A 62,978-nucleotide genomic window follows, 5' to 3' on the forward strand; every position below is an offset into this window, starting at 1 on the left:
CCATCTTCCGTAGAACACAAATTAAGATTTTTAGAAGAATATTTCAGCTCTGTAGTGGCCAGAACTTTGAAGCTTCAAAATACACATAAAGTCAGCATAAAAGTAATCCATTCGACTCCAGTTGTTAAATCCATGACTTCAGAAGCGATATGATAGATGTGGTTGAGAAACAGATTAATATTTAAGTCCTTTTTTACTATAAATCTCCACTTTCAAACAGCGCGCTTCTCTCCAAAGAGTTATTTTGTTTTTCAAATGATTTGCATTCTTCGTGCATATCACCACTTATTGGGCAGGGAGGAGAATTTATAGTGAAAAAGGACTTAAATATTGATCTGTTTTTCACCCACATCTATTTTATCGCTACTGAATAGATGGATTTAACCACTGGAGTCGTATGGATTACTTTTATGCTGCCTTTATGTGCTTTTTTGAGATTCAAGGTTCTGGCCACCATTAACGTGAAATATTCTTCTAAAAAGCTTTGTGTGTTTTCTACAGAAGAAAGAAGGTCAGACACATCTGGGATGGCATGAGGGTGAGTAGATGATAGAATTTTCATTTTTGGTGAACTATCCCTTAACTAATGTAATTAAATATATATACAAATACAACTGTATTGTAAGTGCTACGAATATTTCTTTTAAGAAATGCAACCCAAATTAAATCTATTTTTAAGTATTTTTAATGAAAAGCATTTTGTTTTATTTTGTTTTGTAATCACAGGAAATCCAAATCTGAACTAAAACAAAACAAAAATTCCCAAACCTGCTTTGAATAACTTTGAAATATTTACAAACATTTCCTCTGTTAATGCAATAATAAAATTCAACAAACATAGACATAGGAATTAAAAAAGAAATGTAAAAATTAAATAAATTACACTTGACCATCAAAATAAGGGTTGAATCATCTCCTAAAAGTTCTTGTTTTGAGTTTTCTCTTGATAATCAGATGATCACTCTCTTTATCATCTTCACTTCCTCCAATGATCTGTAAAACAATTAATTGAATTTAATACACAATGACAACCCCCTTGTTTTAAAACAAATTAAACAAACTAAAAAGTCATATACTCACCCTCATGTTATGCCAAACCCATATGACTTTCTTACATGTTAGGCAGAATGTTTACTTAGTTCTCATTCACTTTCAATGTATGGAAAAAATATACAATGACAGTGAATGGTGACTGAGGCTATAAGACCCTAACATTCCGCCAAACATCTCCTTTTGTGTTCTGTGGAAGAATGTAAGTTATATGGGTTTGGAACAACATGAGGGTGAGTAAATGATGACAGTTTTCATATTGTGTGAACTTTCCCTTTAAAACAAATGGATAATAAACCTAATTTGTTGAGTTGACAATCTTATAACATGATTCTCATTCATTCATACATGCCTAATGCTTTTCTATTGCACTCTTACATGATTAATGCACAGGACACTTTACTTACAGGATGAGAGGGGATGTCTAGAGGGGATGAAAACTGGGTCTTGAAGAGCTTTCGTTTGGATCTCTTGGGTTTGTTGGTTTCACAAGGACTTTGCGGTTCCGGGGATTTAACATTCACCATGCTCATGATCTTCTTAGCTGAGGAAGGAGTTAAAACTTCGGTCATGCTGAAATACAGTATAAAACACTTTTGGCAGAGCACTCCAATCGATGCCATTGACTGAGTGTAAAATTAAGAGGCAGCGCTGACCTTTGCTCCCAAAGAGGGTTGGAGAGCTCTGGATAAAGTCATCAATCTTTTGCAGGGCTCCGTCTTTTTTACCTTTCAGGCTGGCTGGAGAGTCTTGCTGTTTTAATTGACTCGTCTTTTTGCCTTGCACTGTGGGAGTCTGGTAAGGTGTAAAAAACATAGAACATAACTAACTAAGCGCATTATTGAATAAACATTACAGAGAAAGGCTTATTATGCCACAGGCGCATTAAAGGGGTAGTTCACCCAAAAATTAAAATTCTCTCATTAAGTCACCTCATGATATCCCAGGTGTCTATGACTTTCTTTCTTCACCAGAACACATTTTAAGAAAAATAGAAAAATATCTTAGTTCAGTAGGTCCTTAAAATGCAAGTGAATGGAGACTCTCAATCACAGACAGTCAGCATAAACATCATCGATAAGACTCCAGCAGTTAAATTAATGTCTTCTGAAGTGATACAGTCACTTTTGGCATGAAAAAAGATCCATATTTAAGTACTTTTTAAACTATAATCAAACTCTTCCGGTAAACTTCACGGTAGGGTGGAGTTCAAGCAGTCTCTTGTGTGATGTATTCCGTTGCCATGATACAGATGTAATCTCATGTTCTACTCTCAGTTGAGACATTCAGAATTAGCACAAAAACGCACCATTGTGAGTAAAGAAACTGATAAAAACAGATCTAAACCAAAATCAACGAAGCTTCTGTACAGCTTTCCTCCTTCTCACTTGTAAACAGCGCTGCTGTTCCGGCTGTGACGCACGTGACTCAGAGTAAATAATAAGAGCATTTTCATTTCTGGGTGAACTTTCCCTTTAATGGGAATGAAAGTCATGCATTTGGCATCTCAATAGACTGCATGTTCTCCCCATTGTTCACCCTGAGCCGTCTGTTTTTTCGATTTTCTGACTCCACCGAGTTCTAAAACAATAGCAAACACTCATGAAAGTTCTTTGTTTATCTTTTGTATTGTGTATTGTAAATTAATGTACAGTTGACAAATAATTGAAGAACTCAGTGTTTCCCACAGGATTTAGTGAGACTGTGGTGGGTGGACCTCGGACCCACTACAAAATTTTGTACATTTTAAAGTTAAATGCATCAATCTGGTGCACTCTGAGAGCAAAATTAAGAGGCTAGATCGATGAAGGACTTTGTGCTCTTGTAAACAATTTTGTGCTCTAGTAGTAATTTAATCATAAACACATTGGTTGTATAGATATGCAAGACTCGACATTAAGCATTGTCATGTGCTTGTCCTTCGGACAAGTAAATTGGTCATTCACTTGTCTGAGTAAACATGTTACTTGTCTGGAGAGAAAAACAAAAGAAAGGATGTAAGAAAGAAAAAAAAAGAAAAGCCTCCATCATCATCATCATTTAAACCTAATAGGGATTAAGAACACAGTGCAGAAAGATGGTGAATCATTACTCACCCTCAAGCCTGTATGAATTTCTCTCTTCTGAGGAAGACAAAATTATATTTTTGGCAGAATGTTAGTCAGTCACTATTCATTGTCACTGCATCTTTTTTTTTTCTCTCCATAAAATAAAAGTGAATTGAGACTGAAACTAACATTCTCCCTAACATCTCCTTTGGAGTTCCACGGAAAATAGAAAGTCAGACCGGTTTGGAACAACATAAAGGCGAGTAATAATGACAGAATTTTTGGTAACACTTTACAATAAGGTTCCATTCATTAACATTAAATAATGCATTAGCTATCATGAACTAACAATGAACAATATTTTACAGCACTTATCAGTCTTAATGTTAGTTACTAAAAAATAAAAATTGTTAGTTCATGAAGTAATGTTAACATATACAACCTTTTATTTAAATGTATGAAAATGTATTAATATACTGTATGTTGGAATTTACATTAACCAAGATTAATAAATTATATAAAAGTTGTTCATGTTAACTGATGTAGTTAACTAACATTAACAAATGGAACCTTTTTGTAAAGTGTTACCAAATTTTAATTTTTTAGTGAATCATCTCTTTGAGAGTACAAGGCAATTCTCACCAGTTGCATTAAAACGGCTGTTTAATATTGACAAACTGCATTGAAAATGTTAACAGATAAAATCCTGAGAGAACCTAGCTGCTAAATCAGTTGTTTTATATTCAAAACAGATATGCATATTAAAGATAGATAATATGTTTTCATTGTGTGTAATTTATTGAAGTTATAGTATTAATATTAATATTATTACAATGTATATTGTTCACACGGCAGGAAAATACCTCGGATACATACATTAGATGGAGCTCTATCAAGATGAGAGATGTAACGGGTGCACAAGTCTGTTTTAAGCATTTCTCTTCACTCTACAGATGGTATTATTACACAAAGCATTTTTGCAATTTCTGCCTTTCTTGCTGTATTATGAGGGAGCACCACGATGTGATGAGACAAATTTAGATTTCACCAAAGTTGCACGCTTGCGATGAAGACAGCTTTGTTTTTGTTTTATTTTCTCCCCAAGTTGGAATGCCCAATTACCAATGCGCTCTAAGTCCTCGTGGTGGCATAGTGACTCGCCTCAATGGGTGGCAGAGGACGAATCTCAGTTGCCTCTGCCTTTGAGACCATCAATCTGCGCATCTTATCACATGGCTTGTTGAGCGCGTTACCGCGGAGACCTAGCGCTTGTGGAGGCTTCTTGCTATTCTCCGCACCATCCACGCACAACTCACCACGCGCCCCACCGAGAGCGAGAACCACATAATAATGACCACGAGGAGGTTAACCCAATGTGACTCTACCCACCCTAGCAACCGGGCCAACTGGTTGCTTAGGAAGCCTGACTGGAGTCACTCAGCACGCCCTGGATTCGAACTTGCGACTCCAGGTGTGGTAGTCAGAGTCTTTACTTGCTGAGCTACCCAGGCCCCTGAAGACAGCTTTGTTGATTATAAACAGGAGCAATTGTTTTATCGCATCGCTTGCTTATAGAGACGTGGTACAACACCATTCGCATGTCCAATTAACAGGTTTATACCCATTTATATCTGTTTAGTCAAATCTAAAATACAGTAAATATGCGCTTCCCCACTGCTCGCACTCACAAGCTGCTGAACGCTGCATGAGTGAAGGCGAGAGGGAGAGAGGGAGACACAATAAAGAGAATTCCCCGCATTTTGAAAGTGAGACAAGCGGGAATGATTAAAACTGTGCTCAATCCCGCGCTATTTAGCTAACGTTCGTTATTGAGATTTTAATCAGGTACTTGTCCAGTCGGCCAAGTAAAATTCCGGAGGGGGGCTGACTGACTGGGAGTAAGAGATGCTTTGCCGAAGCAACGGCGCAAAACACAATATTAGAGATCTTTTATGTTATTATGAGAAGGGTAAAAATATTTTCGGTTCATTATGAAACTGTGGCGGGACAAATTTGACAGTGGCGGGCCACCACAGTCTAGGTAATTAATGGGAAACACTGAGAAGATATAACTTTAGCTTCTAACAAGTTTCTTGTTTTCACTTGTGTTCAGGAAACCGGCCTATAAAGAGTTTAAGTGCGATAAATACACTCCAGGATGTTTCCAGTCTTTATAATAACTTGATAACAATTTTTGAAAATAATTTTGATTCAAGGATTCACTGATGAATCAGCTAATGATTCATTAACACCCATTCATGAACAGGTTCGACTGATTCATTGACATAAACTGTTTAAAAGAGAAATTTACTCACAAATCAAACATCAAGTAGCATGCAGGTTTTACTCTACACAGGAGCAATATCAAGCCGATCTAGAGCTATATATATATATATATATATATATATATATATATATATATATATATATATATATATTCTCTATAGAAATTTCACTGACTTTTAATACCATGGAAACCCTTAGATATTCCTATATGGAGGTTTCTGTGTACCTCCATCCCTGGGCTCTTTCTCTTTCTGGCTGTACATCTGAGTTTGATTGCGACAGACTCTTCCTCTCCTGGTCTTCTGACATTCATTCGGTCAGGTTTAAGTGGGGTGAAACTGATTTCCAGCTCAGGTTTGGGGAAGTGCTCGTCTCTTAGACTCTTCGTGGAGAGGACAGAGGAGTCCTGTACTGCCACCTTCTTACAGTAATCACCAACAAGTATACAGATATAATGCAACAGAATGCACAGCAACTGATTATCCAGACACCAGAACTATTCCCATCTTTACGTGCTGTTTGCATTTTGCATTGTCTGATATCACTCTACTGACCTCTTGTGTTGGACAAAAAAAGTTGCCTTCATTCTCTGCCTTCAAATTTAAAGCCTGTTTAGGACTGTCATCTTTCTGGCTTTCAGATTTAAGAGAAGCAGCCAAATCATCTTTTTCCCTTTGTAATTTTAAAATGGTTTCTTGCTTCTCAGCCAGCTGCTGCTTTAAGAATTCCTGTAATCAATATACAAGGAAGTGAGAAATACATTCAGTATTAAATATAAAGTTTCAAATTCAAAATTATTCTATATTAAACTGCTACAAAAAAAACAAACAAACAAAAAAAAACATCTGAACCTGAAGTATTCCTCATTCCAAACTGCAACTTGGGTTAATTTAATTTAAGTATGTTAACTCTAAAAATATTTTTGGTCTTATTTAGTTTAGTAGTTCTATCACCATGACTAGCTACTGGTAAACTATAGTATTCTTGGCAACAACCTTATAATTCCTAATTATTTTAATAATTCCACATCTTAATTTGTGCTTGACTGATACATCGGTCAGGTTAATTAATTGGCTGATATTTGGCCATTTTGAGATGTGACTGCTTGATTGGCTGAAAACCAGAAGTGGTTGTTCTGTTTTCAAATATATTTTCTTGTTAATTTTGAGAAAGCATTATGTAGAATAAGTGTTCATTTAAATTCTGGAATTTTGTGTATATCTTATTACATTTATTACATTACAAACGTTAAATTGTATTATATATTAGAGACGAACAGATAGTGGATTTCACCCATAGCAATAAATAAGGTGATGAAAAAGGCCGATAATCTATACATCAGCTCTCATGTGAGAGCTGGTGGGCACTGAGGTCCTGGCGTAAGGATTCAATGGTTTTGGACTGACTAGAAGACTGTGCTTGATTTTAAAATCGATTTATAGAAAGTTAACAACATTTCTTCCTTATCATGATGAGCACAGACGTAGATGCTACAAGAGTCTGTAATAAAGAAAATCCCAGTAATAACCAAGAAAAAGATTTGGTGCATATGCAGGACTTTAAACTATAAAGAAGCATGAATCACACCAGCTCTGTTACAATACTCTATAGTTAAGTGAACTAAGAAAACAAAATTAATCTTTTTATAGCCTATATACTCACCAAATGAAGGGTTTTGTTTATATATATTTCACCAGATGAGGTTTCAAGTTTTTATTTCACCTCTAGAGGCAGCTGTTATAATGTAGAACCAAGCCGTTCTAACTATAGATTCCTCTATAAAAAATAAAATAAAAAAATATTATATATATATATATATATATATATATATATATATATATATATATATATATATATATATATACACACACAGGGTTGGGGAGTAATGGAGTACATGTAACAGGATTACGTATTTAAAATACAAAGTATAAGTAACTGTATTCCACTACAGTTACAATTTAAATCATTGGTAATTAGAATACAGTTACATTCAAAAAGTATTTTGATTACTGAAGAGATTACTTTGCATTTTATTGTCATTTGTTTCATTTAATATTTCGTCCTTTCAGATGGAAAACATTTATACATATAAATGATGTGATCCAAAGTGCATTTGAACAGCGGTGAAACACTTTCTTATGATGTGTTACATTCATACGAGCAGACAGAGAAGTAAGTTTGAAGTAAGTATGGAGCAGAAGAAATAGAAATAAACCTTGTGTAACTTGTTAGCTTTACACTAAGCTGAAATGCTATTTCTAGCTATTTTACATGCACGTTACCAGGAACGATCAAATTTGATAATCAAGAAAATTCATGTTGGATCATAATTTCTTTTTTTCTAGTAAGACCTTTGATATTAGGGCAAAAATCGTATTCTTGATAATAATTTTTGTATTGTTTTCCTGTAAAAAGATCTAAAACTCCTTAAAACAGGATCAATTTGACACTGCATAAGATATTTCGGTTTTTCAGAGAATGTATTTTTAATATGTGTATTTTGTCTTACTGTACTGGCAGAATTTTTATAGTCAAAACAAGTGAAAAAATCTACCAGTGCTGAAGAAGTAATCCAAAGTATTTAGAATATGTTACTGACCTTGAGTAATCTAACAGAATATGTTACAAATTACATTTTACAGCATGTATTCTGTAATCTGTAGTGGAATACATTTCAAAAGTAACCCTCCCAACCCTGTGTGTATATATATATATATATATATATATATATATATATATATATATATATACAGGTGCTGGTCATATAATTAGAATATCATCAAAAAGTTGATTTATTTCACTAATTCCATTAAAAAAGTGAAACTTGTATATTATATTCATTCATTACACACAGACTGATATATTTCAAATGTTTATTTCTTTTAATTTTGATGATTATAACTGACAACTAAGGAAAATCCCAAATTCAGTATCTCAGAAAATTAGAATATTGTGAAAAGGTTCAATATTGAAGACACCTGGTGCCACACTCTAATCAGCTAATTAACTCAAAACACCTGCAAAGGCCTTTAAATGGTCTCTCAGTCTAGTTCTGTACGCTACACAATCATGGGGAAGACTGCTGACTTGACAGTTGTCCAAAAGACGACCATTGACACGTTGCACAAGGAGGGCAAGACACAAAAGGTCACTGCAAAAGAGGCTGGCTGTTCACAGAGCTCTGTGTCCAAGCACATTAATAGAGAGGCGAAGGGAAGGAAAAGATGTGGTAGAAAAAAGTGTACAAGCAATAGGGATAACCGCACCCTGGAGAGGATTGTGAAAAAAACCCATTCAAAAATGTGGGGGAGATTCACAAAGAGTGGACTGCAGCTGGAGTCAGTGCTTCAAGAACCACTACGCACAGACGTATGCTAGACATGGGTTTCAGCTGTCGCATTCCTTGTGTCAAGCCACTCTTGAACAACAGACAGCGTCTGAAGCGTCTCGCCTGGGCTAAAGACAAAAAGGACTGGACTGCTGCTGAGTGGTCCAAAGTTATGTTCTCTGATGAAAGTAAATTTTGCATTTCCTTTGCAAATCAGGGTCCCAGAGTCTGGAGGAAGAGAGGAGAGGCACACAATCCACGTTGCTTGAGGTCCAGTGTAAAGTTTCCACAGTCAGTGATGATTTGGGGTGCCATGTCATCTGCTGGTGTTGGTCCACTGTGTTTTCTGAGGTCCAAGGTCAACGCAGCCGTATACCAGGAAGTTTTAGAGCACTTCATGCTTCCTGCTGCTGACCAACTTTATGGAGATGCAGATGTCATTTTCCAAAAGGACTTGGCACCTGCACACAGTGCCAAAGCAACCAGTATCTGGTTTAAGGACCATGGTATCCCTGTTCTTAATTGGCCAGCAAACTCGCCTGACCTTAGAAAATCTATGGGGTATTATGAAGAGGAAGATGCGATATGCCAGACCCAACAATGCAGAAGAGCTGAAGGCCACTATCAGAGCAACCTGGGCTCTCGTAACACCTGAGCAGTGCCACAGACTGATCGACTCCATGCCACGCCGCATTGCTGCAGTAATTCAGGAAAAAGGAGCCCCAACTAAGTACTGAGTGCTGTACATGCTCATACTTTTCATGTTCATACTTTTCAGTTGGCCAAGATTTCTAAAAATCCTTTCTTTGTATTGGTCTTAAGTAATATTCTAATTTTCTGAGATACTGAATTTGGGATTTTCCTTTAGTTGTCAGTTATAATCATCAAAATTAAAAGAAATAAACATTTGAAATATATCAGTCTGTGTGTAATGAATGAATATAATATACAAGTTTCACTTTTTGAATGGAATTAGTGAAATAAATCAACTTTTTGATGATATTCTAATTATATGACCAGCACCTGTGTGTATGTGTGTGTGTGTATATATATATATATTGCCATAGATTTTTGCAGATAACTGAAAAGCAACTATCTGCACCGATTAATTGGTAAATGGTAAAACCAATATAATTGGTCTTCCTCTATTATATATCATAATTATATTGGCCACCCTGCTCTCTAGATATCGATATTAGCATAACATAAAAAACATATTGGTAATCTTAACCACAGTCTGGCTAATGCACAGACAGAATAGAGTGTTTATTTCAAAGCCGAGCACTTCCAAAAGCAGACCACCATTTTAAAGCCTTGCTTAGGTCAGTGAAAACCTCTTTTCTGGTCTGCTATGTATACCCTAACACAGTCGTGTTATTCCTCCTGATGGCATGTCACTTGAAAAGCTGGAATGATATTAACCCAGGAACCTGCTGCATAAATAAATTACTACTCTGGGCTAAATCCTCCCCTCTAGCCTGGGATAAAGAAAATAACGAGCCAGGGAAAGAGAGATGAAAAGGCTGATCCCATTACCAGCTCCAGATGCAGCCTGCCATGCTGGTTGCCCTCTAGTCGCCCTGTCGCCTGGGCCAATCTCTCCTCTTCCCCCACGGCTCCATCCATCCCCTTTTCCTGCCTCCTTTCCTGCTTATCATCTGCCTGCTCCTCATTAGGCAGCTGAAACATCAAAAGAAATAATTTGCTATTACTGCCAGCTTCCTACACAGTTATGAAGTCAAGGGGATTAAAGAGTTCTAGGTTCTTACCTTTGTGCTTTCCACAGGTCTGCTCTGCTCCTCATGCTGGGGTTTATCATAGACACCAACACTTTCTTTCTGACATATCTCCTGCAGTTTTGCCAGATCTAAGTTCAGATTAAAATTCTCTCATCATTAACTCACCCTCATGCAATCCCAAATGTACACTCACTGAGCACTTTATTAGGTACACCATACACCTACTTATTCATGTGATTATCTAATTAGCCAATCATGTGGCAGCAGTGCAGTGCATAAAATCTTGCAGATAGGGGTCAGGAGCTTCAGTAAATATTCACATCAACCATCAGAATTGGGAAAAAATTTGATCTCAGTGATTTCGATCGTGGCATGATTGTTTGGTGCCAGATGGGCTGGTTTGAGTATTTCTGTAACTGCTGATCTCCTGGGATTTTCATGCACAACGGTCTCTAAAGTTTACTCAGAATGGTGCCAAAAACAAAAAACATCCAGTGAGCGGCAGTTCTGTGGACAGAAACACCTTGTTGATGAGAGAGGTCAATGGAGAATAGCCAGAAAGGTTCAAGCTGACAGAAAGGCTATGGTAACTCGGATAAATTCTGTGTGCAACTGTAGTGAGCAGAATAGCATCTCAGAATGCACAACACATTGAACCTTGAGAAGGATGGGCTACAACAGCAGAAGGCCACGTGGGGCACTTTATTAGGACTATCGTGTTCCTATCTCCATCGTGATGAGAGATTTTCATTTTTAAGTGATCCATCCCTTTAAAATTAATACATATGACAGTATGGTAACAAATTTACAAACCTGTTTCTGTAGCTGTTCATTCTGCACTTTAGCCTCACATAACTGATCTCTGACATCTGTTCGCTCTCTCTCCACTTGCTGCAAATCATAACTCATGGTCTTGATTTTATTAAGGTCATCATTCACAAGTTTTCTTGACCTGTAAAAAGATTAAAATGGTCACTAATGCAGACCTGCTTCTTGATTTCCATTATACCATTATTCTTAGTTCCATGTTGTATGAACTCTTTTAGTAGTTATTGCTTATCATACAAGACATCTTATAACACTCAACCGAATTGGCTTTAAGTTTTCAGAAAGTCTAAATAAGACATGAGGACCTACTTCAAAAGTTCTTGAGCTTTATTCTCAAAATTCTGCGTCTTTTCGAGCGAGATCATTCTCCATCTCATTTATTCTCTCCTCTATCTCATCTCGTGCCTTATAGATCTCATTCTCTACTAGCAATCTCACTACATTCAGAACCTCCTCGTGCTGGTTCAGTTTGCTCAGCGTTTGCATGAGTTTATCAAGCAGAGTTTTCCAGTTCATCCAGCCTCCCCTGCTGCTGTTTCAGAGCAGTCAGCTCTTCCAGCAACTCAGAGTCACTTCTTATTTGGGCCATGGCGAGCTTCTCAGCTTCATATCGGCTCAGCTGGTTCTGGTAATCTTGCACCTGGGCATCTCGCTCACGTCTAAGCCCACTGCAGAGTTCTTCCAGCTGGCACATTTTCTCTCTGGTCTGGCTGACCTCCTGTGCTAGGTTATTGATCTGTCTGTCCTTCTCCTGAGATAACTCCACCTTCATCTTGCATTCATGAGGGAGAGCCTCAGTTTGGACACATGAGAGCTGGTAGGCACTGAGGTCCTGGCGTAAGGATTCAATGGTTTTGGACTAACTGCAAGACTCTTCTTCATGTTCCTTAATCAGAGCTTTGGCTGCATCAAGTTCTTCTGAAAGGTCATTGGCCATCTTGGTCTGACTGCTCAATTCCATCTGAATAGTTTTGAGCTTTGAGCTTGTCTTATCAGCTGCTTGCTGAAGTAGATGCAGCTCATTGGCAAGAGCCTTGTTCTCTTTTGTGACTTTGGTGACCTCTGCTCGCTCTATTACTAGGGAGGAAACATGTGTATGCATCTGCTTCGCCAGTCTATCAGAGAGATCACACACTTTTTTCTCAAGTGAACACTGCTCAAGTTTACGTTCATTCAGCTGGTCGTCTTTCATTTTGAGTTCTTGCTGGAGCTGTTGAATTTCCTGGGATTTAATTTCTTCCTCTCTAGGAACACTGCAACCATTCAGCACACAGTTACAGTTATTTCTGAGATGTAGGATTTCCTCTTTGATACTGTTATTTAATGCCCTCTATATATGGGGAAAGAATAGAAAAACTGGGTAATTATCATCAAAAATAAAATAAAATATGTATTTTATATGTACAGTGGCCCCATCAGTATTTGGATACTTAAAGGGATAGTTCACCCAAAAATGAAAATTCTCACATCATTTACTCACTCTCATGCCATCCCAGATGTGAATGACTTTCTTTCATCGGCTGCACACAAACAAAGATTTTTAGAATATTTCTCAGCTCTGTAGGTCCATACAATGTAGTTGAATAGGTGCTAACATTTTGAAGCTCCAAAATCAACATGAGGGTAACATAAAAGTACTCCAGACAACTCCTTTTTTTCTATAAATTCTCCTCCCTACTCAATCAATCTGCACTTCACTTTCACTTTCTCCTTCTACTGTTTTTGGTGATTCACATTCTTCGAGCATTTCGCCCCCTACTGGGAAGGGAGGAGAATTTAAGATAAAAAAAATGACTTAAATATTGATTTTTCTCACCCACACCTATCATATCATATCTGAACACATGGATTTAACCACTGGAGTCATATGGATTACTTTTATGCTCCCTTTATGTGGATTTTGGAGCTTCAAAATTTTGGAACCCATTCACTTGCATTGTATGGACCTACAGAGCTGAGATACTCTTCTAAAAATCTTAATTTGTGTTCTGCAGAAGAAAGAAAGTCATACATATCTGGGATGGCATGAGGGTGAGTAAATGATGAGAGAATTTCCATTTTTGGGTGAACTAATCCTTTAAGTCACACTAAAATGACAGAATGTCATTGCATTAGAAACAAAATATCCAACCAAGTGGTATCTGCGAACAAATGATGTTAGATCTTTTCTCTGAAAAATTTTTTTTTTCTCAGCCATTTGCATTTACTTTTAACGAACTGTGGCCGGTTACATGAAACTGTTCTAGACTAGTCTTACAAGTTAGTTAGGTCATAACTTCTTCAGTCAGTTGCATAAAAATTTTGATTTGTCCAATTTGAGACCAAAATGTAAGACAGCATACCCCTAGGCTAAATTTTTCAGCGGCCACCCAAGCAAAATGTCAGGCCATAAATTTAGCACTTATAAACTGCAGAATGCGAGACGAATATTTAATGATATTCATCTCGTGTTTGGCGATTTACATCATCACCCTTTCTGAAAAGCATCACGATTTCACTGTAGTAACAGTAAGTGTGATATTTTGACAAAAATGTTTAAAGTTACTGTAAATAAACTATTATTGGAAATCTATTGGACGTGGGTACAGTCAGAATATTATAACTAGTCCAATAAATAATAATAAGCTGTTAATTAAATAAGTTAGTTTAGTTTGATTCCACATACCATTAATCTTACAGTTCAATCAATATCCTTTTATTTTAAACATTGCCCACCATATCTACTCAGTTTAATAAAAAAATACATGTCTTGTATTACACATTAAATTCTTTCTTCTGCAGACACAAATTTAGATTTCTAGAAAAATATCTCAGCTCTGTTGGTCCATGCAATGCAAGAGAATGGTGATCAGATCTCAGACAGTCCAAAAAACATAAACATAAAAGTAACCCATACGACTGCAGTGGTAAAATCCATATATTCAGAAGCGATATGAAAGGTGTGGATGAGAAACAGATCAATATTTAAGTTCTTTTTTACTGTAAATCTACACTATCACTTACACTTACACATTCTGCTGTGGAAGTGACTTTCACTTTCACATTTAGTCACCTACTGGTTGGGACTGGTCAAAGGTGGGGATTTATATTTACATCATATCGCTTCTGAAGACATGGATTTAACCACTGGAGTCAGTGGTGATTTGGTGATTCACATTCTTCAAGCATATCGCCCCCTACTGGGAAGGGAGGAGAATTTATGATAAAACAATTACTTAAATATTGATTTTTCTCACCCAAACCTATCATATCATATCTGAACACATGGACTTAACCACTGGAGTCATATGGATTACTTTTATGCTCCCTTTATGTGGATTTTGGAGCTTCAAAATTTTGGCACCCATTCACTTGCATTGTGTGGAACTACAGAGCTGAAATATTCTTCTAAAAATCTTCGTTTGTGCTCAGCATAAGAAAGAAAGTTGTACACATCTGGGATGGCATAAGGGTGAGTAAATTATGAGAAAATTTTCAGTTTTGGGTGAACTAACCTTTAAGTGTCCAAGTACTCTTTGGGGCCACTGAATCTCCTGTTGGTTAAAAACTCAAAGTTATTAATAAAGCTTCTAAGAGATTCTACTATGAAGACAAAGTATGACTGCACTCGGGTTAGCATATACAATCCTAAACTTACATCTTTAGTAGCTACCTCAACATTTTGGTCCAAAGCACTCTGCAACTTGGAGATCATGTCATCTTTCTCCTGACAGACTGACATGAGTTCTTGACATCTCTCTTTCTGGTTTACATAATTCTAAAGTGGGCAAAAAACAAACAATACCACACACAAGAAGCCATGCAGTCCATGTAAACAAAAATCAATTAACAATTAACTTCAAATGTTAAAAGGGAAACTTCAGTTAAGTTTTACCCTATTTGCCTCTAGAAGCTGTTCGCTTGAATCCTGTGTCTGAACACACATTGCTTCGATCTCTAAAAAGAAAAAGAAAAAAGCTGTCATATGTACAGACAGTGTTATTTACAATTTTTGTAAGATATTTTAAGGCCATTCACTGAATAAAAAAAAACAAATAAAAAAAAACAGACAGACAGACAATTCAAAATTCTTTCTGTAAATTTTAGATAAAAAAATTATAAACATTAGGAACATTCATACAGTAAAGGATGCTAATCGGGATTAGAAGTGAAGAAAAGGGGAGAAAATAAAGTTCTATGGCACCCTCGAGAAAATAAATTATGAGATAGACGTGTGAATTTGGGGGAAGAAATTAAATGATCATTAAATCTGATGGTCAGCTCACAAGACCGCAGTTTCTATGTTGTATTTTTCACATTGCAAGAGCAGAATAAAAAGAAAAAGCCATTACTTTGCAACAGCGCTTGGTAGGACTAAAACAGCTCTTGCCACAGAAATTCTTGTGAGAATCAATGTCATATTGAAAATACCCAATATTTTAAATACAATATTTTATTAATGGATAACAAGAACACGGCAGAAAATGTACAACCCAGTCTCTCAAAGTGACAGATTATGATTATTTGCAGGAAATGAAGAAGAAAGTTTTTCCCCTTTATGGAAACGGAACACACCCTTAGTTTTAAGACTGAGAAGTTGTTGGCTTTTGTGAAGCTCCTCACTCATCTTCTCCAGCTGTGTCCTCAGATGGCTGACTGTGAGTGAGTCAGGGACGTTTGTCAGGCACGTCTGTACATTCTCTGAATTTCACTTTATCTTAAGCAGATCATCTCGCATTGCCTCGATCATGCTGTCCAAAAGCTCAAACTGAGCCTCCTTGAATAATGAAAGGGAGAAGAAATTAGATTTTCCAATGCCATGTGTTCTATTATTAGTCTTTTCTGCTTTATATAGCTTCAGTATATCATTATTTAAAAATGTGTGCCTAGCTACAGATGTGGTCTGTTGGTTCCCAACACTCTTCTTCAGTCAATCACATGCTGATGAATACATAACACAGACTATTTGTTCTTGCACATTATTCCTCTTCTACATCTCAGCCATTCCTTTTCATTCATAAATCATAATGTTGGCTGCTTTCCATGATTAAAAACATTGCACAGATAGCAGCATTATCGAGACATTTATTCATGGCCGTCGAGATAAACATAATTGGGTGGAAGTATTAGCTTGAATGGTAACACGTCAACAAAGCAAGTGATAGCAAGTGCTAAATTCTCCACCAGAAAGCCTTCCATGTCAAAGAGCAATAAAGTATATATACTGTATTAAGGTCTTTCTATAATCATAAAGTATTGCACAAGACTACAAAACACTTACACCATTAGCAAGCTTTAAGTGGCGTTCACACATTGTAGCAACAAAGCGACCAGAAGTAAATCATTTTCAATGAGAGTTGGCGTCATGAGTACCAGCGACCAACTGCAATGCATTGTGGCCATGTCCAGTGATGCAGCAAAATTGAGAAGTTTAATTTTATACAAATAAGCAATGGTGTGATGTGCCGACTACTAATAGGAATGAAGAGCACACAAGATCTGTCTCCAGTGAGATAACTATAGTTGAGTGCAGGCCAGGTGAAGGAGAAGTTAATGTTACTGTGAGCAGTTTCACTGTTCTATATGATTTGCATATGCCCACATGCAGGGATGTAATTATAAAATGATGCATAAAAACCGTGTCAAGCATTCTAAGTGAGTTCAACTCATGCACTGATAATCGTTTATCTTGTTTATCTGATGCATTATGTGCTGCGACAATTTATATTCAAACACTTTCTCCTCCAGAATGTTAATTTTTAGAGGAAAGAAAACTGATTTCTTGTCAAATTAGAATGACATCTTATTTTTACCAGCAATGCAACCCATTTGTGCTAAGATTGGAAAGTTGTGTAGCTTTTCAAAAGGCACTTTATTTGGTCCCCAATCTTTTATGCAACCATCTGTATTCACCTTTGCTGCATTCTCATCAGAGCTCACAGCCGTCATTTCCCTGACTGTCCGGTTGACCAGATTCTTAAGTATCTCTAGCCTCCTTTCTGCTCTTTCCTCAACAATTTCCTTCTCTCTTTGGAGACGTTCACTGAAACATTAAAAAGGAGCAACAGAAATTAGTGCATTTTTAATAAAAATCTTACTGACTTTTTTTTGTTGTAAAATGTAGTGTTTTACTTGTAATCTTTTTCCATGTTCGAGAACAGCTCCATAAACTCTGCAGTGACTTCTTCACGAATTCGAGATTCTAGAGCCAGTTTTTCAGACTCTCCTATGGACAGCTTCTCTTTGAACTCTTCAATTGTCAGCTGAAACTGTGGAAGATAGATTACAGTTGAAAATAATATTGAAAACGTAAAAAAATAAAAAAATAAATAAAAGATATTTATTAGGGCTGGGTGTTGTATTGAATATTTACAATATATTCACAATAATATTGCAGCCAACATAAAATTAAGCAACATTGTGATAATTTAAATGCATATTTTATTTTGCCTTTAAGTGTCCTAAAGGATTATTAGACTCATTTTGCGATCCTTCCTTGTCTCGTGACTTAAAAAATGTGGCAACAGCTGGTAAAGTTGATCACTGTTTATTAACTAATCTATTTACAACTCTGATTCAAAGCTTTGATTGCATCATTACTCATAAATGTTCACACGTATTTGTGGGGTACTTTCCATGTATCAAAATGTTTCAGTTAACTTTTAATTTGGTAAATATTGCCATTTATTATTGTTATAATTGTGCATATAAATGAAGATGATTAAATATCATTCTTTCAACATACAGTTATGCTCAAAATTTTACATACCCTGGCAGAAATTGTGAAATTTTGGCATTGATTTTGAAAATATGACTGATCATGCAAAAAAACTGTCTTTAATTTAAGGATAGTGATCATATGAAGCCATTTATTATCACATAGTTGTTTGGCTCCTTTTTAAATCATAATGATAACAGAAATCACCCAAATGGTCCTGATCATAAGTTTACATACCCTTGAATGTTTGGCCTTGTAACAGACACACAAGGTGACACACACAGGTTTAAACGGCAATTAAATGTTAATTTCCCACACCTGTGGCTTTTTAAATTTCAATTAGTGTCTGTGTATAAATAGTCAAGGAGTTTGTTAGCTCTCACGTGGATGCACTGAGCAGGCTAGATACTGAGCCATGGGGAGCAGAAAAAACTGTCTAAAGACCTGCATAACAAGGTAATGGAACTTTATTAAGATGGAAAAGGATATAAAAAGATATCCAAAGACTTGAAAATGCCAGTCAGTACTGTTCAATCACTTATTAAGAAGTGGAAAATTCGGGATCTCTTGATACCGAGCCAAGGTCAGGTAGACCAAGAAAGATTAATTGTTCAGGATAAAAAGAAAAACCCACAGGTAACCTCAGGGGAAATACAGGCTGCTCTGGAAAAAGACGGTGTGGTTGTTTCAAGGAGCACAACGACGATACTTGAACAAAAGTGAGCTGCATGGTCGAACTGCCAGAAAGAAGCCAATGCCACAAAAAAGCCCAGTTACAATATGCCTGACAACACCTTGACACGCCTCACAGCTTCTGGCACACTGTAATTTGGAGTGATGAGACCAAAATAGAGCTTTATTGTCATAACCATAAGCGCTATGTTTGGAGAGGGGTCAACAAGTATTGTGCTCCTTGAAACAACCACACCGTCTTTATAAAGTTCCATTACCTTGTTACGCAGGTCTTTTGACAGTTCTTTTCTGCTCCCCATGGCTCAGTATCTAGCCTGCTCAGTGCATCCACGTGAGAGCTAACAAACTAATTGACTATTTATACACAGACACTAATTGCAATTTAAAAAGCTTCAGGTGTGGGAAATTAACCTTTAATTGTCATTTAAACCTGGGTGTGTCACCTTGTGTGTCTGTAACAAGGCCACACATTCAAGGGTATGTAAACTTTTGATCAGGGCCATTTGGGTGATTTCTGTTATCATTATGATTTGAAAAGGAGCCAAACAACTATGTGATAATAAATGGCTTCATATGATCACTATTCTTAAATAAGACAGTTTTTTGCATGATCAGTCCTATTTTCAAAATTAATGCCAAAATTTCACAATTTCTGCCAGGGTATGTAAACTATTGAGCACAACTGTATGTAAAACATGCCTTGATTATTTTCAACTAGATATTTTACTGCCAATTTCAAAACAAATACATCAAAATTGAAATATAAAATATCATGAAAATCTGAATATATATATAAATGAAACCTTGAATAGCTCAGCTTGACCTTCTTCTGCAGCCTCTAGCACAGTATATTCCTCCATGCTATCATCATCAGTCTCCGCCTCTTCCTCATCCATTTTCTCATCATCTTCATCCTCCTGCACGTCCTCTAAGGTCATCTCCCAGCCCATCAGCAAGCTTCTCCTGGTCCAGTCCTTCTTGTCTGCATTATTGATTATCATGGACACATCCCTGGCAGACCTTTTGAGCACAATGCCAGGAGCTGGTTTTGGATTGAGGACCATTACCTATATGGCAGTGAAGAGAAAAAGCAAAAGAGCTAAATAAAAAGGCAAAGAATCACAAACTGCTTTAGATTAGTGGTTCTATTTTAAGATAATTTGAAGCTGTCAAGTCCAAAAGGTTCCTACTGACCTTCTGAGCTGAAAATTTGAGGACATTCAGGGTTTCATCGTACATGGAAGCACACAGGTTTATATTAATGATCATGCAGGCTTTTCCATGGCCAGAAAAGAAACCCTGCAAATTATGTGTGAGCTTACTCTTTCTGAAGGGGATATGTTGTTGAAACCTGTTAGAAAAGAAATTTCAGGTTAGTTGTCAATTAAAATTTAAACTGGAAATTTAAATGACTGATGCAACAGAAAACAAATAAATAAAACAAACGTCATGCAGCTTTTTAGACAAGTTAATTGTTGGTTTAAAAGTAGACATACAGAGGTATCCAAAATTCTTCCATTTAAAAAGTTTTAGGATTCTGAGATTTTAAAGGATTATTCCACCCAAAAATGAAAATTCTCTCATCATTTACTCACTTACATGCCATCCCAGATGTGTATGACTTTCTTTTTCTTCTGCAGAACGCAAACAAAGATTTTTAAAAGAATATCTCAGCCCTGTAGGTCCATACAATGCAAGTAAATGGTGACCAGACCTTTGAAGCTCCAAAAAGCACATAAAGGCAGCATAAAAGTAATTCATAAGACTCCAGTGGTTTAATCCATGTCTTCAGTAACGATATGATACATGTAGGTGAGAAACAGATCAATATTTATGTCCTTTTTACTATTAATCTCCATTATCACATTCTTCTTCATTTATTTTTGGCGATTTGCATTCTTCGTGCATATCGCCACCTACAGGGCAGGGAGAAGAATTTATAGTAAAAAAAATAGCAACATTTATGTTGATTTGTTTCTCACCCACACCTATCATATCGCATCAGAAGACATGGATTTAACCACTGGAGCTGTATGAATTACTTATATGCTGTCTTTATGTGCTTTTTGGAGACTCAAAGTCCTGGTCACCATTCACTTGCATTGTATGGACCTACAGAGCTGAGATATTCTTCTAAAAATCTTAATTTGTGTTCTGCTGAAGAAAGAAACTCATACACATCTGGGATGGCATGAGGGTGAGTAAATGATGAGAGAATTTTCTTTTTGGGGTGAACTATCCTTTAAGATTTTGTTGCTTCCATTGAAGCACACAAGATACACTTTGGAACATCCTCAAATCATGCTGGATAACAAGGATCATCAGGTTTTGCACAAATTTATGGAATCCATGCCAGCTTGAGTGCATGCTGTCATTAAAGGGGGACATACCCAATTATAAAAAAATTTAAAAAAATTCACTCATATTGCTATGCTGACAATATAATTTGTTTTCAAACTTTTGGACCCCACTGCATTTCTGACTCACTTGGATTGCGTTTGGTTGAGTCTTAGAGTGTTGATGCATTTCCCCAGAGTTAACAAGGAAGTGTTGATATTTCCAGCTTCTTTTAAGCGCTCTCCTCTGTTCTGAGTCTTTGCGCATCGCTCAGATCCAGCCAAATCACATAATGACAGCCTTTAAAAGTAAAATGCAAAATAAATAAATGCATCCATGTAAAATTACGAGTGTAGTACTGGCATGTAGGCATTGAGGTCACCTACTCGCTTATTGTCTGAACTCGAGGAACACCCACGTCTTCAATCCGCAAGATTCAAATGGAAAATATACTATGGCTAAGGAGGAAATACTCATTATATTTTAGATGCTTAGAAGGGTATGAAAATATTGGAGTTCAATTTATAAATATTCATTCTCAAAATATTTAAATGAGTTGCCTTCTGCTTGAGATGTTTTTGAGCTTAGTGGAGGAGAAACTTTGATTTTTCCTTCCAGTTTTCACAACTTTCAGTGCCTCATCAGCACTATTCACTTGAACCCATTTCAGATCTGAAGAATAAATAAACTGATATATATTAAGACAAATAGCCATACAAGTACAACAATAAAGAAAATAATATGCTAATAGAGAAATTATAGACAAAAGTAATTTTAATATTTAATAAAGCCATCACTGTGTGACTAAATTAGGCTAATAATATCTGCACCTTGAGCAACTGATCAAGCAACCTGAGTAAATGATTCATTACTATTTTCTAACCAGAAAATGAGTGAATTTGCAAAATATTTTGCTTTCTATGTTATTTTTAGGTTACCTTTGACAAAAGCATTGCCTTTGACATCTTGGGCTAGCCGCAAAACACTTCTTCTGTGAGAGCCATTTGAAACAAGATCGAGCAGGTCATGGATGTTTTCATTGTAGATTTCGCAAAAGGAGACCCATACTGAGAATTTAACATAAGAGGCCTCATCCAAACAGATACTGTCCACATCAATGTCACTACAGGTGGAGCCTGAAATGAGAAAATAAATGCACATAAAATGTGGAAACTTGCATTGGTTGATGCTTTACATTGCTGATTTTTAAAAATCATGTTAATGCTTACTTTCAAGTGAACAACTGGCACTAGACATACTGGACAGGGTTTTCTGGGAGTCACTCTGATAAACAAAAACAAACAGCCATAATTTCAATACTAGTAAAACCCTTCTCTTAGCTGGAAAACCATTATACAAATGTTTTTTTTTTTAATTAATAAAAAAAAAAAGTACATCTTTAAATCTGCAAAGAAGGTTTCTCTTATTTGTAGCATCCTCATCCTGCTGCTCTTTAGTGAGTCTTGTAAAATCGACACATCGATGAGGCTTGATGTTGTTTTGAGAATAAATTCTGCCCTCAACGCTGTTAAAGATCACATTCAGGGACCGGGGCAGAATTTCTCCATCTGATTCAGGGCCTATAACATAACAGCAGCAACATAAATGCACAGACAGCTATACGTACATAGGGTTGGGAATCTTAAGGAATTTTACGATTCCGGTTCTTTTTTATTTATGTTTTTATCCCCTTTTCTCCCAATTTGGAATGCCCAATTCCCACTACTTAATTGGTCCTCGTGGTGGCACGGTTACTCACCTCAATCCCGGTGGTGGAGGACAAGTCTCAGTTGACTCCGCTTCTGAGACAGTCAATCCACGCATTTTATCACGTGGCTCTTTGTGCATGACTCCGCAGAGACTCAGCATGTGGAGGCTCATGCTACTCTCCGCGATCCACGCACAACTTACCACGTGCCCCATTGAGAGCGAGAACCACTAATCACGACCACGAGGAGGTTACCCCATGTGACTCTAACCTCCCTAGCAACCGGGCCAATTTGGTTGCATAGGAGACCTGGCTGGAGTCACTCAGCACACCCTGGATTCGAACTTGTGACTCTAGGGGTGGTAGTCAGCGTCAGTACTCGCTGAGCTACCCAGGCCCCAACGATTCCGGTTCCTTAACAGTTCAAGTAATGATTCCAGTCATTCTTTTAGTACTTTTTAAAGAATTATTTAGAAATGAGAAATGCAATTCTTATTACATTTACTACCCTCTGCTGTCTGTTACCAAATAATGAGATAATTTCAGATTTGTACAGAGCAGATAAAAAAAAAATCTGAAATAAATTTAATACAGTAATTGTAAAAGGTGTTTGCAGACTTTTTAGAGACATAAATACAATCCAATGATAGATCCTTACTATTTTATATAAAGAAATCTAACCAACACGAAATGTGATGGCATATTTCATTATTTTTGAATAAAATTCCACTTATTACAACAAAACTTGTGTAGATTTAATTATACATTGTCATATGAACAACCAGTCAGTAACTGCACTGCTTGATTTAATAGAGACACAGGTCTATTAAATAAACAGTAAAAGTTCCAGAGACAGTTTCATGTAGGCTAATGTTGTACTTCAGGCTTGTGAGACTTCAACAGTTCTTATTTAATTTCGAGTTGGACATTCATAACTTGCACATCAGTATAAGATTACTTGAATACTGGAAGCGCTGTATGTTTCGTGCTGTAGATTCAAAAGAACCGGCTCATTAGAATGGTACTTTCGGGATCGGACTATACCGGAAGTACCATTTGTTTTACACTGTTGATTCAAAAGAACCGGCTCCTTTGAATAATTATTTCGGGAATCGATATGTACCGGAAGCGCATATGTTTCGCGCTGTAAAAAGAGCCGGCTCGAGACTCGTTCGATTGGGAGTTAGTGTGTTTTTACGCTGCAGAGTCAGTAGAGGACAGCGCTGCTGTAGAAAGTGCTGCTGGAAACACTGGCTGTGTCTAGTTTCGAAGGCCGCATACGCCATCGTGTCTGTCTCGTTTCATAAAAGCGAGTAGGACACTTCGGTTGCGAACTTCTTTCACGGGAATTCGGAGGATGCAAATCAATCAAATCCATTCATTTTCACTCAAATCAAATCAAATCACTTTTATTGTCACACAACCATGTACACAAGTGCAATAGTGTGTGAAATTCTTGGGTGCAGTTCCGAGCAACGTAGTAGTCGTGAAAGTGATGAGACAGTACCAATTTACAATAAACATCAGATTTTCACAACATAATTTACATATCTAATATACAAATAATAACATACAATGTACAGTATACAATACACACAATATAGAATACACATTATACAATAAAAAATAGTATATATAGTATATATAAAATATAGAGAAGGTTGTATTGTGCTGTATTGACATTCAGTTGATAGTCAGTTGCCAGTGTGTTGTTAAGAGAGAATATAATTTATGACAGTCCGGTGTGAGATAATAAGATTAATAAAGTGCAGTGCTGATGTATATTGATCGTGAGAGACCAAGAGTTCAAAAGTCTGATTGCTTGGGGAAGAAGCTGTCATGAAGTCGGCTGGTGCGGGTCCTGATGCTGCGATACCGCCTGCCTGATGGTAGCAGTGAGAACAGCCTATGGCTCAGGTGGCTGGAGTCTCTGATGATCCTCCGAGCATCAATCATATACACAAGTGCAACAGTGGGTGAAAGTCTTGGGTGCAGATCCGAGCAACATAGCAGTCATGACAGTGATGAGACATACACTACCGTTAAAAAGTTTAGGGTCACTTTCTCATCCTTTATTTTATTTTTTTCTCACATTTTAGAATAATAGTAAAGTCATCACAACTATAGAAAAATAGAAATGGAAATATGGATATATGTTGTGACTAAAAAAAAATCCAAAATAAATCAAAACTATGTTATATTTTAGCATCTTCAGAGTGTCCACTCTTTGCCTAGATTTTGCAAAAATGTACTCTTGGCATTTTCTCAACCAACTTCTTGAGGTATCACCCTGGGATGCTTTTTAAACAGTATTGAAGGAGCTCCCATCTATATGCTGGGCACTTAGTGGCTGCTTTTCTTAATTATTCGGTCCAAGTCATCCATTTCAAAAACTTTTTTTTAAATAAAATTTTAGTTTTGGAATTAAATAAATTAATATGGTGGCACAATTATATTTTTGTCTACAAATCTATTTTAAAACATTTAAGCATACACCTTCAGATCAAAAGATTTTTAAGATCATGAGAAACATTTCAGGCAAGAGACCCCAAACTTTTGAATGGTAGTGTACCAATTTACAATAAACATCATATTTACACAACACAATTTACATATCTAATACAGAGCATCCGGAAAGTATTCACAGCGCTTCACTTTTTGTTATGTTACAGCCTTATTCCAAAATGGATTAAATTCATTTTTTCCTCAATTCTACAAACAATACCCCATAATGATAACGTGAAAGAAGATTGTTTGAAATCTTTGCAAATTTATAAAAAAAAAAAAAAAAAACACATGTACATAATTATTAACAGCCTTTGCTCAATACTTTGTTGAAGCACCTTTGACACCAATTATAGCCTCAAGTATTTTTGAGTATGATGCTATAAGCTTGGCACACCTATTTTTGGGCAGTTTCTCCCATTCTTCTTTGCAGGACCTCTCAAGCTCCATCAGGTTGGATGGGGAGCGTCGGTGCACAGCCATTTTCAGATCTCTCCAGAGATGTTCAATCGGGTTCAAGTCTGGGCTCTGGCTGGGCCACTCAAGGACATTCACGGAGTTGTCCCGGAGCCACTCCTTTGTTATCTTGGTTGTGTGCTTAGGGTCATTGTCCTGTTGGAAGATGAACCTTCGCCCCAGTCTGAGGTCCAGAGCGCTCTGGAGCAGGTTTTCATCAAGGATATCTCTGTACATTGCTGCATTCATCTTTCCCTCAATCCTGACTAGTCTCCCAGTTCCTGCCGCTGAAAAACATCCCCACAGCATGATGCTGCCACCACCATGCTTCACTGTAGAGATGGTATTGGCCAGGTGATGAGCGGTGCCTGGTTTCCTCCAGACATGACACTTGCCATTCAGGCCAAAGAGTTCAATCTTTATTTCTCCTGGTCTGAGAGTCCTTCAGGTGCCTTTTGGCAAACTCCAGGCGGGCTGTCATGTGCCTTTTACTGAGGAGTGGCTTCCATCTGGCCACTCTACCATACAGGCCTGATTGGTGGAGTGCTGCAGAGATGGTTGTTCTTCTGGAAGGTTCTCCTCTCTCCACAGAGAAATGCTGGCGCTCTGACAGAGTGACCATCGGGTTCTTGGTCACCTCCCTGACTAAGGCCCTTCTCCCCCGATCGCTCAGTTTGGCCGGGCGGCCAGCTCTAGTAAGAGTCCTGGTGGTTCCAAACTTCTTCCATTTATGGATGGAGGCCACTGTGCTCATTGCGACCTTCAGTGCTGCAGAAATGTTTCTGTACCCTTCCCCAGATCTGTGCCTCGATTCAATCCTGTCTCGGAGGTCTACAGACAATTCCTTGGACTCCATGGCTTGGTTTGTGCTCTGACATGCAATGCTAACTGTGGGACCTTATATAGACAGGTGTGTGCCTTTCCAAATCATGTCCAATCAACTGAATTTACCACAGGTGGACTCCAATCAAGTTGCAGAAACATCTCCAGGATGATCAGTGGAAACAGGATGCACCTGAGCTCAATTTTGAGTGTCATGGTAAAGGCTGTGAATACTTATGTACATGTGATTTTTTTTTTTTTTCGTTTTTTATTTTTAATAAATTTGCAAAGATTTCAAACAAACTTCTTTCACGTTGTCATTATGGGGTACTGTTTGTAGAATTTTTAGGAAAATAATTAATTTAATCCATTTTGGAATAAGGCTGTAACATAACAAAATGTGGAAAAAGTGAATCGCTGTGAATACTTTCCGGATGCACTGTATAGACAATTACACACAACACAATATACAAATAATAATATACAATGTACATGGCACATGGCTTGGGTGGCTGGAGACTCTGAGCTTTTTTCACACACCACCTGGTATAGATGTCCTGGAGGGAGGGAAGCTCACCTCCGATGATGTGTCTGGCTGTTCGCACCACCCTTTGTAGGGCTTTGCGGTTGAGGGCAGTGCTGTTGCCGTACCAGGCAGTGATGCAGCCAGACAGGATGCTCTCTACAGTGCTAGTGTAGAGCTGTGTGAGGATGTGGTGGTTCATTCCAAACTTCCTCTGCCATCTCAGGAAGAAGAGGTGCCGGTGAGCCTTTTTAACAATGGCCTCAGTGTGGACGGACCATGTGAGTTCCTCAGTGATGTGGACACCGAGGAACTTGAAGCTGCTGACTCTCCCCACCGGTGCTCCATTGATGGTGATGGGGCTGTGTTCTCTGTCTTTTCTCCTGAAGTCCACCACAAGCTCCTTGGTCTTAATGACGTTGAGGGAGAGGTTGTGCTCCTGACACCAGCGTGTCAGAGTGTGCACCTCCTCTCTGTAGGCTGTTTCATCATAGTCAGTGATCAGACCTGACCAGACCTACAAGAAGTGTAATTTGCCCATAAATATGATGTTCAAATGCAAGTAATGTTAATTCCCAAGTTGAAGTACCTCAGTAGACAGGTGCAGAGTATATAATATGTATAATTATATTAATATATAATTAAAATAAAGTGTTATAGACTAAAAGTACACCTGTAAAATCTTTACATCATTATAACTTTACAAAATTTACCTCATACATTCCTTTCCAAAGGGACTTTGTTCCCTTGTCACTCAAAGTGCTGGCGCTTGTTAAAGAGTGGCATGCTGCCATAGCAACTATGATACGTTCTGTTTCCGTTTGTCCTATGAAGGCCGTCTCATTTAAACAAGGCTTGTTTAAAGGAGGACGCTCGGTATACTGCAGCCTTCAAAGGACACGTCCTAGCTAGCACACAGCCTTCAAAACGAGACAGCTACTGTCAGAGTATTTCAGGACGGTGTTCCAGCCACATTGGCAGAAAATTGCACGCTGGAGAACCGGTTCTCAGTTCCCAAACCTACATATACAGTAGTGCAGTTAAACAGTTCAGAACATTACAGTACGTTACAACTATGATTGCAATAGTTGGAATGGAGTGCAGGAAGGCTAAAAAACTGTACATGTGAAATGCTATGTCACAGGCTAAGACTGTTGACGTTTTAAACTCTTACATGGACTTGACACACACGCACGCACGCACATACACTGATTTATGCCGGCACTCAACATCTTAGTATATCAGAAGTGTGTTGTGATCGTTTGTGGTGTTTTTGTCCAAAGTCAGTGGTCATTGCATTTATTATTTATTTGTTTTCTTGTATGTATTTTTCTGTTTAAAATCATCTTACATTTTCAAATAATGCCACAACACATTGTCATTTCAGTCAAATGACCTTTATTTATTGAACATGCCACCAAACCATCCATTTTGCTGTTACATTTCCGGTTCACATGCTGCACAACCAAACATTGCATCATCTTCCTCTTTTTGGAGTTTAACAGCGATTGGCTACCAACAGTTGGAGCATCATCGCCACCTACCGAAACTACATCTTCTTTTCTTCTTTTAACATTGATTTGCAAACTAAAGTAATGCCCTCTACTCTTAACATAGACCAGACTCTCCTTTCCTTTAACCCCCTCATGTCGCCCCGGACCTAGTCTTCATTGGTGCTGCGTGTTCAGCTCCTCCGGTGTACTCACCAGGCCCCTCCCAGCCCAAAAGTAAGGATCGTTTTTATATTAAAATATCTAACTCCTTTCCCTTTTAATCTTTCTTTAAGTGATTCTCTTTCTCTTGTATATTGTCTGCACTGTAGAATGACATGCTCCACATTCCCCTTCTCCCTACAATACCTACAGATTCCATTCTGATGTTTACCCCAAAGTGTCCTAATCTAAGCCTTGTGTATATTCTCTCCTTTTTACTTCTACTTAATGATGTAAATGTTGTATCTTCTTCTTCTGTGGATTTTCTGGCAGGATGCAAACCAACTAAAAAGGTGCATACCACCACCTACTGTGCTGGAGTGTGACAAAGATGGAAAAAAAGATTTCCTATATTCTATGTTTCAGACCATTGTTTCTCAAGAATCTATTATTGCTTTTATTATTCTGCCAGTTTCTAATCTGATATTTAAGATATTGCATAAAGTGATTAAACATTGTATCTGGTCTCAACCGGTTCTTAAAGCAACAGCCACACCCCTCAAATTGGACCATACCAGTTGTTAATGTTGTAAGGGGGGGAGTTAATAACAGCAGGTTTTTTTCTTTAGTTTTGCAATTAAGTACTCTTTCTGTTAACAAATCTTGTATTGTCTGTGTGCATACTTGTTTTGTCATCCTTTGTACTTTATTGTGTATATTTGATCGTTTTCATTTCTCCTTTTGGGAACTGGTTCATTCTGGGGGTGGAGCTAGACCCTTTAAAAGAGGGAGCTTTAGAGCTTGTATGTTAGTAGTGTTGTGAATTCGGGCCATTTGCTGGTTTAGCCATTTTTGCACATTGTTGCATTTTATTTTGTTTTTGTACAGTTTTTTTTTTTTGTTTGTTTGTTTCTACTTTATATTTTCACTGTAAATAATTTTTGCCAACTTAAACACTATTTTGGGATCCACTTCATCACTGTCTGTCACATCATTTTTGCCTCTCACCGTAGGGCCCGTCTACACTGTAACTGCATAAGGCAAATGAGTTTAACAAATAATCCTGATCAATAGTATAGACTCTCTCCCATTTTCCTTTGTAAACTGTCTTTTTAAAAAAGATTTTAAGCATTCAGATCCAGAGTCTTCATGCACAGCTTTTAGTCAATGCAAACATTTCATACAAAATCCTTACCAAGAAATGTAAATGTCTTCCCAGCATTAGTAACTCCATATGTAAAGATCAATGAATTTCCTCCCTCTAAGACTGCTTTCACAAGGCTTTTTGTTGTCCCATCAAATATCTGTCTTTGAGATGTTTCTGGACCATACACCTAAACAAATATATTCAACATTAAAGTTACAGCACAAACACAACTAACAACATTACAAAGGCCTGTTCACAATCAACACTGGCGGCAGAGATGGCTGCGGCTATCCTCGTCATACCTGTGAGAACTGGAATCGCTGTGCCAGCTGTGGTCCGAGTCTCTCGCTGTGTCTGGCTGTCACAGATGCTCTGGGTGCCTTCAGAATCACTGTATCTGGTGGCTCAATTGAGATGCACTCCTGTTTGTAGAGAGTATGGTCATAACAAATTAAGTGCATTTGAAACATAAAGGTGGTATCGAAACCTGCCTACCTAGACAGTGTTTTGGGCATCATAGAAGTATATCGGAAAGGCTAACTCGGAACATGCCTATGATACCCACAAATCACGCCTAGGTAGGGAACCATCTAGGTTTTGAGACTAAAAAATAGGTACCCAAACGTACCATGGTAATACAAGGTTTTTGAATGTTTGACAAAGCAGTACCACCATGGTATTCTTTGAAGTACTGTATGTCAAATAACCATGTGAATACCTTGGTACATAAATGTGGCAATTGTCAAAGTAACATGGTACTGCCACAGTACTTTTGTGTAATGGGAGACACAGCCTAAATGTAAGCACCTGTGATTCCCCTTCTGCTCCCTCTGAAGCAGTGAAGGGACGTACACGTATATAGACCTGCAAATGTTCTTTCTCCAGTAATACTGAGTCCTGTAGAGAACAAAAATAAAGTGCAACATTACAGATGGACTGCAACCTAAATCAGATTGAATGGCTTTAAACATGAGAAATGTCGAGAAATAATATACCCTTAATTCGGATAATTTAGAGAACTCTGAAAAAAGATCTTTCCTGAGGTCTTCAACCGTTATTGAGCCCACTCTCTCAGGTTTGTAATTTAAACACGATTCCATCATTCTGAGGAAAATATATGAATGTTTAATGTTTAGTAAAAGGAACATTCCAGGTTCAATACAAGTTAAGCTCATTTGATAGCTTTTGTGGCATAATGTTTATTACCACAAAAATTTATTTTGATTCGTCCCTCCTTTTCTTTCAAACAGCAAAAATCTGGGTTACAGTGAGGCACTTACAATGAAAGTGAATGGGGTAAATCTGTAAATGTTAACATACTCACTGTTTCAAAAGTATAGCCACAAGACATAAACAATAACGCGTGTAAACATGATTTTAGTGTAATAAAAATAGCTTTCTAACTTTTTCTGAATAATGTTACAACCAATTTTACAACTTCATCGCTTGGATGAAATAATGGCGTAAATCCTAAAACGACCATAACAACAATGATTTAAACAAGTTTTATCAGAAGAATTAATGTAAGTGCTTTTATAAAATTATAAGCTGCACATGTCTGCCTTTAAACCTAAGAAAAGGAGAGACGAGTCGAAACAATTTTTGTGGAAATCAACATTATGCCACAAATGCTGCCGATTAAGCGTAACTAGTATTAAACCCGGAATATCCCTTTAATAGCAAAATGAATAACAAACGATGTAACAATATTATTTCATGATAATATTGTTTTGTTTACGAAGCTACAAAGCAAAAGAAAACAAGCATTACTCATTGACTATTTAAAGGACGAGACCTTTACCTGTGATAGATCTCGCATTAAATTACGGGAGTTAAATAATTAAATGTAATAAATTAAAATGACCGATGCGTCATTTAATTTAACTAATTTATTGATTTACTATTATTATTTTCTTTTGTTTCTACGGTTTGTCATCGCCAACATGCGTTGTTCGTGGATTCGTGCTGCAGCGGGTTTTTGTTCAAATCGGACCAATCGGAGCATTCGCCACATACGTAACCCCGCCTCCAAAATGGAAGTTAACGCATTGTAGTTTTTGTTGGCCAGCAGAAGTAAGACAACTGTTGAAAGAAAAGGCACAAATGAACTACATAATCCACAAAACTCCATAAACTCACACGGTAAGATTGGTAATAGCTAGACTGACTTATGTCCTGGAATCAAAAGGTATTTTATGTCAACATCAGAGTGGTTTTAGAAAAGGAATAAGCACAACGGATGTAATTTTAAGTTTAGAATCTGATATAAGAAAGGCTCAGGTCAGTAAAGAAGTATTAATTGGAGTGTTTTAGATGTGGAAAAAGTGTATGATATGATGTGGAAGGAAGGACTTTTAATCGAACTGGGTAATATGAATATTAATGGGAAAATGTATAATTGGAATAAGGATTTTTTAATTGATAGAACCATTCATGTTCCACAGAATTACATCCAGTTAATAAAGTATTAGAAAATTGCTGGGAACATGAATATATATATATATATATATATATATATATATATATATATATATATATATATATATATATATATCTGAATAGCTTTGGATGGAAAGCAAATAAAGAGACTCATCAAATTGGAATAAGTTACTGTGCTGTTTGCCCTACTGTAGCATTGCCAGCAACTCCCCCATGGCTATTCCCAATGCCTGTAGTTGACTTTCAACTTCTAGTGAGTATAAATGATAAAAACAGACAAGAACCTAAAGAAACAATAGTACATAAATATTTGGATCAGAAATATGTATCAGTAATTCAGCTATATACAGATGGATCTAAAGATCCTGAAAGAGGATACACAGCATCAACAGTGTATATAACAAGGTTTAGGAACAAAATAGCAAAAAGAACATCTAAACATATATCAGTCTATACAACAGAAATGCTTGCAATATTACTGGCTCTTCAGTGGGTGGAAGAGATCAAAATACCTGAAGTGGTCATATGTTCGGACAATTTTGCAGCATTATTAAGTCTAAAGAGTGGAAAATCAAGACATTTTATCAGATATTTTACAAAGTTTGTTCAGAATACATCAAACGAGAACAGTTATCTCATTTGTATGGGTACCCGCTCATATAGGGGTAGAAGGAAATGAAGTGGTGGATCAAATAGCAAAACAAGCATTAAAACACTCAGACATAGAGTTGAATGATCCAATGGGTAAATTGGAAATAAAAGGGTTAATTAAAGGAGCTGTAAAGGATATGTGGCAAAGAAAATGGGACAGTGAGAATAAAGGATGACGTCTATATAATATTCAGAGAATAGTTGGGAGCGAGAGGAGATGTTTTGGGAATAGAAGGGAAGACAGTATAATATCATGTCTCTGAATTGGGCATTCTGCTCTTAACCAGTCACTACATATGATTGGAAAACATGTATCCGGATGTTGTGTCATATGTGATCTTCCTGAAACAGTGTAAAGGTTATGACAATGAAAGGCTACAACTTATAGAAGCACTTAGAGATATGGGAGTTAATCAGCTTTCACTGCAGAATGTGTTATACAAAAATACAACTGTAAGAGTGTTCAACATTTTATTTAAATATCTCAAAGACATAGAGTTAATGGTCAGGATTTAAGATGTAGTTTGTTGCTTCCTTTTTTATTATTATTACTATCATTGTTATTATTTTATGTAGTTTTCCCTCTACGTCAATGCTCCCACACCTCATCCCAGTAGGTGGCGGAATATGCACCAAAAGCTTGTTTTCCAACCGCCATAACACGTCAAAGAGGAAGAAGAAAACTCACATGGTTCATGCTTCTGGAGATGGAAGTGTGTGTTTGTACAATACATGTGGCTCTCAGTGGATTAGTTTTATAGTGTTTGTGCGATATTAAGTGAACGTCCTGTAAATCTGCGACATTAAAAAGACTTTGCAGATAGGTGTCAGTGGATGAAAGATGTCTGTATTTATGGATTTAAACATCATCAGCAGTCATGATAAGAACAGACTCATGAGCATCATAGAGACTGCTGCTCACCGTAAGTAGCAGCTGTAATTCACTACAGCGTTGTCCAACGTCAGTCTCTACGTGATTAACTATTCATATGGTGTAATCATTTACTCTTGATTGTGAAGGATTTGAACGTTATTTTGAACTGAAGTCTAGATCTGCTTCCCTTTGTATTTCAGTTGGCTACTCTACAGTCGCGGTAAATTATATTGTTGAACCACAACAGAAGAAACAGGTATGATATGAGTTATACTAACATATAAACTCTGAAAGAAGCTTCACTTGCTGATGGTCTTATTTCATGTATTTCAGGAAATTCCTAAGCCACTGAGTGTGTCAGACATATTTGAGAAATTCCCAATAGTTCAGGTAAATTGATTTGCTCAGCATCTTTCCTGAGCATAAATACCCTAGTGGGGTTCTCTATATAAATGAATGAAAACTCTCTGCTTTCTTTTCATAGGGCAAATCCACACCCATCAAAATATTGAATCGCTTGACCATTGTGGCCTCCGATGCATCTCATTTTGTACGTTTGCAATGAAGAAACTTTGAGCACATTTATGTTTCAGCATTATTTATATATGCTGAATATTTATTTGTTATTTTCTGCAGAGGCCCAACACCGAACACAAAAACTTTGACCTTGTGGCTGTGTACCCCAAGACAGAAAAACTCTTTCATGTAAGTGAAATTGGATTTCTGAAACGGTTGCAGTTTGTATTGGCCAATATGTTATTTTCTTTACAGTTTTGATGACATCCAACAGTAATGATGTGAGAAATATGTCTCTCTTTGTGTTTTATTTATTTTTATTTTTTTCCCCGCATCTGAGCTAGGCAGCATGCATGACCTTTGATGTTGACATCATCTGCATTGCAGCAGCTGAAAAACAGCCCTTCCATTTTAAAAGGGCTCCAGTTAATGGGGTGAGTTAATAGTATTTTACATCCATATCCAAGTTTAATGGCAGCACTAAAGCCTTTAATTTGTTTCAGAGATCAACTTGGTTGTAAAATGACTAATGTTGGAACATTGTGAAGATGTGGCCTCTTTCTATAGGGTCTTAATTTAAGTTGCTAGCTGTCATCATTGATGTCATTATCAAATGCTGGTCACTGCAGGCTATTGACAGGGGAGTGTTCTTTGAGATAACTTATGCAGCAGCAATCAGAGACAGCACCATGAGGAGATACACCATTGCCAATGCCATCAGCCTGATGGAAGTCTGCAAGGGAAAAGTATGTCATCCCTTTTTACATACAAACACCTAAGAAATGTGTTCAGCTGATTCAACAATTGCATTTTCTTCTTGCATTCCATAGAATGTCATATTGTCCAGTGGAGCAGAGAGGGTAAAATATATATTTTTTGCATATTTTTAATTTTATACACTATTGTCACTATATGTTTTGAATTTAAAAATAGAACATGTGCGGTCAGTATGACATGTCATCATCTCTTCCTCTTTTCCATAGCCTCTTGAGATGAGAGGCCCATATGACATTGCCAATTTGTATCCTTTTTAAATGAAAAGAAATCGTCTTATAATTGCATTGTACTTTAAAGTTGAAGTGTGTCATTTTCTTTTTAATGTAAAATACTTTCTCTTATCCCATTCTAATATGCAGAGACAATAATAAGTAAGACATTTGTAGGTTGATTTCCCCAAAAAGTGGAAACACTGTGGCACAACATTGCTCTGTTTGTTTGAGCTTCCCAACCAGCTAAACATGGCAACATTAGCTCAACCAATGACGTGAGTTTTGGGTGGTAATATCTGTTTGGCCGACCAAAGGAAGAGATGGGGAGTGTTTGGGAAAATCATTATTTTTTTCCAATTATGTTTGGTGACACAAGGGGCACATAATTAACTCACTCCATTTTTAAGGCACTGTTTGTGCTTGTTTTGGTATGTTCCTTAATTGAGATCACAGGGGCCTTGTGTTCAGCCTGTCTGAGGGAGATGCTAAAGCTGCAGTTTCCACCAACTTCCGATCAGTCTTGCTGCATGGAGGTAAATAACTGGCTCTGCTATTTACCATTCCTTTGGTACACAGGCATAAATCTATGAGACGTGTTGTTTGCAGTTAGGTTGCTTGTTTCCATGTATGCATTAACAGTGGGTGTGAGATGTGTAGTATTGATCTTTCAGTCTTTCTTATGGATATTAGGTATAGATAGATATACTGTAGGTTTAAAATTATAAATGAATGTTATCAATGCTTTTGTGGTTCCTTTATAACAGAGACGAGAGCCACTGCGTCTGGTGTTGTTCACACCATGAAGAAACCACAAAGTACCAAGGAGCAAGTAGAAGAGTGTCCAGCATCTAAAAAGGCCAAAACAGAAATAGCATAGACAATATTTCACAATAGAAAAAATGTACATGTATTAACCATTGTGTTGTTTTATTGAAGGCATTTTGTCTTCCTTTTTTTGACTGATTGACATTTCTCATAGAATCTATGTCTTTTGTTTCCAAGTCTTGCAAATCCACTTTAAATTGAAAATGTATACAGATATGGTAAAAATGACATTTAATTAGTTAACATTTGAAAGGATAGTTGGCAAACTGTACAGATAAATTAAACTAAGTACAAAATTACTTGTGTCTCACTAAGTGCATTCTGTCATTAAATTATTATTATTAAGAATATATATTACAATAAAGCCTTCAACCTGTCATCATGATCAACACAAAGCCAATCTTATTCTCAGCAATGGAGCGATTTTAAGCAATATATTTTCATGTGAAAAGAGAGCCCTATATTCCATTAAGTTTTTTATATTCCTTTCTGCCTTATCCATGATTTAATAGACAGAGTGCTTGGAGGAAATTTGCCCAGTGTACGTGTGATGTGAGGAGGAACCCTCCTCAGATTCAGATATGTAGGCAGTCTAAAAATTCTGGTCTTTATGCATATTATCTTCAAAGACTGTTCTTATGAATAGGTGTGGTGGTCAAGTGTCTTATTCATCCTTCAAGTTTTCAAAGAGGGTTTTAGCTCCATTCTGCCACTCACAAACACTGTCCATCGGTGACTTTCCCTCCTTGAGAAGACAAAGCAACAGTAAGTGTGATAAATACATTTGAAAAAGAATTTGTTCCTGATCTTTTGCTGAAATGTTGTGGAATAGCAGCCGTAATTCACTACAGTGCTGCCTAACTTCAGTAGGTTCTCCATCTGATTCAAGTTTACACTTGATAGTAAAGAATTTACCTGTACCTGACAATAACTGCTACAAATGACTTGGTAGAGCTGTTGCCTCATTACATTAAATGTGTAAGCACCAGAAGATGGCACTGTACACATCTTAAATAAGCATCATAGTCAAACAAATTTAGGCATGAGAGCTCGGGATTGAAACTCCATGTGAAAGTTACATCCATATATTAATATATAAAAGTCTAAAACTTTTTTTATCTGCAACTTCATAAAAGTATGAGAACATTGTTTCAGAGTACTTACACAATTCTTGAGTTTTAAGTCAGCTCCATGCAGAATAAGCAGCTGGATGAATCTGAAGCGATTCAGCCTGACTGCATCATGCAATGGTGTGTCACCCTCCTAAAACAGAATAACATTTAGAGTAACCATTTAAGTGTCAAAGGAATAGTTTAACAATAATTCTGTGTGAAATCAGATTCAAAAACCATGACTTGCTTCCGTAGCACGTAAAAGGAGTTATTTATACTGTAGCCGAATGTTTAACTGCTTTTTTTCCAATAAAAGTGAATGATGACAACGGCTGTTAAGCAAGACCTCCATTGAATAATGACTTTTAACACAAAGCTTGGAATTTAGTCCACCAATTGTTTGGACTACATTTATGATGCTTTTACGGTGCTTTTTTTGTCCGTTTTGATGATTGACAGCCCCTGGTCGCCATTCACTTTCATTGCATGGAAGAGAGCAGCTTGGACATTCTGCTAAACTTCTCCTTTGGTGTTCCACAGAAAGTAGGTTATACAGGTTTGGAACAACATCAGAGTGAGTAAAGGATGATGCCGTTTGTATTTTTGGGAGAGCTGTCCTTTTATGTGATAATCACTGACATTGAATCCTTAAATTAAGAGTTTTGTAATAAACAGTATTGGAATAGACAGCACATTTCTTACCATGTCTTTTGCATTGATGTCTGTGCCACAGTGAACAAGATGTTCAGCACATTCATAGTGTCCTGTCCTCACTGCCACATGTAGGGGAGTGCTGCGAAGCTGGTTCACAAGTTTGACAAGATTACAATATTAACTGCCACAATATTAAAATTGTCCTCTAGATGTTATACAGCCTTCCTGTCAAATAAATGCGTATACCTTGTCTCTGGAATCCAGTTTTACCCCATAGTTAAGTAGTGCTTCAAGCACAGGCAAGCTTCCACCACGACAAGCCCAGTGAACTTCAGTTGCTTGAAGCTAGGGACACAGTCATGAGAATAATATGGCCCATTAATATATATATACTGTATAACTATAATATGTGACTATTCAAACCCACTATAATTCAAAATTTGAATCCACAGAATATATGTATGAAGACTGCGTGTCCACGTGACATGCACTCATGTGTTTGTATTCAATAAAACAAAAATACAGACATATAGTTTCCCCAAAAGTTTTTGCATACTTTAATCACATTTAGTATAAATGTAATTGCATATAATGAAATACCAAACAAAGTAGCATCTCCAAACAAATAATGCTACATGCTGTTCTCTGAACTAACTTGTATGAAGTCAGTTCCCTGAATTTCACACAGGTGTCCTAGTTAAGGGTTTTCAAACTTTTGGATGTTAAGGACCCCCAAATATGATGAATGCCTTGTGAGGGCCCCCATTCCTATTTACTGTATAGGCAACTATATAATTTTATGTATAAAAATGCCCATTTCTACTGATTGAGAAAAATAGTAGGCTAAGCAAGATATTATTGGAAAATCATTGCACTGATGCCAGAACTATTTAAAAATAATGGAAAATGTTCTATCAGCATATCTTTTTTTTTTCTACCCACAATTAGAGTAATGTTAGATGTATAGACCTAAAGAGAGATATTTTCAAATGTATTCTTATAGCACTCCTAGCAGTCATTAGAAAGCAGAATGAAACTATTAAAATGTTTAACTGTATTAAGTTATAACATTGTGTTCACCATACTGTAGTTAATTCAGCAAGTTAAGATATTAAATGTGATTTTCCCAAAAAATACATTTAGTTAAATCTCTCTCTAATTTTTTGTGGACCACCAAGTGCCTTCTTGCAGACTCCTGGGGGTCCTCTGATCACAGTTTTAAAAACCCCATCCTAGCAGAGTAACCACAGGTGTACTTTATCAAATTAAATATAGTCATGATCTACTACCAGAAGGATCCGAATACTTTTGTCTTAACACTTTCAATGTGTTTGTGCTATACATTTATTTAAATTAAATGGCATTTTGTTTGGTATTTTGTTACATAACACTTATACACCCAGCTTAAGTGTTCTAATACATTTTAGAGCCATGTCATATTGAAATAATGTGTAGAAATTAAGAAGTACCTTGTCCTTATTTCCTATTGAAGCGCCAGCCTCCAACAGCGTTTTCACAATCTCTACATTGCCTTGTGAGCAAGCTTTGTGTAGAGCTGTACGATTAAACTAGAAAGAATAAATAATTTTTGGCTTTTAGTCCTTTCAGATTTAAGTGCTATCAAGACTTGTGTTCAGTGTGTTGGATAAACACTCATGTTATCACATGCGTTTGGATCTGCACCCCTGGCGAGATAACTCTTAATCATTGGGAGTTTGTTATCCATTGCTGCCTTCAGGAAGTCATCCTCATCGACAAAATCATTCTGTGAGAAGATGAGATATGATTACTTGAGGGTTTGAACTCATGATTGTTTTGAAACCCAATACCAGTGTAGATGCTCTTAGTAGAAATATGACAGTTGTTTACCACTATCTCTTGGTCCAGCTGTGTTTTGTAGGCTGGTGTACTTTTTTTTTATCTTCTGACTCTCCTGTAGAATCTCTTGGATGTCATCAGTGCAGTTATCAGTCTGCAAAACCATTCCATTAAAAAGCAAAACAAAAGAAAATACACTCATACATGCACTGTGGCTGAGGAATTGCAAATGCGGTATATGTTTGACCAATCTACAGTTGAAGTCTGAAGTTTACATACACATAGTTTGAAGTCATTAAAACTCATTTTTTAACCACTCCACAGATTTCATATTAGCAAACTATAGTTTTGGCAAGTCGTTTAGGACATCTACTTTGTGCATGACATGAGTAATTTTTCCAACAATTGTTTACAGACAGATTGTTTCACTTTTAATTGACTATATCACAATTCCAGTGAGTCAGAAGTTTACATACACTAAGTCAACTGTGCCTTTAAGCAGCTTGGAAAATTCCAGAAAATTATGTCAAGCCTTTAGGCAATTAACCAATTAGCTTCTGATAGGCTAATTGGAGTCAATTGGAGCTGTACCTGTGGATATATTTTAAGGCCTACCTTCAAACTCGGTGCCTCTTTGCTTGACATCATGGGAAAATCAAAAGAAATCTGCCAAGACCTCAGAAAAGAAATTCTGGACCTCTACATGTCTGGTTATCCTTGGAGCAATTTCCAAATGCCTAAAGGTACCACGTTCATCTGTACAAACAATAGTATACAAGTATAAAAAACATGGGAACACGCAGCCATCATACCGCTCAGGAAGGAGACACATTCTGTCTCCTAGGAGCATTCTGTCTCCTAGAGATGAATGTAGTTTGGTGCGAAAAGTGCAAATCAATCCCAGAACAACAGCAAAGGACCTTATGAAGATGCTGGAGGAAATGGGTAGACAAGTATCTATATCCACAGCAAAATGAGTCCTATATCGACATAATCTGAAAGGCTGCTCAGCAAGGAAGAAGCCACTGCTCCAAAACTGCCATGAAAAAGCCAAACTACAGTTTGCAAGTGCACATGGGGACAAATATCTTACTTTTTGGAGAAATGTCCTCTGATGAAGCAAAAATTTAACTGTTTGGCCATAATGACCATTGTTATGTTTGGAGGAAAAAGGGTGAGGCTTGCAAGCCGAAGAACACCATCCCAACCGTGAAGCATGGGGGTGGCATTATCATGTTGTGGTGTTGCTTTGATGCAGAAGGGACTGGTGCACTTCACAAAATAGATGGCATCATGATGAAGAAAATGTATGTGGATATATTGAAGCAACATCTCAAGACATCAGCCAGGAAGTTGAAGCTTGGTCGCAAATGGGTCTTCCAAACGGACAATGACCCCAAGCATACCTCCAAAGTTGTGGCAAAATGGCTTAAGGACAACAAAGTCAAGGTATTGGAGTGGCCATCACAAAGCCCTGACCTCAATCCAATAGAACATTTGTGGGCTGAACTGAAAAAGCGTGTGTGAGCAAGGAGGCCTACAAACCTGACTCGGTTACACCAGTTCTGTCTGGAGGAATGTGCCAAAATTCCAGCAATTTATTGTGAGAAGCTTGTGGAAGGCTACCCAAAATGTTTGACCCAAGTTAAACAATATAAAGGCAATGCTACTAATTACTAAGTGTATGTAAACTTCTGACCCACTGGGAATGTAATGAAAGAAATAAAAGCTGAAATAATTAATTCTCTCTACTATTATTCTGAAATTTCACATTCTTTAAAATAGTGATCCTAACTGACCTAAGACAGGGAATGTTTTCTACAATTAAATGTCAGGAATTGTGAAAAACTGAGTTTAAATGTATTTGACTAAGGTGTATATGTAAATTCCTGACTTCAACTGTATATCTTACATTAAAGCTTGTGATTATAACATCATTGTCACATTGAAGGTTATTAAAGGTTTTCAGTTGATCTTGTTTCCTGTTGGCCACAAAGCTCTTGCATTCTTCAGCTGGAGGTTTCTGTGTGTGAATGCCATCCTGCTGTTTGTTCCCATTTGTATTGCCTGTAATCTAAAAGAATAAAACAAAATAATAAAAAGCAGTTGACTTTGTTTTATTGATGCTGATCATTGACTTCTCTGTCCAATTTCTATCAGAGTTGCATTTGTTTTAAAGAAATATGGCTCAACCATTGTTGAAAAGGAAAACTTAAAAGTTTGTTCGATTTTAAATGATAAAACAATACATATAAAATCCCCACTCAAGGATAAAGCACACATTTGAATAAAACACTGGTTCACTGGTTTTCAGAATTGACATGTCTTCAAATTTCTCAAGCTTCCACTTCTCTAAATATTGAGCCCCTCAATAGTAGCTTTACCTGGTCTGTCATTATTTAGTATGTTGTATAATATGTTGGTTCATGTTTGCAAAAAATAAATAAAAAAATCTAAGCAAAAATAAAAAGGTAACACAAGCTATAAGGACATAAAAGTCTAAATCTAAGATCTAACCAAGCTGAAATCTTCACAGAAAGGCATCAAAATATTCAATATGCATGTTGAAAGTCAAAAGTAATTTCCTCTTGAAATGGAGATTTAAACGTGCCTACCAGCTCATCAACCTGTAGGATTCCCATGACTTCACTAAAATGTGTATGATAGTCCAGTTGTCCTTATAAATTTGCTTGAGAGTTAAATCTCAAGCATCTTAGACAAGCATCACTTATATATGTTGTGAGGACAGTGGAAAGATTGGATCATGCTCCAGCCCTGATGTTCAGGCTGCTCCCTCCCATGAGCAAGGATTGGAGTCATGCGCCATATATCACTCTGCATGGTCTAATGTCAGGTGCATTTTGGAGGGGGCTGATTGTAAAAAAAAAAAAAAAAAAAAAGAACAATTTTCGGTGGTGAAATGCCTCAGGCATTGGGAGGAAGGGAGCTGAAACATGAGTGGAACATGAATCAGACTCAGAGGTGCCTGCCATAGTACCCTTATACTTACAGTACAAGCATCAGTCGACTCCGGGGGCCAAAGATACAGAACACCACTCCATATCACACACAGAGATGACAGGAAATGTACTGTATATGAGGACATACCCAACATCATAATCAGCTATGACGGCCTCATATGTTAAGGGTGATGTCTTCGTTTATGCAGCTATTTTCTTCTTGGATTTCATCATTTGCATTACTTCTATTATGAGAGCAGGAGAAATTGTTACACCCTGTGACTATTTTCCATTGAGCTGGCCATAAATCACTCAAAGTAATGAGTCACATGGGTGGCCGCCTTGTACGGTATGACAGCTGCCATTTTACTAGCATGTCCACATGACCATGGCCTAATAAACTGCAAAATGATGCAGAAGAATTTATCCATTAAAAAATAATATTAGCCTTTCAATGCTTTCTTAAACTCTGTGGGAGGCTACATGTGGTATCTTTTTATAAGCAAAATGTCCCACTGGCATAAGACATAGATGTGCTGTAAATAATATTTGTGTGTTGTCTCAGCTCTAATAAGACAAAATATTACCATGGAGACCTCTGTAATGCCACATAAGGATTCAGGTGTGCTGCCTCTGCAATAGACATACAATATGTCTAAAAGCAAAGGTGTTTTTAAAGTGATATTCAGAAAGCTGGCTCTGCAGTGTTCCACTGGGTCAGTGCATAACCCAGAGGTTGCATTGTAGCTACTATGGCCCTCTTTTTATTCAGCCCTCTAAAGATGACTCATTTATGGCAGTCAAGACAAACTGCATGTCCTTCTTTAGACATTATTCACAAGCACCATATTTGATTTTTGACGGAAATTAAAACGGGGCTGAAAGGGATAGACTTGCCGTCTGTTCAATGGCATGCATAGTATAAAGCTGTTGTATAAAGGTCCTAGATCACATCTAATTTTTTACAGCTAAAAAAGGTTTTTGTCTACTACAAAATTTTGGAAAAATTTATTTTCAATGTTTTATCCGCTGAACGTACCTATTGAACAGACTGTCTATCCTTTGCAGCCTTGGTTTCATTTCCGTCAGAAACAAATATTGTGCTACACTAAGAATAGGGTCTATTTAGAAATGTTAATACAGTCATATTATTGAACATTACCTTGCTTCTATTAAAATAACTGTATCAAGATAATCTTCCTGATGAAGGTCAGGTAGACACTGAATACCAGAGCTCTGCACAACAACATGGATAGCCTGCTGCCCTGGGACAAGTGTGAAAAAGTGTGAAAACTGATTTTGTTGTGAAAACGGCTGATTTAAATAAGTAATTTAAGGAATATTTAGGGTTCAATACAACTTAAGCTCAATCGACAGCATTTGTGGCATAATGTTGATTACTGCAGAACAATTATTTCGACGACTCCCTACTTTTCTTTAAAAACAATTTTTTGTTTGTTTAAAAAAATCGAGGTTTCAGTGAGGCACTTACAATGGAAGTGAATTTAGCCAATGTAGCCAATTTTTGGAGGGTTTAAAGTCAGAAATGTGAAGCTTATGATTTTATAAAAGCACTTACATTAATTCTACTTTTAGAACTCATGTATTATTTGAGCTGTAAAGTTGTTTAAATTTAAATGACATGGTCATGGTTTAATTTTATAAAAAAAGGTTAGTATGAGATTTAATCACACTAAAATCATGTTAAAACAGATATTGTTTATGTCTTGTGGCAATACTTTTATACAGTTTGCCATAGATTTCCAGCAAAAGTGTGTTTATGAATTTAAATATTAATGTTTAATCATAAATATATACAGTATGTGCTGTATATTTCTGATACATACAGAAATGTGTTGCAAAAATAAAATTTCTTTTTTTCTGTGTTCGGGCGAGTGAAAATATCGGCAGGACTAGTACAAATTCAAACAACTGGCCATACTGGGCAAGCAGAAAAAAAATCCTTATTGTTTAGCCCTGAATGATAATATTAATGGGTTAAAACAGGATTAAAGGCCACAACACAGACACAGGAAAGCATTTTCCCAAGCACCTGTTTTTCTCAAGGCAATGCTAAATATATTGTTTGAGTTGGTATTACATAATAATTTGTTAAAATTTATGTAGCTAACAATAAGCATAACATTGCAACTACTTTATATATTAAAATGATCAAATAAAACAAAAGTTGTTATAAAACACGAGTTATTATGAAATGCTAAAAATGATTAAAATAAAGAAGAAATGGTACATTCTTTGCTGAAATGTTTATTTTTAGGATACATTTGAAATTTCTTTTAAATTGTTTTACTCAAAACATGTTTTGCAATGTCAAAAGCAGCTATTTTCAGAAATTGTGACAAATTTTTCCCTATCACTATTGCCCATTTATCTAGCATCACAATCGTTCACATCACAACGGTATATTTAAATGATACATTTACGCCACATTTATATTTAAATTATTTTTAATGAAAACAAACTTTACACAAAATGAGTTGCTCCATCAATTCTCAATAATAATAATAAAAAAGAAATCCTTTTAATCATCGTACATTATCTATCTATCTATCTATCTATCTATCTATCTATCTGTCTGTCTGTCTGTCTGTCCTGTTACACCATATATTTTAAATGTTTTACTTCACCTTCTTGTTATGCATCTGAAGAGTCTACTTGTAAACTCATATATGTTGTATCTCAGAGAGCATCTTAAAGAGAGCCAGTGTAAAATTCCACAGTACGTAATATTAATATAATGAGTAAAGATCTTTACATTACTAAGATATTTACAATACTAAGATATTTTTTTTTTTAAATGTACTTGAATTATAACTAATGAGAAAAAGTAATATAATAAATATATGTAAAATATATATTGAGGGATAGTGATATTTAAATTTTTGGGTGTGTTAATGTCCATTCCCTCAGTTATGGGTAGATGCAAAGGTCTTGGGTCGCTGTTGGCAAATTAGCTTTTACACTCATTATTCAACTATTGCAGAAATGCTATTTACTTTCACTGTCCAATCACAGAGCTCCCTTTTTATGTCAAACACTACCCTGACTGAAATGATGTGACCTGTCCCATTTAAATGCTTTGACATGTCTCATCTTATTAACGCAAGGTATAGCATCTCAGCTATAAGGTGTAAAGGACCTAGACAATATATTCTCATGTTGTGAAGTTCTAAAGCTTTAATGGCACCATAAAGACCAGTGCTTAATATCAAGCTTTTATGTGTTTTCATAGAATGCTTTAAAATGTTGTATCATTATGTGGGATCTGAAAAATCAAGCGTTTTTTACTTTTTCGCCCTTAGCTTAGGTAAAAAGGTGTTTCAGTCAAACTTTTAGATAGCACTTTAAACGGTTTAACCTTAACAATTGCATGTACTGTATCTCTCAGAACAAGTCAAATAAAGTGAATCAGTCCAATCAGATAAAATAAAATCCACAGTAAGTAATATTTTGCAGTTCATGTATTTTGAGCACATGTCTGTGGGATATCTGATAGATGAGGTGAAGCTTGTGTTTTTATCTGTCTTTATTCTCAGAGTGTTATAAAAATGCTTGTAAAACATGAGCTGTAACTCAACACACTGCCTGAATACCTATCAACCATTTCTGGACCAGGTCCTCATAACAGCCTGCTATTTAATGACCTCAGGTCTGACAGCCTGTTTTGCCATGGGCAATGCTGTAAACCTGTTTTCAGTAAAGTGACCACTTTTAATTATATGTGTGCCTTACAAGACAATTTTAGTCCCTTTATCTTGAACTGTGGACTGCCTCTGCAAAATCAAACCCATGTCAATGTTTTTGTCACCTTTTTTCTATGGCCCTTCGAACGTTTTTGTCAAGAAACAGGAGGACCCACACACAGAAAAACAGTTAATAGTAGTTTATTTAACAGTCAATGAGAAATAGGCAGAAGTTAAACTGGAAACCAGTGAGCAAAAGAATAGTCCAGCTATAAAGCGAACCCAGCTCAGGCTGCAGAGGGTCCAGAGGAGCTTGCACATGGTTGATGGAGCTTGTGGACACCTGGGCAGACAAGAGCTGAGGGAAGGGAGAATCCAGGTAATATAGCAGGTAGAGCATAGGGAGTAAATTCAGACAATCTCAGCAGACTGGTAACAACGAATTAGTAACAAGTTAGTAATAACTGGGAACAAACAGAAATAAACACAAGACCAACAGTAGTGGCAAGACTGGTGAGCATAGGGGAAGATAATGAGACTCAAGTGCCGCTGATCATCAGATGAGTAGCGTGAATGAGAGTTGCTAAGCAACGCCATTCTTGTTGTCCATGTGACACCTGTAAACACATGAGGGAAAGGGGAAATACACAGATAGACAGAACAAACCAAGATAGACTCACCGGGACTGTGACATCACCCCCTTCCCCCCCTTAAGGGTGCCTCCTGGCGACCCCAGTGGATTCCCTATGACGTCGGTGGAATTCGTCAATGAGGGCGTGGTCCAGAATGTCCTGAGCATGGACACAACATCTCTCCTCTGGTCCGCAGTCCTCCCAGTCGACCAAATACTGGAACCCCGACCCCTTTGCATAACGTCAAGGCGCTTGATGTGTAGGCCGGAGCCCCCGAAATAAGATGAGGGGCCGGGGTAGGTGGATTGAGATGGGAATAGAAAACCGGTTTAATCTAAGAAATGTGAAACATGGGATGAACTCGATGAAGATGGAGGGGCAATTTGACGCCACCGGACTGAGCACTTTAGCAATGGTACGGACCAATTAATTTGGGTCCCAACTTACGGGAGGGCATCCTGAGAGGGATATCCTCAGAGGACAACCAGAACTTCTGCCCACACATGTCGACGATGTCAGTCCACCCGCTCCTTGGTGCATGTCTCAGTCCGGAGGAAAGCCTCCCTGGCTCTCCTCTATGTGCGATGGCATCCTTTGATAAATGAGTTGGCAGAGGGAACAAGGACGTCGGACTCTAGAATCAGAATGAGCTTTATTGCCAAGTATGCTTACACATCCAAGGAATTTGTCTTGGTGACAGAAGCCTCCAGTGCACAAACAATACAACAACAAGACAGAGTAATAAAAAAATAGAATAGAAATAAAAAGCTAATAGAAAATATAAGCATATATAGAAATACACAATAGACAATATATATATATATATATATATATATATATATATATATATATATATATATATATATATATATATACACAGACTACCAGACAAAAGTTTTGAAACATTTGACTGAAATGTTTCTCATGATCTTAAAAATCTTTTGATCTGAAGGCGTATGCTTAAATGTTTGAAATTAGTTTTGTAGAAAATATAATTGTGCCACCATATTAATTTATTTCATTATAAAACTAAAATTTTATAATAAAAAAACAAAGTTTTTGAAATTGATGACTTGGACCAAATAATAAAGAAAAGCAGCCAGTAAGTGCCCAACATAGATGGGAACTCTTTCAATACTGTTTAAAATGCATCCCAGGGTGATACCTCAAGAAGATGGTTGAGAAAATGTCAAGAGTACATTCTAGGCAAAGGGTGACTACTTTGAAGATGCTAAAATATAACAGTTTTGATTTATTTTGGATTTTGTTTAGTCACAACATAATTCCCTTAGTTCCATTTATGTTATTCCATAGTTTTGATGACTTTACTATTATTCTAAAATGTGAAAAAAAAAAAAAATTATAATAAAGAATGAGTATTTCAAAACTTTTGACCGGTAGTGTATATATATAGTATATATACACTGATCAGCCACAACACTAAAACCACCTGCCTAATAATGTGTAGGTCCCTCTCGTGCCACCAAAACAGTGCCGACCAGCATCTCAGAATAGCATTCTGAGATGCTATTCTTCTCACCACAATTGTACAGAGCGGTTATCTGTGTTACCGTAGACTTTGGTAGGTATATATATATATATATATATATATATATATATATATATATATATATATAGTATATACAGTTGAAGTCAGAAGTTTACATACACCTTAGCCAAATACATTTAAACTCAGTTTTTCACAATTCCTGACATTTAATTGTAGAAAAAATTCCCTACCTTAGGTCAGTTAGGATCACTACTTTAGTTTTTGAAATGTCAGAATAATAGTAGAGAGAATGGTTTATTTCATGAGAGCTTGCGACTAATAAACAGCACTGGCCATTCCTCCCCCCCACCTCCTGCACCGTGCCCAGCCCCCTGTCAGATGCATCAGTCTGCAAAATAAAGGGGAGAGAGAAGTCAGGTGCATGTCAAAGCAGTCTCCCACACAGTGAAGATTTTACCTTAAGGAAGGCCTGTTCACACGACTCTGTCCACTGGACCAGATCGGGAGCCCCCTTTTTAGTAAGGTCAGTCAGCGGGCTGGTGACATCAGAATAACTAGGCACAAACCTTTGGTAGTAGCCAGCCAGCCCCAAAAACTGCCTTACCCCCTTTTTGGTCTTGGGCGCCGGACAGGCTGCGATCACTGCGGTTTTATCAACCTGTGGACGCACCTGCCCGTGACCCAAGTGGAACCCCAGATACCTAACTTCCACCCGCCCAATTGCACACTTCTTCGGGTTGGCCGTGAGTCCCACCTGTCTCAGCGTTCTCAGGACAGCCCTCAGATGTTGCATAAGCCGCTGCCAATCATTACTGTAAATGATGATGTTGTCCAGATATGCGGTGGCATATGCCGTGTGCGGTCTGAGGATCTTGTCCGTAAGGCGCTGAAACGTGGCCAGGGTTCCAAACAAACCGAATGGAAGAGTCACAAATTGGTGTAATCTGAACGGTGTGGAAAAAGCCGTCTTTTCTCGGGACATTGGAGTTAAAAGGATCTGCCAATAACACTTTGTTAAGTCCAGCGTCGAGTAAAATTGAGCTGCGCCCAACCAATTCGCGCCATTGGACCGGGTAGGGGTGAAAACACATTCGCAAATTCCGCTTGCAACCTGGCAATCTCTGTAAGTTGCGACAGTGGGAGGTGGTCTTCGCAAGGGATGGGGGTGAATGAACTTGATTTGGGAAATGCCTCTGGCCCTAGCTCCACCCTCTCCGGAACTACCATCGCCAAGGCTACAGGTACCACCTCCCTCCATGGTTTGAGGAGGTTGAGGTGGTAGATTTGACGTGCCCCTCCCCTATCCGTTCGCCTAACCTCATAATCGAGATCTCCGACTCGTCATGTGACCTCAAAGGGTCCTTGCCACATGGCGAGTAATTTGGAGCTCGAGGTGGGCAGCAATACAAGCATCTTATCTCCCTGTGCGAATTCCTGTAGTCGAGTGCCCCTGTCGTACAGTGGGCATTGCCGTTCTTGCGCTTGGAGCAAACTCTCCTGTGTTACCTGCCCCAAAGTGTGGAGTTTTGCTCTAAGGTCAAGAACATATTGACTGGCATCCTGTTGCTCTGACCCCCATCATCAGCAAATGCTTTGAGAGACTAATCAGAGATTACATCTGCTCTGTATTGCTACTCAATCTTGACCCGCTGCAGTTTGCTTACCGCAACAACCGCTCCACTGATGATGCCATTGCATCTACAATACACACTGCTCTCTCCCACCTGGAAAAAAAGAACACTTATGTGAGAATGCTGTTTGTAGACTACAGCTCAGCATTCAACACCATAGTGCCCTCCAAGCTAGATGAGAAACCCCGGGCTCTGGGCTTAAACAGCTCGCTGTGCAGCTGGATCCTGGACTTCCTGTCAAGCAGATGCCAGGTGGTTAGAATAGGCAGCAACATCTCCTCATCACTAACCCTCAACACTGGAGCCCCACAGGGCTGTGTTCTCAGCCCACTCTTGTATTCCTTGTACACACATGACTGTGTGGCAACACACAGCTCCAATGCCATCATTAAGTTTGCTGATGACACGACGGTGGTAGGTCTGATCACTGACAATGATGAAACAGCCTACAGAGAGGAGGTGCACACTCTGACACACTGGTGTCAGGAGCACAACCTCTCCCTCAACGTCAGTAAGACAAAGGAGCTTGTGGTGGACTTCAGAAGAAAAGACAGAGAACACAGTCCCATCACCATCAATGGAGCACCAGTGGAGAGAGTCAGCAGCTTCAAGTTCCTGGGTGTCCACATCTCTGAGGAACTCACATGGTCCGTCCACACTGAAGTCATTGTGAAGAAGGCTCATCAGCGCCTCTTCTTCCTGAGACGGCTAAGGAAGTTTGGAATGAACCGCCACATCCTCACACGGTTCTACACCTGCACTGTGGAGAGCATCCTGACTGGCTGTATCTCCACCTGGTACGGCAATAGCACCGCCCACAACCGCAAAGCACTGCAAAGGGTGGTGCGAACTGCCAGACACATCATCGGAGGTGAGCTTCCCTCCCTCCAGGGAGTATATACAAGGCGGTGTGTGAAAAAAGCTCGGAGGATCATCAGAGACTCCAGCCACCCGAGCCATGGGCTGTTCTCACTGCTACCATCAGGTAGGCGGTATTGCAGCATCAGGACCCGCACCAGCCGACTCCATGATAGCTTCTTCCCCCAAGCAATCAGACTTCTGAACTCTTGATCTCCCACGATCAAAATACATCAGCACTGCACTTTATTACCCTTACTCTTATATCTCACACCGGACTGTCATAAATTATATTATTATTATATTATATTCTCTCTTAACAACTGACTATCAACCGACAGCCTGAATGTCAATACAGTACAATACTGTACATTCTATATATATATATATATATATATATATATATATATATATATATATATATATATATATAGATATAGATATATATACTTTTTTTAAATATATTTTAATTTTTAATTTTTATTGAATAATGTGTATCCATATAGTAAAAAAAAACAAACAAAAAAACAAAAACAAAAAAACAGCGTATTGTATACTGTACAGTGTATGTTATTATTTGTATATTGTTGAGTGTAATTATGTGTATAACAGATGTTTAAATTGTGTTGCGTTATGTTGATCGGAACTGCACCCAAGAATTTCACACACCATTGCACTTGTGTATATGGCTGTGTGACAATAAAGTGATTTGATTTGATTTGATATTGAATTTGGTTTTTGCTATTCGAAGGTCCTTCCTCCCAAGCTTCCTGTATGACGTTAAGCACGCGCGGCCAGCGGTCATACAGTTGCTCAAACAGGGAAAACCCGGTGGAGGCTTGCGGGACCTCTCGTACTGCAAACAGCAGGGGTCGAGCCACTTATCTCAGTTTTTAGCATCTTCGTGTACGAACTTACGAATTATATTTTTAAGGTCTTATTAAATCGTTCGACCAATCCATTGGTTTGCAGGTGATAAACGCTGGTGCGAATCGACTTAATACCTAATAATTCATACAGTTCGTGAAGTGTACGTGACATGAATGTTGTGCCTTGGTCAGTGAGGATTTCCTTTGGAATCCCCACTCGGGAGATAATTTTGAAGAGTGCCTCTGCAACACTACGTGCTGAGATGTTGCTTAGAGGCACTGCTTCCGGATATCGCGTTGCATAGTCCACCAGAACTAATACAAAGCGATGGCCGCGTGCAGTCTGTTCTAATGGCCCGATGAGATCCTTGCCAATTCTCTCGAAGGGGATCTCGATCAGTGGCAGCGGGCACAATGGCGCTTTTGGGGTGGCCGGTGGATTTACCAACTGACATTCAAGGCACACCACACACCACTTGCGAACGTCCCTGTGAAAGCCCGGCCAAAAGAAACGGGCCATTATATGGTTCAACGTCTTTTCGTGACATAAGTGGCCAGCCATTGGATTATAGCGAGCCGCCTGGAAAAGTGTTTCCCGATGGCTTTTTGGTACCAACAGCTGAGTTGTATACTCTTTGGTTTGAGTGTCCTGCGTCACTCGATACAACCGCTCTTTGATAATAGAAAAGTACGGGTATGTGAGCGCAACACCAGGCTGGAGCTGTTGACAATCAATTACTTTCACTTGGTCAAAGGCGTGCTTAAGGGATTCGTCATGCGACTGCTCCAGAGGGAAATCCCCCTCAGGGAAGCCCCTGAGAACGGGAATTCCCCCGCCTGCATCATCCCGACACAGAGCTGACATTGACGGCCCAGGCACCGCCTCACCAGTCATTGTATCGCACGTCACACCCTGCCCCACTATTTTGCAGGACACATCCACACACATTACCCTCAATAGATTTTTAAAGCTGGGCCAATTGGTTCCCAGAATTAGTGGATGGGTGAGGCGGGGATTAACCGCAGCCTTGACTCTATGCCATTTTCCCCTGAATCATATATCTCAGTGGTAACCACCAGATACTTGTGAATGTCACCATGCACACACCTCACCCTCACCAGTTTATTTTTATCCAATGCCCCGCCTTGCACCAAGCATTGGTGGATCGAGGTTTGAGAACATCCTGTATCCACCAAAGCTTGATGTGTATCCCTTTTACTCTTACCGGTATCCGATATGCCCCTGCCCGATCGGGGGCAGCCTGTGGAGCATCGGGGATCTGGACCAGTGTCCCCACCTCCATTACTGGACACCGTTCCTGGCTGTGTCCAGTTTCCCCGCAGCTCCAGCAGACCGGCCCATGTCTTCCTTCCGCACTCGTGGGGGTGGTCTCGCCAACATGGAGGGTATAGCAGAGGGAGACAGGGGGGGTAGGAGAGACAGACAAGGGAAAGGGTCCTCTGGACTGGGGGCGGGGTCTGGGCGGGCCTCCCCACCTCCGCAGAGCCGGAACTGGGTGAGAGTGAGGGGAACAGAGAGGAGGGGAGGGAACATGAGGTACATGGGGTGGAGAGAGTGAAGAGAGAGAAGAGAGAGAAGAGCCTGCTTTGCTGCCTCCTGGGAACACCGCCATGTAGTCCCCTGCCAACTGGATGGCTCCCTCCAACGACGCCGGGCGGTGGCACTGGACCCACTCGGACATGCCTCGGGGAAGTTGGGAGACGAACTGCTCCAGTACCACCAGATTGACCACTTCCATGACGCCGCGGGTTCCTCCCACCAGCAGCCATTTCCGGCAGGCGTCATGGAGCCGCTGCACAAAAGCGAACGGGTGGCCGTCCTTTCCGAAGCTCAATGAGTGGAAGAGCTGCCGACTCTGCTCCAGGGTCTGACCAACCCATTGCTGGATGGCCTTCTTCAGGTTACTGTAGTCCAGGAGGCTGGCGGTGGGGAGTTGTTGTGCCGCCAGCTGCGCCTCCCCAGAGAGCAGGGGCAACAGGCGGGCTGCCCACTGATCAGGAGGCCACCTCCAAACCTCCACGGTTTTTTCAAAGAGGTCGAGGAAGGCCTCCGGATCGTCGTTTGGCCCCATTTTCGTGTGGGCCACCAGTGGGACAGGCTCTGAGGAGGTCACAGCACCAGCCCCCTCCCTGGCAATCAAGCTCCGGAGCACCTGCCGGTCCTCCACTTGTGCCTGGAGCAGGACTTGAAAACATTGTTCCTGCTCCTGGCGTACCTCCATGAGGGCATGGTGTTGTGACTGCTGGATGCTTGTGAGGGTCTTGAAGACTTCGCCCAGTGGTGAAGACTCCATAGCAGCGTTCTCCTCCAAAGCCGGGTTCTCGGCACCACTGTAACAAGTTCTTAGTTCGGGGCAAGGGAGGAGTCAGTATTTGGTAGCATTGCCTTTAAATTGTTTAACTTGGGTCAAACGTTTTGGGTAGCCTTCCACAAGCTTCTCACAATAAGCTGCTGGAATTTTGGCCCATTCCTCCAGACAGAACTTGTGTAACTGGTTGTGAGTCAGGATTGTAGGCCCTCTTGCTCGCACACACTTTTTCAGTTCTGCCCACACATTTTCTATCAGATTGAGGTCAGGGCTTTGTGATGGCCACTCCAATACCTTGACTTTGTTGTCCTTTATCCATTTTGCCACAACTTTGGAGGTATGCTTGGGGTCATTGTCCATTTGGAAGACCCATTTGTGACCAAGCTTTAACATTCTGGCTGATGTCCTGGGATGTTGCTTCAATATATCCACATAATTTTCTTTCCTCATGATGCCATCTATTTTGTGAAGTACACCAGGATGGTGTTCTTCATCTTGCAAGCCTCACCCTTATTCCTCCAAACACAATGATGGTCATTATGGCCAAACAGTTCAATTTTTGTTTCATCAGACTGGAGGACATTTCTCCAAAAAGTAAGATCTTTGTCCCCATGTGCACTTGCAAACCGTAGTCTGGCTTTTTTATGGTGGTTTTGGAGCAGTGGCTTCTTCCTTGCTGAGCAGCCTTTCAGGTTATGTCGATATAGGACTCATTTTACTGTGGATATAGATACTTGTCTACTTGTTTCCTCCAGCATCTTCACAAGGCCACTTTATTACAAGGCCCTGTTGTTCTTGGATTGATTTGAATTTTTTGCACCAAACTATGTTCATCTCTAGGAGACAGAATGTGTCTCCTTCCTGAGCAGTATGATGGCTGCGTGGTCTCATGGTGTTTATACTTGTGTACTATTGTTTGTACAGATGAACGTGGTACCTTCAGGTGTTTGGAAATTGCTCCCAAGGATGAACCAGACTTGTGGAGGTCCACAATGTTTTTTTCTGAGGCCTTGGCTAATTTCATTTGATTTTCCCGTGATGTCAAGCAAAGAGGCACTGAGTTTGATGGTAGGCCTTAAAATACATCCACAGGTACACCTCCAGTTAACTCCAATAAGCCAATTAGCCTATCAGGAGCTAATTGGCTAATTGCCTAAAGGCTTGACATAATTTTCTGGAATTTTCCAAGCTGCTTAAAGGCACAGTTAACTTAGTGTATGTAAACTTCTGACACACTGGAATTGTGATATAGTCAATTAAAAGTGAAACAATCTGTCTGTAAACAATTGTTGGAAAAATTACTCATGTCATGCACAAAGTAGATGTCCTAAACGACTTGCCAAAACTATAGTTTGCTAAAATGAAATCAGTGGTTTTCTCAAGAAAATGAGTTTTACTGACTTATGTACATATATATACATATATATGTATGTTCATACAGGGTTGGGAGGGTTACTTTTGAAATTATTCCTCTACAGATTACAGAATACATGCTGTAAAATGTAATTTGTAATATATTCCGTTAGATTACTCAAGGTCAGTAACATATTCTAAATACTTTGGATTACTTCTTCAGCACTGGTAGATTTTTTCACTTGTTTTGACTATAAAATCTCTGCCAGTACAGTAAGACAAAATACACATGTTCAAAATACATTCTCTGAAAAACCTAAATATATTATGCAGTGCTGTTTCTAAAAGAAGATAAATCAAACTGATCTTGTTTTAAGGATTTTTAGATATTTTTACAGGAAAACAATACAAACATGGTAACGTGCATGTAAAATGACTAGAAATAGCATTTTAGCTTAGCGTGAAGCTGACAATTTACACAAGGTTTATTTCTATTTCTTCTGTTCCAAACTTACTTCAAACGTACTTCTCTGTCTGCTGGTATGAATGTAACACATCATAAGAAAGTGTTTCACCGCTGTTCAAATGCACTTTCGATTGCATCATTTATGTATAAATGTTTTCCATCTGAAAGGACTAAATATTAAATGAAACAAATGACAATAAAATGCAAAGTAATCTCTTCGGTAAACAAAATACTTTTTGAATGTAACTGCACAAATGACCAATTATTTAAATTGTAACTGTAATGGAATACAGTTACTTAGATTTTATATTTTAAATATGTAATCCCGTTACATGTATTCCGTTACTCCCCAACCCTGGTACATATATGTACAAATACAAATCTGTTATATACAGATAGTGCAAGGGAATGTAATGGCAGAAGAGATAGGAGATGTTAGATAAATATAAATATACTAAGCTGTGTATTGCACATAATTATTGCTCAATGGGGCAGTTTTAACTGCTCATGAGATGGCTAGCCTGAGGGAAAAAACCGTTCTTTTGCCTGACAGTTCTGGTGCTCAGTGCTCTGTAGCACCGGCCAGAAGGCAACAGTTCAAAAAGGTTGTGGGCTGGGTGAGTGGGGTTCAGAGTGATTATTCCTGCCCTTTTCCTCACTTTGGAAGTGTACAGTTCTTAAAGAGAGGGCAGGGGGCAACCAATAATCCACTCAGTAGTCCGAAGTCCTTTGTAGTCTTCTGATGTCCGATTTCATAGCTGTACCAAACCATAAAGTTATTGAAGTGCAGAGGACAGACTCAATGACTGCTGAGTAGAAATGGATTAGCAGCGCCTGTGGCAGGTTGAACTTCCTCAACTGGGGAAGGAAGTACAATCTCTACTGGGCATTTTTCACAATGGAGTCAATGTGGGTCTCCCACTTCAGGTCCTGTGAGATGGTAGAGCCCAGGAACCTGAATGACTCCACTGCTGCCACAGTGCTGTTCAGAATGGTGAGCAGGGTCAATGTTGGGGTGTTCTTCCTGAAGTCCACAATCAACTCCATTGTTTTGAGTGTGTTCAGCTCCAGGTTGTTTTGACTTCTCCAGACAGCCATCTGTTCAACCTCTCTTCTGTATGCAGACTCATCATCATCTTGGATGAGGCCGATGACAGTAGTGTACCTGGGGGGCTATAATCCATAATAACCTGTATGATGTAATTACTATAATTTCTTGTATGACTCTAGTAATGGAAAAAGAGGAGGTTGATATCCGAGGCTGTGTTTGAAGGGTGACAGTCCCGTAGATGACACTGGCAGAGAGTTATGGACATACTCGTCCCAAACTAGATCTTGACACAAGGATGACTTATTATTAGACTCAACACAGCATAGAGCCTTTTCCAGATCCTGATTAGCCTGCTAGGCCTGCCCATTTGTCTAGGGATGGAACCCAGACAAAAGACTCACAGTAGCCCCCAGCAACCAACAGAATTCTGTGCAAAATTTAGATACAAATTGGGGCCCCCTGTTGGAAACCACATCAACTGCCAGGCCATGGATGCGGAAGATGTGATTAATGACAGAAACTGCTGTCTCTCTCCCTGATTGTAATAAGCCACATTCAAGAACTGGTCCACGATGGTTTACCATGGGATGGAGGCAATCCCGTAACGAATTCCATGGCAATATTGGACCAGGGTCTCAAAAGCACTGACAGCGGATGGAGAAGCCCCACCAGGGGACGACTGGAAGTCTTACCATAAGCACAGACTGAACAGGCCAACACGAACTGATGGACATCCTGTGCCATGGAGGGCCATGGTGCAAGCAGCCATCAGTAGGCAGGCCACATTGGAGGACCTGAGTCTGGACCAACTGAGGCACAAACAGCAGGCTTTCTGGGCATGCCACGGGAGGAGTGACACCACACAAGGCAGAGCAGATTTTAGACTCAACCTCCCAAGATACTGCTGCAACCACCCTAGTGGCTGGCACAATGGTAACAAGGGAGCCTGAGTCATCAAAAACTTTAAACTGTTGAGAGAGAGTGTCGGATTTAATATTTTTGGAACCGGGGTGATAGGAAATAACAAAATTTAAAAATTAAATTGCCTAAAAGAATACCCAGCGAGCCTGTGTAGAATTCAGGCATATAGTGGTGCAAATATATTCAAGATTTTTGTGGTGGTTCCAGACTACAAAAGGAACTTTAGAACCCTCCAACCAGTGATACCATTCCCCCAAAGCTAACCTGACAACCAACAACTCCCGTCGTGATTTCATTTTGCAGATGAGAGACGATGATTTCCTGTCCGAGGTGGACCGCTGAGAGAGCACGGCTCTGACCGCCACCTCTGACACATCAACCTCCACCACAAACTGATGAGAAAGGTCAGGAGTAACAAGAATACGTGCCGAAACGAGGTAATCATTTATCTTTTGGACTGCAGACTTGGCCTGCGAAGACCAATGAAATTTAGATTTGGTGGAGGTCAAATCCGTTTGGGGGGCGGCCACACTAAAATTATGAACAAAATATCAGTAAACATTGGCAAACCCCAGAAATCTCTGCAGGGCCTTGCAAGAGTCTGGGATTGGCCAACTGGAGACAGCGCTCATCTTTGCAAGATCTGCCTGGATTCCGTCAGATGAAATAATGAACCCCAGAGGATTGGAATGGAACTGACTGCGCATGAAAGACACACTTCTCCACCATAACGAAAACTTGGTTCTCTAGCAGCCGCTGAAGCACTCGCCTGATGTGCCAGACATGTTCTTGTAGATTATGGGAGAAGATCAGAATGACATCCAAGTACACAAATACAAATCAATCAACCATGTCACACAGCACGTCATTGACGAGTGCCCGGAAGACGGCCGGGGCATTGGAAAGACCAAAGGGCATAATCAAATATTCAAAATGCCCAGTGGGTGTGTTGAAGGCCTTCTTCCACTCATCGCCCTCCTTAATCCACACAAGATGGTAGGTGTTGTGGAGGCCCAACTTCCTGAAGACAGCCACGCCCTGCAAGAGTTCGAAGGTGGAGGACATTGACGGCAAAGTATAAACATTCTTTATCGTGATGTCATTCAGCCCTCGATAAACTATGCAGGGATGAAGTGAACCATCCTTCTGCACCACAAAGAATACCGCCCCGGCTGGGTAAGAGGAAGGTCGAATGACTCCTCAATATATTTACCTATGGCCTCCTTCTCTAGGCCGGAGAGCGAATAGAGATAACTTTGTGGCAGAGACGAACCAGGCAGTAGTTCAGGGCACAGTCATACGGGCGATGCGGAGGAAGAGATGCAGCCCCAGACCTGCTGAACACTGCCCTCAGATTGTGGTATGTCATGGGCACCCCCGACAAGTCGACAGGTTTGTCCTGTAACAACGAACAAGACAAAACAGGAGAAACAGCAGAACCAAGACAATGGGCAAGACAAAAGGGGCTCCAGGATAATTTGAAAAGACTAAAAACACAGAATTTTCAGTCCAAGAAATATGATGATTGTGCTTTATCCGCCATGGGTGCCAAGGGACCACAAGAGTTGATAAAGACTTGATAAGATAGAAGACAACTTTTTCCAAATGTTTACCAGAAATGCACTAGATAGAACACTCTGGCCAAAGGAGAGCCACTGAGCGTTCATGCAGAGTGTGGAGCATCAAGTTAGACAGTGTGGACTTTCCACTTGATGGACAACTTACCTTCGGCTCCCGAGTCTATAAACGCAGAGCACTGGTGAGAACCACTGTCCCATTGCAGCCTGGCCGGGAGGAGAGTGCATGAAAAAGAGGATTTACTCCACAGAGTTCTGCTCACCAGTAACCTCTTCTCTACTGATGAGCTCTGGCTTTAATGGGCAGTCAGCGGAGAAATTACCGGCTCATCCACAGTACAGGCACCCGGATTGAAACGAATCACTACGCGACCACGAGGACTTAAAAGCGCATTGGGAATTGGGCATTCCAAATTGGAAAAAAAAAAAGGATGCTTTGATTTGTTTACTGGAAAACAAGACTAAAATACTGATTAGGAAAATGATTTTGTTGTTGTTGTTTTTTTTTGTTTGTTTTTTTTTTGTAGTGTTTGCCACTGCCTTTAGAACTACATTTCAAAATAAACATTTAGTGCTACATTTCAAGACATGATGTGTATGTGAAGATGTGGGACATTATCATGACCAGTACAATTGTTGCTCTGTGTGTAATCAGGAAGTGTCATATGTACAGTAGTTCATGCTTTGAGTTTTCAGGCTGGTGGTACTCTGACTGATTTACCCACTAAATGGCACGTGTGAGTGTTGAATCTGTCTCCATGCAGCTCGGGCACAGCATACCATTAGCAATATTAATATGGAATATGAACTTACTGCTGACAAATTTTTTTATAGTATGTCAGAGATATGTGGGCCAGCTTTCCATAAAGCCTTCCATCACAATAATTAATTGATGTAATTAAAAAAAAGGTTGATACAAGATGTTTCAGACATATATTACAGAAAAGCTGCACACTGGAGTGTGTGGCCGAGGAATCGATCATGAGCTTCCTGCCAGAGTGCACCAAACACCAAAGACCTTTGTAGACAGGAGAGCTGATCCTTTTCTAAACAGGTGCCACTGCTATCATCTCCACCAGTGGATCACAACTGGTTTTGCTTTCTCAAGTGGCGACCAGACAATGGCAAAATTATTGACATAATTAAGAAATTCTTGAATTTCAATGGTTTCATCCTTGCTGCAAATGAACCCGTATTTAATGTATTTTGAGTGGTTTTCTTTTACCTTGGATAGATTTGTTCATTACTTTCGAGGATGATGGCATGTCACGCAACCTCTCCATGTTGGCATCTACCTAATTTGGCAAGCTTCAACCAAGTGACGGATGAATCTACAGCAAAATAGTGGAATCCAGTTAGACACACATCCTTCAGCTTCAACAACAAAGACATTGGAAGTGTTTTCTCCTCCCTTTCTATGCATGATTACAATATGTTTATTGCTTTTTATTTTCAGTTGTAGTGTTTTCCCCCCATGCTGTATAAGAACAGACATGTGACCCTTCATGTCACATGGGGGGGGGGGGGTTACTTCTTGTAAAACTATTTTCTGTTGGTCATCAACTGTGGGAACATTACAACAGTCATATTTGGTGATGCCTTTGGGTCCATGTGTCAGAATCTGTCCTGACCTTTCAGTCATTACAAACTTTACACTATGACTGAATCAAACTATGATAAAACCTTTTAAGGTGTCTTTGGACTACCTCAAAAGTCTGTATAAAGATGCAATACTAGACAAAGCCAAACTAAAAAATATACCCACTCTGACACACCGCAGCCCCTAGTATCATGACAATAAATATGTTCCTTTGTTTTCTGTCAGCTTAACCAGCAGTGTGTGTGAATCAACCAGTGGTAGTCAAAACTATAGTCTGGCACAGCTCAGTTTGTTTTAATTAAATTGGTTTAACTTGTGTTCCAAGAGAGAGAGAGGTTAAAGAGCTCTTTTTAATAAGTGCAAATATAGAGATTAACAGAAAAATGGATGTAATTGAAGGGACAACAACAAAAATGGTGCTATTACAGAGAGACTTTGGGTTTGTTGCGTACAAAGGGAGAAGAAACAGGTGACAGCTGAGCTCAAAAGTCTGAAATGGTTGTGTCTAAAATCAAAAGACCACACAGATGTATGGAGTGATGCCCAAGTGATTTATTTATTTATTTATAGGAAAATTTGGTCAGCTTAGTAAATCTTAATATTTTTAAAATATTTATCCAATCTGTAAATTTTTGATACGGAAAACATTAAAATAATCAGAGCCACAGAAGGCAACATGCTATCATAAATGTAACTGAGTGTGTTATGTAGCACACATAGGGTACAACAGGGCACACCTTAAGGAACATTTTCTTTTTTCAGGTCACAAAATGTATCAAGATAAAAAAATAAATAAAAAAAAAAGATTTATTTTTATTGGACATTGATGGAACAACATAACTTGTGTGAAAATAAATAATAACAGAAAGTTTTTTCAATAAAAATTCATTTAAAAAAAAAAAGGTGGCGAGGGGGCCTTATACCCCACACTTGTGATGTTAAAGTGATGTTGTGTAGATACAGGAACAATTGTTGTTCAGTTATTGCGCAACATTTGTCAACTAATGCAAATAATTTTGAGACAGCAAGATGCCTTTTTGAGTAACAAGTTAAGATAATGATTTTTCAAAATAACCATTTCAGAAAAGGGTTAACTTTTTCACTTAATTTCAACCAAATTTGGCATTTCACAACATCTCAAGTATTCTATAAACAAATGAATCTCCATTGGGATTGGATCAGTCAGTGTGAGCCCAATTTGAGCATTGTTCATAACTAATCTGTTCACCTCTCTTAAGAAAAACAATGTGTTTTATGGAAGCCTTTATCCTTTATCCGTTTTGGAAAGTTATTAAAAAACTTTTGATTTAATCACCTTGAACAAAACTGAAAATAACAAAAAGTACACAGACTAAACAGGTGTTTAGAAAAGTGCTGCGGTAGAAGTTTTTGTTGCTATTTGTTTTGGGAGAAAATCAAATCAAATGTGTCTTTTACCCTAAGGTCCTTTAGCCCTGTTGTACATAATTAAATAGCATACAGAATCAGTAAACCCCAATTTCACATTTTCATATTTTGTGTTTATCATTTCATGTTTTTATAATCATATTTATTTCCAACGGTAAATCCTGTGTAAATGCATTTATGCCACATCTGTGCAGCATTAAACAGTCTGTGTTGATGTCCCTCATCATGCTTCAGATGCAGTTTCACCAATGCCAGGTCTTTCTTCTAAAAAAATTTTTTTTTCATGATTTGAGAAAATTCCCTCATACTATTAGTGCAAACCTGTCTGCAACTGGCAAGTCCCATGTTCATAGCAGGTATACCCAAATTAAAAAACTGAAACGGGCAAAAATCATATAAATTAACCGTCCAG

At 38.5% G+C, this 62,978-nt stretch overlaps 1 protein-coding gene and 2 pseudogenes across 1 annotated transcript; 1 reads left to right on the forward strand and 2 right to left on the reverse strand.

Annotated features, from left to right (window-relative positions):
- Positions 1–635: 635 nt before the first annotated feature.
- Positions 636–31,406, reverse strand: LOC127426837 (kinesin-like protein KIF20B; annotated as a pseudogene).
- Positions 31,407–33,565: 2,159 nt separating this feature from the next.
- LOC127426976 (ribonuclease P protein subunit p30-like) lies at positions 33,566–36,412 on the forward strand. The gene is made up of 11 exons (XM_051674215.1): positions 33,566–33,832; positions 33,984–34,039; positions 34,117–34,173; positions 34,268–34,333; positions 34,420–34,488; positions 34,644–34,733; positions 34,929–35,045; positions 35,130–35,159; positions 35,283–35,320; positions 35,742–35,821; positions 36,053–36,412. Exons 1-11 carry the CDS (start codon positions 33,751–33,753, stop codon positions 36,163–36,165), a joined length of 798 nt encoding a protein of 265 aa, XP_051530175.1. The 5' UTR covers positions 33,566–33,750; the 3' UTR covers positions 36,166–36,412.
- A 106-nt stretch (positions 36,413–36,518) lies between these two features.
- LOC127426838 (ankyrin repeat domain-containing protein 1-like) lies at positions 36,519–41,702 on the reverse strand (annotated as a pseudogene).
- Positions 41,703–62,978: the final 21,276 nt, after the last annotated feature.

This window comes from Myxocyprinus asiaticus, chromosome 36 (assembly GCF_019703515.2).
Source record: "Myxocyprinus asiaticus isolate MX2 ecotype Aquarium Trade chromosome 36, UBuf_Myxa_2, whole genome shotgun sequence".
Classification (NCBI taxonomy): Eukaryota; Metazoa; Chordata; class Actinopteri; order Cypriniformes; family Catostomidae; genus Myxocyprinus; species Myxocyprinus asiaticus.

Bases quoted from the DNA above. Each gene is read 5' to 3' on its own strand.
- LOC127426976 (XM_051674215.1), top strand. From the start codon at position 33,751: ATGTCTGTATTTATGGATTTAAACATCATCAGCAGTCATGATAAGAAC. The intron at 33,833-33,983 runs GTAAGTAGCAGC...TTTGTATTTCAG, and splicing joins CATAGAGACTGCTGCTCACC to TTGGCTACTCTACAGTCGCG. The intron at 35,046-35,129 runs GTATGTCATCCC...TGCATTCCATAG, and splicing joins TGGAAGTCTGCAAGGGAAAA to AATGTCATATTGTCCAGTGG.